The sequence below is a fragment of the Haliotis rufescens genome, unplaced genomic scaffold (assembly GCF_023055435.1).
Source record: "Haliotis rufescens isolate VD_foot unplaced genomic scaffold, xgHalRufe1.0.p SCAF_20, whole genome shotgun sequence".
Taxonomy (NCBI): domain Eukaryota; kingdom Metazoa; phylum Mollusca; class Gastropoda; order Lepetellida; family Haliotidae; genus Haliotis; species Haliotis rufescens.
In genome coordinates, this window is record NW_025963891.1 from 6,675,251 (window position 1) to 6,747,339 (window position 72,089).

The 72,089-nt window shown below is 41.7% G+C and overlaps 2 protein-coding genes across 3 annotated transcripts; one reads left to right on the forward strand and one right to left on the reverse strand.

Annotated features, from left to right (window-relative positions):
• Positions 1–3,521: 3,521 nt before the first annotated feature.
• Positions 3,522–19,578, reverse strand: LOC124150388 (zonadhesin-like). Its single transcript, XM_046522388.2, has 2 exons — positions 19,506–19,578; positions 3,522–4,651 (listed from the first exon to the last, which is right to left on the reverse strand). The coding sequence occupies exons 1-2, from the start codon at positions 19,576–19,578 to the stop codon at positions 3,522–3,524; spliced, it is 1,203 nt and encodes a 400-aa protein (XP_046378344.2).
• Positions 19,579–28,499: 8,921 nt separating this feature from the next.
• LOC124150445 (transmembrane protein 180-like) lies at positions 28,500–45,938 on the forward strand. Of its 2 annotated transcripts, none has more exons than XM_048400795.1 (5): positions 28,500–28,615; positions 32,723–33,612; positions 39,759–39,913; positions 43,732–43,815; positions 44,805–45,938. In XM_048400795.1, the coding sequence occupies exons 2-5, from the start codon at positions 32,734–32,736 to the stop codon at positions 45,085–45,087; spliced, it is 1,401 nt and encodes a 466-aa protein (XP_048256752.1). In that variant the 5' UTR covers positions 28,500–28,615; positions 32,723–32,733; the 3' UTR covers positions 45,088–45,938. The 2 variants fall into 2 exon arrangements, with proteins under 2 accessions (XP_048256752.1, XP_048256751.1); XM_048400794.1 differs by having other exon boundaries at positions 28,606–28,710.
• Positions 45,939–72,089: the final 26,151 nt, after the last annotated feature.

Sequence of the window (72,089 nt, forward strand, 5' to 3'; positions counted from 1 at the left end):
TCATCAGCCGCCATTCACTCCTTCATCGGCCTCCATTCACTCCATCATCGGCCACCATTCACTCCTTCATCGGTCACCATTCACTCCTTCATCGGCAACCATTCACTCCTTCATTGGCCACCATTCACTCCTTCATCGGCCGCCATTCACTCCTTCATCAGCCACCATTCACTCCTTCATCGGCCGCCATTCACTCCTTCATCGGCCACCATTCACTCCTTCGTCGGTCACAATACACTCCTACATCGACCACCATTCACTCCTTCGTCGGTCACAATACGCTCCTACATCGACCACCATTCACTCCTTCATCGGTCACAATACACTCCTACATCGACCACTATTCACTCATTCATCGGTCACAATACACTCCTACATCGACCACCATTCACTCCTTCATCGGTCACAATACACTCCTACATCGACCACCATGCACTCTTTCATCGGTCACAATACACTCCTACATCGACCACCATTCACTCCTTCGTCGGTCACAATACACTCCTACATCGACCACCATTCACTCTTTCATCGGTCACAATACACTCCTACATCGACCACCATTCACTCCTTCATCGACCGCCATTCACTCCTTTATCGGCCGCCATTCACTCCTTCATCGGCCGGTATTCACTCCTTCATCGGCCACCATTCACTCCTTCGTCGGTCACAATACACTCCTACATCGACCACCATTCACTCCTTCATCGGTCACAATACACTCCTACATCGACCACCATTCACTCCTTCATCGGTCACAATACACTCCTACATCGACCACCATTCACTCATTCATCGGTCACAATACACTCCTACATCGACCGCCATTCACTCCTTCATCGGCCACCATTCACTCCTTCATCGACCGCCATTCACTCCTTCATCGGCCGCCATTCACTCCTACATCGACCACCATTCACTCCTTCATCGACCGCCATTCACTCCTTCATCGACCACCATTCACTCCTTCATCGACCGCCATTCACTCCTTCATCGGCCGCCATTCACTCCTTCATCGGCCGGTATTCACTCCTTCATCGGCCACCATTCACTCCTTCATCGGCCGCAATTCACTCCTTCATCGGCCACCATTCACTCCTTCATCGGCCACCATTCACTCCTTCATCGGCCACCATTCACTCCTTCATCGGCCACCATTCACTCCTTCGTCGGTCACAATACACTCCTACATCGACCACCATTCACTCCTTCATCGGTCACAATACACTCCTACATCGACCACCATTCACTCCTTCATCGGTCACAATACAGTCCTACATCGACCACCATTCACTCCTTCATCGGTCACAATACACTCCTACATCGACCACCATTCACTCCTTCATCGGTCACAATACACTCCTACATCGACCACCATTCACTCCTTCGTCGGTCACAATACACTCTTACATCGACTACCATTCACTCCTTCATCGGTCACAATACACTCCTACATCGACCATCATTCACTCTTTCATCGGTCACAATACACTCCTACATCGACCACCATTCACTCCTTCATCGACCGCCATTCACTCCTTCATCGGCCGCCATTCACTCCTTCATCGGCCACCATTCATTCCTTCATCGGCCACCATTCACTCCTTCGTCGGTCACAATACACTCCTACATCGACCACCATTCACTCCTTCATCGGCCACCATTCACTCCTTCATCGGCCACCATTAACTCCTTCATCGGCCGCCATTCACTCCTTCATCAGCCACCATTCACTCCTTCGTCGGTCACAATACACTCCTACATCGACCACCATTCACTCCTTCATCGGTCACAATACACTCCTACATCGACCACCATTCACTCCTTCATCGGTCATAATACACTCCTACATTGACCACCATTCACTCCTACATCGGCCGCCATTCACTCCTTCATCGGCCGCCATTTACTCCTTCATCGGCCGGTATTCACTCCTTCATCGGCCACCATTCACTCCTTCATCGGCCGCCATTCACTCCTTCATCGGCCACCATTCACTCCTTCATCAGCCACCATTCACTCCTTCATCGGCCGCCATTCACTCCATCGGCCACCATTCACTCCTTCGTCGGTCACAGTACACTCCTACATCGACCACCATTCACTCCTTCATTGTAATATCACGTGAAATATCTTGTAGCAGGAACCTTGAGGCGGCCGGTCCTCGTGATGACCAACACTCAGGAGGCTAACCAGACCCAACAATCGAACGACGTCTGCTTTCATCAGTTTACACGTGGTTTCCCGGATGAATGAACGGATGTTTCAGTGGCAATGGGGCTGTTTCATACGCTCGCACTTTTAACAAGAGGTCTCTTTGTCTTACATTATTGAGACCTGTGAAGATCCGGGGTAGAATAGGTCTCCAGCAACCCATGCTTGCCGTAACGGGCGACTATGCTTGTCGCAAGAGGCTACTGACGGGATCGGGTGGTCAGGCTCGCTGACTTGGTTGATGTCATCGTCATGTTATCGTTTCCCAATTGCGTAGATCGATGCTCATGACATCAATCACTGGATTGTTTGGTCCAGATTGGATTATTTACAGACCGCCGTCATATAGCTGACATGATGCTGAGTGCGGCGTTAAACAACAACATTATTGAGAGGAGTCCAACAACTCGACTGTATCTGTCACATTATGGGACACTTCCTATCAATTGTGTCACCATATCAGGCCCAATATCACAGTACATATCAGCTGCATCTCCATGTTTGACTTTGTATGTATTACAGGATCCCCCGAGCGCTGGCAACACTTTTTAAAGCAAAACTCCTCAAAAAGAAAGTTTGGAATTGTACTTTTATGTGCTAGTTACTCACCCGTACACATATAATAAATACCCGGTATAAGTACGACTGGATCTTTCCCTCAGCCTATACCACATAACAGAGTTCAGTGTTAACTGGGTTAAGCGAAACGTTGTTTGAATATGGTATAGTAAACTACGTTTATAACGAACACGCTTATAACGAGCTGACGGATATAACGAACTGTTTTTCTGGTCCCGTCCATTTGCTGTATATATGTTGTAAGTATGCTTATAACGAACTACGGTTATAACGAACTAAATTTAGGGGTCCCTTTGAGTTCGTTATAACCGTAGTTCATTGTATATTATAAGTTGTCCACCGGTCAATCGGGAGACATGGCTGATGCATCCTCTCACCCTCCTACCCTCTCACCTGTCAGCAATGTGTTCCCCGACAGGTACCTCAACCCATGTCTCCCGCTTGACAAATCCCGAGCGCAGGTATGTCTATTGCATGTATGCTCAGGTCCGAATCGGTAAGAATACTATAGTTAGGCATTTACCCACTTCTCTCATTGTTCACATTCATCGAGGGGTGTTGTATCTTCCATACATTTACTTGTTCTTCAAGGACCATCGATTCCCTGAGTTCAGTTGGCGAACTTCATGAAATCATGAAATATGAGTTCAACATCTTCGTACTGATATCATAAGTACACCATGTACGCATCGACGTTACTTAGGAGGTAAAGTTCAGTTCGGTTCGGTTCAGTTCAATGAGGGCAGTCTCACGTATGTTGGTATTCCTTGTTTGACTAGGGGTATATACTGCACGCATGTTGGTATTCCTGGTTTGACTAGAGGGATATAGTGCACGCATGTTGGTTTTCCTGGTTTGACTAGAGGGGTGTTGTACACGCATGTTGGTATTCCTTGTTTGACAAGAGGTATATAGTACACGCATGTTGGTATTCCTGGTTTGACAAGAGGTATATAGTACACGCATGTTGGTATTCCTGGTTTGACAAGAGGGGTGTTGTACACGCATGTTGGTATTCCTGGTTTGACAAGTGGGACATAGTGCACGTATGTTGGTATTCCTGGTTTGACTATATGGTTATTGTACACGCATGTTGGTATTCCTGGTTTGACTAGAGGGGTGTTGTACACGCATGTTGGTATTCCTGGTTTGACAAGAGGGATATAGTGCACGCATGTTGGTATTCCTGGTTTGACTAGAGGGGTGTTGTACACGTATGTTGGTATTCCTGGTTTGACTAGAGGGGTGTTGTACACGTATGTTGGTATTCCTGGTTTGACTAGAGGGGTGTTGTACACGCATGTTGGTATTCCTGGTTTGACTAGAGGGGTGTTGTACACGCATGACGGTATTCCTGGTTTGACAAGAGGGATATAGTACACGCATGTTGGTATTCCTGGTTTGACAAGAGGGGTGTTGTACACGCATGTTGGTATTCCTGGTTTGACAAGTGGGATATAGTGCACGCATGTTGGTATTTCTGGTTTGACTATAGGGATATTGTACACGCATGTTGGTATTCCTGGTTTGACTAGAGGGGTGTTGTACACGTATGTTGGTCTTCCTGGTTTGACAAGAGGGATATAGTACACGCATGTTGGTATTCCTGGTTTGACAAGAGGGGTGTTGTACACGCATGTTGCTATTCCTTGTTTGAGTAGAGGGATATAGTGCACGCATGTTGGTATTCCTGGTTTGACTATAGGGGTATTGTACACGCATGTTGGTATTCCTGGTTTGACTAGAGGGGTGTTGTACACGTATGTTGGTCTTCCTGGTTTGACTAGAGGGGTGTTGTACACGCATGTTGGTATTCCTGGTTTGACTAGAGGGGTGTTGTACACGCATGTTGCTATTCCTTGTTTGAGTAGAGGGATATAGTGCACGCATGTTGGTATTCCTTGTTTGAGTAAAGGGATATATGGAACTGCCTTCCCCCAGACTCTGTGTATACGACCCGTGTGGGCAGCGGTTCCCACTACTTTACAGTCCTATCATCAGGAATGTTTATAAAGCCTTTCAACAGAAGGAAACAATCGGTTAGACCGTGTTGGCTGAGAGACATAAAACAATCCCAAACAGTGTTAGGTGCCTCCTGGAAGTACTACACCACGGTGTCTGGTGGAGGTAAAGCGGAAATGAGACGTTGATTGATGTGGTTCAAGAATCGGATGATGTGGCAAAGAGATAATAGATTTCTGTCTGTGTAACACTGGTGTCAAATGTTTCACTTTCATCTACTCCGGTTGTTTTACAGACTTAGATCGATTAGCTCGACATAAGAATTCTTATAGAACTGCCTCAACATCACATGTCTACAACAACACATCACTTTGCTGCAATTGGCTACACCAGAATACGTCACTGTACAGCAACTGACTAAATCGGTACACGCCACTGTACAGCAATTGGTTACCTCAGAAAACGCCACTATGCAGCAACTGGCTACATCAGAATACGCCACTCTGCAGCAATTGGATAAATCAGAATATCCTACTGTACAACAATTGGCTAAATCAGAATACGCCACTGTACAGCAATTTGCTACATCAGAATACGCCACTGTACAGCATTGGCTACATCAGAATACGCCACTGTACAACAATTGGCTAATTCAGAATACGCCACTGTACAGCAATTGGCTACATCAGAATACGCCACTGTACAGCATTGGCTGCATCAGAATACGCCACTGTACAACAATTGGCTAATTCAGAATACGCCACTGTACAGCAATTGGCGACATCAGAATACGCCACTGTACAGCAATTGGCTACATCAGAATACTCCATTGTACAGCAATTTGCTAAAGCAGAATACGCCACTGTACAGCAATTAGTTCCATCGGAATACCCCATTTTGCAGCAACTGCTTCATCAGAATACGCCACTGTACAGCAATTGGCCAAATCAGAATACTCCATTGTACAGCAATTTGCTAAAGCAGAATACGCCACTGTACAGCAATTAGTTCCATCGGAATACCCCATTTTGCAGCAAATGGCTACATCAGAATACGCCACTGAACAGCAATTGGCCAAATCAGAATACGCCACTGTACAGCAATTGGCTACATCAGAATACGCCACTGTACAACAATTGGCTACATCAGAATACACCACTGAGTAGCAATTGGTTTAATCAGAATACGCCACTGTACAGCAATTGGCTACATTAGAATATGCCACTGTACAGCAATTGGCTACATCAGAATACGCCAGTGTACAGCAATTGGCTACATCAAAATACGCCACTGTACATTTGTAGCAACTGGCTAAATCAGAATACGCCACTGTACAGCAATTGGTTACATCAGAATACGCCACTGTACAGCTATTGGCTAAATCAAAATACGCCACTGTACAGCTATTGGCTAAATCAGAATACGCCACTGTATAGCAATTGGTTAAATCAGAATGCGCCACTGTATAGCAATTGGTTACACTGGAATACGCCACTGTATAGCAATAAGTTACATCGGAATACGCTACTAGGCAGCAATTGGCTACATCAGAATACGCCACTGTACAACAATTGACTAAATCAGAATACGCCACTTTACAGCTGTTGGCTAAATCAGAATATGCCACTGTACAACAATTGGTTACATCAGAATACGCCAATGTATAGCAATTGGTTACATCGGAATACGCCACTTTACAGCTATTGGCTTCATCATAATACGCCACTGTACAGCAATTGGTTACATCAGAATACGCCACTGTACAACAATTGACTAAATCAGAATACGCCACTTTACAGCTATTGGCTCAATCAGAATATGCCACTGTACAACAATTGGTTACATTGGAATACGCCACTGTATAGCAATTGGTTACATCGGAATACGCCACTAGTCAGCAATTGGCTTCATCATAATACGCCACTGTACAGCAATTGGCTACATTAGAATACGCCACTGTACAACAATTGACTAAATCAGAATACGCCACTTTACAGCTATTGGCTAAATCAGAATATGCCACTGTACAGCAATTGGTTACATCAGAATACGCCACTGTATAGCAATTGGTTACATCAGAATACGCCACTATGCAGCAATTGGATAAATCAGAATACGCCACTGTGCAACAATTGGCTACATCAGAATACGCCACTGTGTAGCAATTGGCTTAATCAGAATATCCTACTGTACAGCAAATGGCGACATCAGAATACGCCACTGTGTAGCAATCGGCTACATCAGAATACGCCACTGTACAGCAATTGGCGACATCAGAATACGCCACTGTAGAACAATTGACTACATCAGAATACGCCACTTTACAGCTATTGGCTCAATCAGAATATGCCACTGTACAACAATTGGTTACATCGGAATACGCCACTGTATAGCAATTGGTTACATCGGAATACGCCACTAGGCAGCAACTGGCTTCATCATAATACGCCACTGTACAGCAATTGGCTACATTAGAATACGCCACTGTACAACAATTGACTAAATCAGAATACGCCACTTTACAGCTATTGGCTAAATCAGAATATGCCACTGTACAGCAATTGGTTACATCAGAATACGCCACTGTATAGCAATTGGCTACATCAGAATACGCCACTATGCAGCAATTGGATAAATCAGAATACGCCACTGTGCAACAATTGGCTTAATCAGAATATCCTACTGTACAGCAATTGGCGACATCAGAATACGCCACTGTGTAGCAATCGGCTACATCAGAATACGCCACTGTACAGCAAATGGCGACATCAGAATACGCCACTGTACAGCAATTGGCTACATCAGAATACTCCATTGTACAGCAATTTGCTAAAGCAGAATACGCCACTTTACAGCAATTGGTTCCATCGGAATACCCCATTTTGCAGCAACTGCTTCATCAGAATACGCCACTGTACATGTACAGCAAATGGCTACATCAGAATACGCCACTGTACAGCAATTGGCTACATCAGAATACGCCACTGTACAGCAATTGGCTACATCAGAATACGCCACTGTACAACAATTGGCTACATCAGAATACACCACTGTGTAGCAATTGGTTTAATTAGAATACGCCACTGTACAGCAACTGGCTAAATCAGAATACGCCACTGTACAGCAATTGGTTACATCAGAATACGCCACTGTACAGCTATTGGCTAAATCAGAATACGCCACTGTACAGCTATTGGCTAAATCAGAATACGCCACTGTACAGCAATTGGTTACATCAGAATGCGCCACTGTATAGCATTCGGCTACATCAGAATACGCCACTGTATAGCAATTGGTTACATCAGAATATGCCACTGTACAGCAATTGGTTACATCGGAATAAGCCACTGTATAGCAATTGGTTACACTGGAATACGCCACTGTATAGCAATAAGTTACATCGGAATACGCCACTAGGCAGCAATTGGCTACATCAGAATACGCCACTGTAGAACAATTGACTAAATCAGAATACGCCACTTTACAGCTATTGGCTAAATCAGAATATGCCACTGTACAACAATTGGTTACATCGGAATACGCCACTGTATAGCAATTGGTTACATCGGAATACGCCACTATGCAGCAATTGGCGACATCAGAATACGCCACTGTGTAGCAATCGGCTACATCAGAATACGCCACTGTACAGCAATTGGCGACATCAGAATACGCCACTGTGTAGCAATTGGCTACATCAGAATACGCCACTGTACAACAATTGGCTAAATCAGAATACGCCACTGTACAGCAATTGGTTACATCGGAATACGCCACTATGCAGCAACTGCTTCATCAGAATACGCCACTATGCAGCAATTGGCTTCATCAGAATACGCCACTGTACAGCAACTGGGTAAGTCAGAATGCGCCACTGTACAGCATTTGGTTTCATCAGAATACTCCACTGTACAGCATTTGGCTTCATCAGAATACGCCAATGAGAAGCATTTGTCTAAATAGTGCAGTACTTTGCTACCTGACTACAGCTTGGCTACAACAGCTATTTCGAACACTGCCTACACCTCTCGATCAGTAACAACATCGTAGTCTAAAGTACGTCGGTGTGCGCACAGGTGACGTATGAGCGAGTCTCCAACAAGTGACAGTTATTTATGGTTATCCGTGTAGTTTAAAATGTTTCACTGGTAATGATGGTGTTTTTGGATAGAGGACGACACCTGTCTTCATGTGCAATAATTAACACCTCATTTTCAGTTCCCCAGGTTCTCTGCTAACTCAACCTCCCTTGCAGCTCTGAGATGTTGATGTTTGGAAGGGGGAATCAGCCTCACATTTCATTAGATTTGTAATGGAAGTCGGAATGAAACTTTAGTGTCTGCGCTAGGATCTCACAAACCTGCTCGTTAAATGATCGTAACTCCACACTTCAAAGGGATTTCCCGGTGAAAGGCTGATGAGATCGCCATCAGCACAGGGTCAATCAGATTGCTTCGTTTGCAGAGAGGTTACATAAAGGCACATGTCCACGTGTAGTTAGGTCGGCTCGTGGTGTGGCTGGGCGGACGGTGTAGCATCATACCCCGGCGATGTGGTCAGCCTGTTGCTCGTCCTGCCAGTAAGTTGTAGCAGTATAACACGGGGTACATTATAAGTGGTGATTTAGTTGTACGTTCTTTCTTCATGTAATTATACTGTCATATTATACAAGGCCACTTCCCGACCCTGGGAATGTATGATGTGGCCATGTGCTTTCACATGTTTATTTGTTTGTAATTAAATTCTTTAAAACGGCTTTCAGAGAAATTCGAGTATCGACTTGTCACGCCGACCTATCAATAGTCTTATGAGCGACACGCGTGTAAAAAGGAAGGGTATTTAATTTCATCATCATGACCTGCACGTGCACAATATGCGTACATCCACTCTACCTGTAACAGACCAAATATGTTTGCCCACATTTTGTGCGCCCCCTACTTGTCTTAAAAGGGTGTTGTGAGTTGGTTCAACTTATCCTGGTGTACCAGTAGGACAACTTGTCTCTTACACTGCAGACCCTTGAGGATCCGGGTTAGAATAGGTTTTCAGCAACCCCTGCTTGTCGTAAGTGGCGACTAACGGCATCGGGTGGTCAGGCTCACTGGCTTGGTTGATGAATGGAATCATATCCCATTTGCGTGGATCGATGCTCATGATGTCAATGAATGGATTGTCTGGTCCAGACTCGATTATTTACAGACCGCCGTCAAATAACGTAAAGAATAGTGAGTGACGTTAAACAAAAAACAAACAATCTTACACTGCAGCCACTAAATACAACCTTTCTCTATACACTACCACTAAATACAACCTTTCTCTACACACTACCACTTAATACAACCTTTCTCTACACACTACCACTTAACACAACCTTTCTCTACACACTACCACTTAACACAACCTTTCTCTATGCACAACCACTTAATACAACCTTTCTCTATGCACAACCACTGAATACAAACTTTCTCTATACACTGCCACTAAATACAACCTTTCTCTATACACTACCACTTAATACACCCTTTATCTATGCACAACCACTTAATACAACCTTTCTCTATGCACAACCACTTAATACAACCTTTCTCTATACACTGCCACTAAATACAACCTTTCTCTATACACAACCACTTAATACAACCTTTCTCTACACACTACCACTTAATACAACCTTTCTCTATACACTACGACTTAATACAACCTTTCTCTATGCACAACCACTTAATACAACCTTTCTCTATACACTACCACTTAATACAACCTTTCTCTACACACTACCACTTAATACAACTTTTCTCTATACACTACCACTTAATACAACCTTTCCCTATGCACAACCACTTAATACAACCTTTCTCTATGCACAACCACTTAATACAACCTTTCTCTATACACTGCCACTAAATACAACCTTTCTCTACACACTACCACTTAATACAACCTTTCTCTAGACACTAGCACTTAATACAACCTTTCTCTATACACTACGACTCAACACAACCTTTCTCTATACACTACCACTTAATACAACCTTTCTCTATACACTTCCACTAAATACAACCTTTCTCTATACACTAACACCTAATAAGCCTTTCTCTATACACTACCACTTAATACAACCTTTCTGTATACACTACCACTTAATACAACCTTTCTCTATACACTACCACTTAATACAACCTTTCTCTATATACTACCACTAAATACAACCTTTCTCTATACACTAACACTTAATAAGCCTTTCTCTATACACTACCACTTAATAAGCCTTTCTCTATACACTACCACTAAATACAACCTTTCTCTATACACAACCACTTTATACAACCTTTCTCTATACACTACCACTTTATACAACCTTTCTCTATACACTAACACTTAATAAGCCTTACTCTATACACTACCACTCAATACAACCTGTCTCTATACACAACCACTCAATACAACCTTTCTCTATACACAACCACTTTATACAACCTTTCTCTATACACTAACAGTTAATAAGACTTTCTCTATACACTACCACTTAATACAACCTTTCTCTATACACTAACACTTAATAAGCCTTTCTCTATACACAACCACTTAATAAGCCTTTCTCTATACACTACCACTAAATACAACCTTTCTCTATACACTGCCACTAAATACAACCTTTCTCTATACAGTAACACTTAATAAGCCTTTCTCTATACACTACCACTAAATACAACCTTTCTCTATACACTTACACTTAATAAGCCTTTCTCTATACACTACCACTTAATACAACCTTTCTCTATACACAACCACTCAATACAACTTTTCTCTATACACTGTCACTAAATACAATCTTTCTCTATACACTAACACTTAATAAGACTTTCTCTATACACTACCACTTAATACAACCTTTCTCTATACACAACCACTCAATACAACCTTTCTCTATACACAACCACTTTATACAACCTTTCTCTATACACTAACACTTCATAAGCCTTACTCTATACACTACCACTCAATACAACCTTTCTCTATACACAACCACTCAATACAACCTTTCTCTATACACAACCACTTTATACAACCTTTCTCTATACACTAACAGTTAATAAGACTTTCTCTATACACTACCACTTAATACAACCTTTCTCTATACACAACCACTCAATACAACCTTTCTGTATACACTGCCACTAAATACAACCTTTCTCTATACACTAACACTTAATAAGCCTTTCTCTATACACTAACACTTAATACAACCTTTCTCTATACACTAACACTCAATACAACCTTTCTCAATACACAACCACTCAATACAACCTTTCTCTATACACTACCACTTTATACAACCTTTCTCTATACACTACAACTAAAATACAAAAGTAATGAATGAAGGTCTTCGAAACGTACTTTGATATGTTACGTCAAATTAATTATGTTATTTATATATTGTTTGAGAATATTGGGTCATATATTGAAAGCCGTATGTTTGAGAATGCCGGATAAGAAATGGCCCACAGCAACCAATGCTTGTAGTAAGAGGCGAGACTTGTTGGATCGGTGACTTGGTTCATTGTATGTAATCGTACCCAGAAGGCGGGAATCGTTGCTCATGATATCAATCACTAGATTGTTTCGTCCCCATCATATTGTTGCGGCGACGAACAACAAACAAACAAATACTGCTTTGTTGTCACGTGCCCCGGGTAATCGATTCCACGGCATTGAATTCAGGTACAAGATTTATATTACGACACACGCTTGAAAGATGTTTCCTTTTTGTGGGCCTCTCTATGATACTAGAGTCTCCGGTCTCGTCGCTGACGGGTGTGTACGAAAAACTGTATAAATTGCCTTGTCAGTGTTGCAATCCGGTAGCGGGGTATATATTGAATCAGCGTTTTCGGTAATTGGATAGAAAGGACTAGGCCTAAGGTGCTAGCAGGGGTAATGGAACTTTAACGTTATTATTTTTAAAGAAAACGATTCAAAGGTGAGATAATAAAATAGATTCTTGGGTTGTGAACACCCTTCCAGAAGATCTCAGATTGTAAAGATTTACGTTTCCCTCGAGTCTGCTGCAGTCGATACCTTTCATGCAGGGGTTTGTGGCTTGGGAACTCCGAGAGTTGAATGTCTGACCCTCACAGCCGAGAGTGTATAGGAAGAGGCCATGTAGAGAAGATACTATACTAGAAAATAATGGGGGAAAAATAAATAAATCAGGCTTTTGGTTCTCCAAAATATAGGATTCTTTGGGAATAAATCAAACTGCAGTTGTCTTCCCGGAAACACAGTAGCGCAACGCCAATGTAATGATTTGAACTCCAGGGGACATAACTCAGAAGGGTCCAGGGAAGGGCACACACTCGGTCGTGATGTAGATGTGGTATTGGTGGAAGCGGAACAACATTATCACATGCTGTCGTGAAATAGATGTTATATTGAAGGAAGTGGTGTTGAACAATATTTTATCTCTAACTTGATAAGACAATTGAGGGTGGAGCAGGGGCGGCGGTTGAGCATCACTTTGTGCAGTGTTTGTGATGAAGGGCCAATGCCATCAACGACGAGTAGACAGGAACGAGCACCAACCAGTTATCTATCGTGTAAGAACAAGGGAATCGGACTTTAACACTGCGGAATAGGGCTATTAAATCAAGTTTGATGTTCACTTTGTGATGAACTGTATACATGCTGCAGGCGGCTAGCTTCGCCTCGTGTCGGCCATGGGATCAGCGATGTCTCGATAAGCCCCTGTCTCGCCCATCGTCCTTCACACACCAAATCACTTCCGGATAATGAGACGTCGTTATAAATACGTTTACCACAAAGCAATTTACAACTGATGGCACTGTCTCATAGCAATGTACGATGGGGGACATTTCTTCAGTGCATTGTGGCAAATTGAATTGGGAATAATTTGCAGCAACTGTGCAGTCGAGTGCCTTAGTAGTTGTTTCGCAGTGTCGCTGATAGCGTCTACGCAGGATCTCGTCACTTGTTTGCTATGAATCCAACATGTCTACACATGATTCAAACACGTCCACGCATTATCCCGTCACGTCAATGCATAATTCCAACTTGTGTACACATTATTCCAACACGACTATGTACGTGCACGGTCCTATCACGCCTACGCATTATGCCAACTCATCTTCGCATGATTCCAAATCGTCTATTCATGATCCTAACACATCTATTCCTGATTCCAAGACGTCTACGCATGATTCCAACACGTCTGCGCATGATTCCAACATATCTACACATGATTCCTGCACGTCTATGCATGATTCCTACATGTCTACGCATCATTCCAACACGTCTACGCATGATTCCAACGCGTCTAGACATGATGCCTACACGTCTACGCATTATGCCTACACGCCTACGCATGATGCCTACAAGTCTACACATGATGCCTACACATGATACCAACATGTCTACACATGGTGCCTACACGTCTACACATGATGCCAACATGTCTACACATGATTCCTCCACGTCTATGCACGATTCGAACGTGCCAACACATGATGCCTACACGTCTACACGATGCCTACACGTCTACGCATGATTCCAACATGTCTACACGTGATGCCTACACGTCTACACATGATTCCTCCACGTCTACGCATGATTCCAACATGTCCACACATGATGCCTACACATGATGCAATGTCCTCTCACCACACGGTGCACATGTATACTGAACAAAAAAGTTCGGTGTCATGAAGATTTTGGAGAATTATTTGGTAGTGAGACAAAAAACACAATTTGATAAAATGTCCCCAAACATACTCACGTTTCCTAACTTGTTTTGTTCAGTATACAAGGAGTGCCCTTGACGAAGATACAGCGATACAGCGTAACCCTAGAGTAACATAACTCCTCTCTCGGATAGGAGGTATAATTAAGATAGATATCTGTGCGGTGTACATATTAGCAATCAGTACACCAAACTGCCGAGAGCGCGGCGTAGGATCTATAGATATACTTTCTTGTATTAAGATGACGAATGCAAGACCCGAGAGCTTTAGGAACGTTCAGGCTGTCAATTATATTTATGCTGATATGGATCCTGTAAGCATTTGTTTACAGCCGATTCCTCATCGTAGGATATCGATGCGTGAGGTTTCCATTCGTGTTATTCCGGAACAAGCCGAATAGCGACTCGTGACCCTGTCGTGGCCATTTTTGCGACCGGGTTCCGTCTAAGCGCAAGGCATGTATATTTCCCCATATATTATATGTAATTCACATGATATTCAAAGCATATCGGGACATGTTGTATTTTACAGTATGATTGAACATATTTAACTGTATCTTGGGTATATTTTAGATGCAAGATATATGTAAAATCAAAAATTATTCCTGAGGGATTCTTTGACAGAACAGGAGTCATACGCGCATTTTGATTGGTTTGTCGTATTTTCGCATATAACATTCATCGATAAGGGAGCGAGTCTTCTTGCAGGTTACGGAAAGGGGCGAGTGGTGACGAATTGCATGGTCCCTATGTTAATACTGTTTGTCTGTGAAAACGATCTCCATGTGAACATGATCAGTATGTGAACCCTGTATGTATGTGAACACGGTGTGAACAGCATAAATACTACCGGAGCCTCCGTCCGGGCATTCGAGCACATTTGTGTACAAGCAGTTATATATGCGACCTCAATTATCCAGTGCGTCATAAACATTCTGCGTTAAACCTCCTGTTCAACGAGGAACAAAAAGGATACATTGGGTGAAATAGTAAGACAAATCTGTGATCTACTGGACTACATCGATGTCTATCAGATCCCAGGTTTATTATTACTTGTAGATTTTGAAAAGGCATTTGATACAATTAATTTGGAATTTATAGACGAAACACTTAGCTTTGGAATTTCAATAAAAAGATAGATACAAACCTTTTGCAACGAAATTCAATCTTGTGTACTAGTTAATGGCTTTGGATCCTCATTTTTCAGAATATTTTGGGGTTGCAGACCAGGTGATACTTAGCCTCCTTAGTTGTCAATTACCTCGTACAATTACTGCTGGCTTCATGTACAGAACACACACGGAAAATACTATTTCAGCAAACCAATAATAGCGCCACTATTCACAGTTCCAGTGAAAGGAAAAACAAAGGTATTGCTGTCATCATTTTAGAAGTGAAGTTGATGTTTTCAGTAGTTGTATTATGTTTATAATGCGTGTATAATCGAGGGGCCACATATGGCGTCGACTCATGTATGAAGATGAAGCACGATCCGGTTTCTACAATTAATAAAGCATTTTTATTGCCTACACTTGTACAGAGCTACTTGGCACAAAAAGGTGAAAAAATGTATGCCACATATGTATATTTTGTCAAAGCGTTTGACTCTGTTAACAGAAACACGCTGGTCACTTTGTAAATCTCAAGGTATCGGTACCAAAGTTGGTTGATCATTATGATGCACATATCACAATGTGAAGGTTTGTGTTCGAAACAATAACACCTTGTCTGATTCCTTCTATTGTAATATTGGGGAAGACAAGGATGTATTCTAATTCCATTTCTGTTTTCGTTTTTCATAAATGAACTTTCGCTACAAATATATTAAAATTATAAAGGGGGCATCCAACTGTTTAACTTTTTTTTACTTATTTGTGCTGATGTAATAGTTCTGTTATCGAGCACAGTGCCTGGATTTCAAAAGTTAATAAATGAACTTAAATACTATTGTAATAAATAGAAATTGAATGTCAATATTAATAAGACAAAGTTCACAGTTTTCAAAGAAGGGAGGGAAATCATCAAATGGTTCTATAAAGGTGAAATACTTGAGGTTGAGAAGTTACAAATATTTAGGTGTACATATTACAAATCGCCTAACTTGTTCGCTGCATTGCAACAAAGCTGCACTGCAAGCAAAACGATTTTAATTGTCATTTTACCCGTTGGAAACATTAGTTTTGACACTATTTTAAGGATTTCGACACTGAAATTCTACTCTATTGTGCTGAAGTATGGGGTCTAGAAAACTATGACACAATAGAGAAGATACATCTCCATGCGTGTAAAAGATTGTAGTCGTAAATTCCAACACTCCAAATGTTACAGTTTATGAAGAATGTGGGAGATACGATATGTAGGTATTTAGTTACATAAAAGTAATAAAATATCAGATAAAATTGCTTAAAATGCCAAATACAAGAATCCCAAAGAAATGCCAAAACATGTTGATTCTTTACGATAGCGGAGGTAAACATAACTGGGCATCGGTTGTCAGAAAGAAACTCCAATCTTGGTATGATGACATTTGGATAGAACAACAGGTAACAGCGTCAGATCATTTCATATTTAATTTAAGACCAAGGCCAAAAAATATGTATTTTCAAAAGTGGTACTCTTCACCATGTTTACACAACAATTACTCGTGTTTTAAAGTATTCATTCTTACTAAAAATATCTTTTAGTCATAAATATTAAGACATTTTGAACAGCGCTATCCTGTTTCAGATGTAGTTCTCACGACCGTCTAATAGAAAAAGGTAGACATTTAGAGATATCAAAGAAAATCCGATTGTGTAAATACTGTATTTGTCATGAGATGAATACCATTTTTTGCTTCTTTAACCATTTATATGCAGATATCAGAAAAGAATAGATAAAGAAATATTTTTACTTGAATTCTCGAATAGACACATTTTATATCCTCATGTCATCTGAAAATCAAGGTCATACAATATCCTGGAGTGTATATATACCATACAATGTACAACAGATCCTCTGTATTATAGATGTGATATTATTTCCGATATATTTATTCCTATTGCATCCATTGCTACTGTATGCATGTATGTACTATGTGCCTATGGCCTTTCGAGTACTGTAAATGAAGATTGACTCACGTTTAGATTTAGTGGCCGCACATTATAAAATCCACTTTTGCGGCAAAATGTAAAACGGTTAGGGTAATTCAATCACACGATCAGGTAGATCATACTTGACTCTTGGGGACAAGTAAATCTTTCTGACCAGTCTGATCAGATTTCTTTTCAAATTGGCTGTCCGATACTAACTTAATTACGTGAATGTGAGATGAGTGCATAATCAAAGTTATCATTCGCTTGAAATTCACACATGGCAGAACAGATTCGAGAAACGCCACAACCACTTTATTGATCTCACCATATGTCACCACCCGTAGCACTGTATAATATGACACTGAATTACGCGAGGTCATCGAGACTTGTTATTCAATGGCGCTGACTTTTTATATGTGATTAGGTAGGTGTAGCTCTAGTTTATATGACAGTTCACGTTGACATTCATCCATTCAGATGCCAGGCTCGGAAAACTACGTCGAACATGAGTCATCCCATGTTAGCAACTGCCTCCGTGGCCTAGTGGATAGAGGCTCTGCCCAGAGAGCGGAAGGTCGGTGGCTCGATTTCCGCCCGCGTCATACTGAAAGACGTCAAAAGATGTTACTTATCGTTGCCTGGTCTGGTGCTAGGTATTTTGGGGATAAAACTGGGACTGATCGGCACGAAGTCAGTATACTGTGTGGCATGGTATGTCAGGGGTCTAATACTATAAAACCAGCATTATTGTGGAGTAGTACGTTGCAGGTCCAATAATCTTGAGTGTGTGGGGATGGTTTTACGCCGCTTTAAGCAATATTCCAGCAATATCACACCATAAATGAGCACAGGGTACCCAATGATCTTGAACGTGACGTAAAACTCCATTTCGCCTCATCTCACATCTTGGTTTCTTGGTTTCATCTAATAGTGTAACATTGATCCTCGCGAGCCTCATTGGCAGTACAATTACAATGACAGTAAAACATATAACAGCGGTTGTAATAATAGTCACCACACAACAACAGTGGTCATGCTCCCAAAGTAGACATATGCGGGATATCCAGAGTGAAAACAAGGATCTTCAAACTACCGTTGGTCTTGATAAAATGAGAGATATAATGTGAGATGAGGAGCCACATTCTTTCCCCCTTATATAGTCTAAATACCTCATGTAAGATTGTACACAGTCCTGGGATAGTCTAGCTATTCTAGAAGATTCCAAATTTCAATTGACTCCAAAAGCATCTAAATAAAGGAACTTCCACACCACTGCTTACCTCAGAGAGTTATACATTCCTGACAACTAACTATTGTCAAAGAACAATGCTATGAATTTCTACTGAATCTCAACAGAAACAATGTAATACAATTATAACATTTTGAACAACAGATCACACTGCCATATAATATTTATGAGTTATTCTGCACAGTTAATTTGATGACCTTGGTCGTAGGATGGCAGGATTTGAACATTAAAAACACAAAAATACCTTCTTGATCAATCTGGACGCATAAGTGCCCTTTCTCCCCATGTTCTCAGCTATCCGAAACATAAACCTGACACAAGAGAGTTGGCTGAAGTAGGAACCGGACGTCATGATATGGTAATTACCTTTTACATGTGTATAAAGTGAACTTGTTAAATGGTTTAGCTCACGAAGCGATGAAGACAGGTTACGATAAACAACAGGTTTTTACGGTTAAACGGATCATTTTTGTCTACGAATCATATTTGTGTTAATTTATTTAGAGAAGTTTCACTTTTATTGTTTTTCAATAAAACATATCCATGCTAATCAATCAGTTGCTATGTGACGTATGCTTCGTTATGTATTACCTGTAGTTATATCAAGCTAATTTGCGAAACAAAAACATGAGTTTTAAGTAAAGGAACATATTCTCGCCCATGGGCCTACCCGTGGGCCACTTTTCGCCCATAGGTAGGCCCATGGACCTCACTTCGCCCAAGGGCAGGCAGATAGGCGACATAGTGTAAATATTCTGGCGCAAAAGTTGATAAAGACAAAACAAGGATACTCTGGGTAGGAACAAAAACGCGCTCTAGAATAAAACTATGCCGAGAATGGAACCTGGATTGGAGGAAAGATCCGTCCGATCTACTTGGAATAAAATTCAGTTCTGATCCCGACGAAATGACTGGCTTGAATTATGAGAATGAGTTTTGAAAATGTGAAACACTCATATGTACTTAGTCATCAGTACACTTAACTCCCTTGGGGAAGAATACCGTGTTAAAATCACTAAATCTACCATAATGTAAGCATTTATTGTCAGCTCTACCCGATCCATCATATACTAAACTGTTTTGAAAAAGGTGTTTCTTATTCATTTGGGAAGAAAAACACGATATCGTAAAGAGAAGTCAAATTGTATGGGAAACATCAGATGGAGGTATAACTTGTCCAACGTGTTAGACTTAATACATATGCAATATGTACCAGTGGTACGTAGAGCATCAAAACTGCTGTCAAAGTGGTGTCCATTATTCATTTTAAAAATACCTCGTTATGGACCCTATAATCCATTCGAAATTACTCGTAAGATATTAAGATTACAAATAAATTCCAAGATAATAAATAAAAGCGACCCAATCCTTTCCATATTCAAAAGAAATCTCTGTCAAAAGCAGAGTCGGATGTATGATTCTGGCTATATCAGGAGCATGTGTTTATAAATCAATATCAATTCGTCATGATACTAGGCGTTCGCGAAAAGGTGAGCGTATCCTGCCCCGGTGGCAACCGTCACAAACACATGAAAAGTCAAGTCAATCGTTCACCTGAAAAACACGGGGACAAGTGAAAATAGGGAATTGCATCGGACATAATTTTTATCACTGATGCGTCAAATTTGGAAATGTCCTCCACATGTCTACCACAAAACGTTTTAAAAGCTTTACTGGGGCCTTGAATGGTGTAGTCATAATCATGCAGCTTCTGAGCCAGGGTCGAGTGCCCATGGGATGCCTACTTCTTACCGAAATGTCAACCCCCAAATTGTACATAGATGTTATCAATGAGGAAGTTCAGTATTTCACATATTGTTATCACAGTAAACATCGGATGACAATTTCTTTTATGTTTGATACATTTACCCGAACCCCTGAAGAAAGATATGTAACTTTAGCTATGGTCACCATGTTATGTAACAGCAGCAAATGGATCAAGGAATGAAGTTTTTCCTTAAGTTTGTCATGTGGGATAGTGGTGTACAAAGTTATACCATCAAGTGTTTGGACAGAATTGAACCTGCTAGAGTTATGTATACCAAAGCGATCTTCAATCAATCTTTTATTCACAAATACTGAAAGGCCTCAGGCATATAGTACAATTTGTATAGGCCTTACGGGGGTCATAAGGACCTTATTAAGGCCTGGTGGAAATGTCCACGTCGAGCGTATACATGATGAGGGTAGCCTATTACAAAATATATGGTACAACGAGAACATAAAAAATAGGAAATACCAGTTTGTGAATAAAGAATGGTTTGTAAAAGTGATACGTTTACTAAATGATCTTATTGAAAATAGCGGGACAATTCAGGTCATTCGAAACCTTTCAAACCGTGTTTCACACTTAAAACAGAACTGTCGAAGTCAACGATTACCAAAACTAGACATTATCCTATAATCTCCTGTCTCTTACCATGTCATATAATTTTATCATCTGAACAAATATTAAAGGTTCACAGTATCTCAATAAATACTCATATTGTAAGAGAAATAATCATTTTGACAAATAGGAATACTAACTTGGCCACGATATTGAGGGAAATGACTTGAAGAATATCAATTCTGTTCCGTTTAGTTGCACGAACATGACTAAACTGCACTGGTTCCAGTATCAGATTTTACATCATATGTTGCCAACAAACTGTCTTCTTACAATGGAGATACGTAGACGGTACAAGAAGTAGCTACTGTTTTAATGAAACAGAAGATGGTGTACATATATTCTGGGAATGCAACCAAGTGAGCTCAATCTGGCGAGACAGGGAAACTTGGATGTCACACAAAATGAAAAGCTCGGTAAGCAGACAGACAGACAGTTTATTCAGTAAGAAGGTCATAGGCCCATAATACAGACAATGGTTGATTGCATGAACTGCGCATGCCAAGGAAGTAGTCGATTTAAGTTTATCTTAGCCGTTGGACTTTATATAGCTATAAACATGTGTTATATATAACATCAAAGTTTTCTGATGAAATAATTTCAGTAAAAGATTTTGAAACTTGATACACTGTTTAAGATACATATTTCTTAGGGCTGAATAACGCTCCCATAAAAGTAAAACATGAAATTCATCTTCAATAAAAGATATAACCATTTTCTATACAATATTTACATAATCGTCCAGTGTATGGGACATTTGTGTATCTCCCCAAGTCAATTGCAAGTTTAAGCATATCAATAGAAAATGTTCTTTTTGGTTATCTATCGAAAAATAACTATCTTTCCTTTTCATTATTTTGTCAAAACGAATCATTTTTAACTAATAACTATCCGTCAACATTTCAAGTAACACAGGAGGGGCTCGCCGAATTGCATAAGTTGACAAGGCATACTTCCATCATTGATTGTAATTGAGATTGTTTCAATACGCTTTGGTCAAGCTGTCATGTTTTATTTCTTTGAATGTATTGTTATGCAAAACCGGGCAAATGCTATAGAAAAATACGAAATGACTTACGACAGTCGTAACGCTAAGACGATAGTAACTATCACACTTCATCAATGACTTACGAAAGTCGTAGCGCTAAGACGATAGTAACTATCACACTTTATCAATGACTTACGACAGTCGTAGCGCTAAGACGATAGTAACTATCACACTTTATCAATGACTTACGACAGTCGTAACTCTAAGACGATCGTAACTATCACACTTCATCAATGACTTACGAAAGTCGTAGCGCTAAGACGATCGTAACTATCACACTTCATCAATGACTTACGTCAGTCGTAACGCTAAGACGATCGTAACTATAACACTTCATCAATGACTTACGACAGAGATAGCGCTAAGACCATAGTAACTATCACACTTCATCAATGACTTACGACAGTCGTAGCGCTAAGACGATCGTAACTATCACATTTCATCAATGACTTACGACAGTCGTAGCGCTAGAGTGAGGTAGGGTAGTATTTTTGTTTTGTTTTTGTTTTTTTGTTGTTTAACGCCGCAGTATTCCAGCTATATGACGGCGGTCTGTAGATAATCGAGTCTGGACCAGACAATCCAGTGATTGACATCATGAACATCCATCCACGCAATTGGGATGGATGACATGCATCTACCAAGTCAGCGAGCCTGACCACCCGATCCCGTTAGTCGCCTCTTACGACAAGCATAGTCGCTTTTTACGGCAAGCATGGGTTGCTGAAGACCTTTTCTACCCCGGATCTTCGCGGGTCAGGTATGGTAGTAAATTGTGTCCAAAAATGAATAAATGGCATATCGATGGTAAACAGGCCAATGTTGTGTCGTATTATAATATTTAGGTATGATCTGTGGTAAAGCATGTGGGATACGTTTCCGGATACATGTATACAGGTGGCCTTCAAAATCTTTGACTGCAAAATTCAGCCAGTACTTTTATATGGCCCGGAAATTTGGGGTGGCACAATTAGAAAACCAACTGAAATTACTAACACACAATTCTGTAAATTCTCACTAAAAAGTGAATATAGAGCCTCAAACAACGCAGCCCTTGGAGAATGTGGTCGATACCCATTAGGTTAAGGAGATCACCACAGACTCAGTATACCAAGAAGTATAACATTATGTTGCAAACCTATGACAATGGCTATAAACTGGGTTTATGTATGGCTTTGGTTTTGAATGGGTGGCGCAAGAAGTTAGTGATGTTAAAGCTTTCATGTCTGTAGTTACTCGGAGATTGTCAGATACTAATGTACACGAATGAACATCCAGGATCAATAAAAGTGCTACTTTAGAAATAAACTGTAACATCAAGACCTCTCTCCAACCGGAATTATTTCTAAATTGCATAAACAATCTATCATCACGCAGTTTAGAAGAGGTTACTATGATCTCAAAATTTAAAAAAAATACACGTTCTAAAATTTAAAAAATCCAGTTGATGCCCTTTTTAACAGTGTAGTGAATGTCTTGAAGATGAATATCATAGCTTGTTTTTCTGTTCAAAACACGTGCATTAAAAGTTAAAATATATACCAAGCTATTATTATGTTTTTCCATATCAACAAAATATTGTTTATTTGTGTACCACAAACGACGAAAATACATTGTTGAATTTATCTCTGTACACAGCTTAAGTTTTCAAGCTTAGAACAAATGACGCTCATTGATGTTTTGTACCTGTTATACATACATTGTACACTAGGCTTCATGACATCTTATACGAAAAAAAAGTCTGTCTGTTTGATAAGACGATAGTAACTATCACACTTTTTCAAAGACTTACGATAGTCATGGCGGTAAGACGATAGTAACTGTCAGGCTTTCTCAATGACTTACGACAGTCGCAGCGCTAGAGTGGGAAACGCGAAGGTGAAAATGATAGACTTCCCCACTTGTGTGTTTGGACATAGGAAATATCAACCCCGTCTCGTTGTAATAGGCAAAGATCGATTATCCGAGACCCGGTTGATATTTCCAATATTGAACACACGAAGACGTGACGAATCCTCTTGCTTTGGTCCAAATGGCTAAAAATAACCGAGTTAAGTAGATAGATTACTAAACGAGTTCCCATTAGATCCTGCTTTTAGTATAACGAATGTATTTCGACAGATATCAAACGGGAGGCGTTATTCCGTGATGGAAGACGTCCCCGGCAACATGTGATCGTCGTAGGCGCCGACGTAATGGGTCGGGTGGCCCGGTAACCTGGTTGATGGCGTGTCATGTTCCTGGGGTTGAGTATATACAGACAGACAGACAGACAGTTTATTCAGTAAGAAGGTCATAGGCCCATAATACAGACAATGGTTGATTGCATGAACTACGCATGCCAAGGAAGAAGTCGATTTAAATGTCTCTTAGCCGTTGGACTTTATATAGATATAAACATGTGTTATATACAACATCAAAGTTTTCTGATGAAATAATTTCAGTAAAAGATGTTACAGTTTGAGACTTGATATGCTGTTTAAGATACATATTTCTTAGGGCTGAATAACGCTCACTTACAAGTAAAACATGAAATTCATCTTCAATAAAAGATATACCATTTTCTATACAATATTTACATAATCGTTCAGTGTATGAGTCATACATATTCTCAGATTTACTGGTATGGGGAGTGAGTGAGTGAGTGATTGAGTATTGTTTTACGCCGTTTTTAGCAATATTCCAGCAATATCACGGCGGGGTGTATGGGGAGTGTAAGATATTTTTCTACATTTAACAGGGATTTAAAATGTTTATAATAAAAGGTATCAGATATACTATTGATAGAAATACACCATGATTGTTGAAGGTTATCAAATAATCTTTGCTTAAAAAGATGAATAAATACCTTCACATTGCCAACATCTTGTGTTAACCATACATATCCAAAACCTAATTGAAACAAAATATTCTTAATGTGAGTAGCCCATGTGGTGCGACCAGAATGGTCCAGTGATTTGAGCATTAAATAACATTGGCGAGGCAGTCTGCGCTCGTCCAAACGCAGTAACCTGCACCAATACTTGATGGCCCTTGTGGTATGTATACACAAGTATACCGTACATATAATTATCTCCTCATCCGTTCATCGCTCATCTTCAGCTGTTCTCGTGTTCACTACGTGGGCTACGACCCGTGGAGATCCGGGACAGAATAGGTCTTCAGCAACCCATGCTTGCTGTAAAAGGCGACTGTGCTTGTCATAACAGGCAACTAACGGGGTCGGGTGGTCAGGCTCGCTGACTTGGTTGATGCATGTCTGATTAACGGGACGAGTATATATTTTCGAAAAAAATATGCACGAGTGGTGAATCATTTTATTTATCATTCCCAACTTAATGTTTTCCCCATTTAGAAAACAAACACACCGAAATTGTTTCAAACTTAATGTGAACATTGTGCGATACATTATTACTTGGCCATGTGAAACAAAGACATAATCCAATAACGTCTTTGGGGAAAATCCAGTCACCAAAAAATAAGTTCCTGGAACGAGATAACACTAAATATGATTGAACAATGCATTGTAACATATTTGAAACTGTATGGCAGTAATTTCAACAATAGCGTTTCATGTAGTATTTGCATATATATGTGGTGTAATTTCACAACTAAAGTTATTCGAACCATGCCGCTCTCTCAATTGTGGAACGTGTCGGGGCCGCTAGGTCACAACACTACACTTCAGTCGATGCCACGGTCACTCGCGATGGAAGTCAAGTGTTGTTTCAGGTGTAACAAGATTAATTGTTATATTTTCGACTCTTACATAACCAGGAGAGATGGTGTTGATGCCACTACAAAATCGATAATTTGATATTGCTGACTTTTGTCTCCTGGCAAATTTGAACATTACGCTCAGAGCGGCTTTATGCGACACGGGAGCTTCGGGAACAAAAGAAGCAGGGATGCTGCCGTGTTCAATGAGTTTGATGGAATGCTTCCTGAAATTATCTTGGATTATAAGAAACTATGTGACAGTATTTATTCCTAGAGTGGTTGTTCTTGTATTGGTTGTCTTCAAGTTATCTGTGTGTTTGTTTTGGTGTCATGGCCACGTTTGGACATGGTGTGTCCGCTCAGAGTGTTTTGTGAGTCGTTTTGATGCCAGGCTGTTTTATTCAGTTTGCACCTGAGTGGATGGCTGGACTTCGTTCTGATATACCATTGGTCACAAGATTTAACCCAGCCGAAAGTGTGTGCATCATTCGTCAACATATATATCTATCTACATGCTGTATCTGTGACAGTCCACTTCAACATCGACGCCTTTATCTGTGACCATCTGGTGACCTAGCTAGCGATTTGGCAACACACTGTGCCCCCCCCCCCCCCCCCCCCCCCTCCCCCCTCCGTTTACCTATTACCAATTGAAACGTCTCCAAAACAGACATGAATCCGTGTTGTTCCCTTACTTATATGAACCCACTTCCTATAACGTCGCATAGGTATTATGTCAGCCATATAGCGACGAGCAAACACCACTTCTAGAGGAAGGATTTTATTTCAAATTTGGTAAAAATACGGAAGAATGTCCTATAAATAGTTAATAGAATCGTCTAAATGTCCAACTACCAATTGCCTCCCTTAAATCACTTTTCTCATAGTTGAAGTGTCTATGGTTGTTTTCTTGAAGACATTTGACTCTCTCAGTGCAATGAACATATCTGATTTCAACTACATCATTTTCACAATGACAATCAGAAGTAACTGATGGCAGAAGTACATTGTAAAACCAAATATTTTAATCTGAAATGTGTTGCTGGAGTATTTTTTCATCATTACAATATACTGATTTTTATTAAATGTGAGCCTGAATTTGGATTTTACTTAATTTGATACACCATTCAGAGTGCATTGCGGATGTACCCAGTAACTACAACAAACCTCAATGTTTTCAAATAGTTATGTCATGTCTAAACTAAATTAAAACAAATATATTTAAAACATGTTGAAATAAACAAGATGGAATAGGTGATATTGACTATATGTCGAGTATCTATTGGATTTACCGTATTCGCCGTATAAAGCGGCCTCATTCAATACGTGTTGCTTATAAGGCATTTATCAACAGAATTATATACTGGATCACAACAGAAATGTCAACAATATGTTCGTATAATATTCGTATAATACATATTTTTTTCGAGGGTTGCAATGTGATAATGTGTTAGCGAAATCCTAAATAATGAACAACTTAAAAGACCCTCAATATACAGGCACGGGTGCTTGTCCGAGTGGGCGTGGCTTAGGCTGTGGGCGTGGCTTATATTAGGATGGAGGTGAGTGGATCGAAACGCATGTCAGAATTCATGTTACACCTGTCAGTGCAACACAAACACTCATGATATTTAAAAAAAATCATTTATATTTGAATAATTATTGACAAAACAAAATCGATTTTCTAAAATCACCATATAATTATTGGTGTACAAAATTAATATTAAATTATGTCATTAATTTATATTTTGATACACAAAAGTAATAGTGGCATAAAGCAATGTAGAGTTGGTTATATCAGTAACATCATGATCGATATGCAATCATCAACAACCTAATTTCGTGTCTAAAATTCAGTTGTGATATCAATGGATGCTTCCTATTTCTTTATAGGGGCGGTCGGGTAGCCTAGCTAGTGGTTAAAGCGTTCTCTCGTCACGCCGAAGACCTGGGTTCGATTCCCGACATGGGTACAATGTGTGAAGCCCATTTCTGGTGTCCCCCGCCGTGATATTGCTGGAATATTGCTAAGTAGCGGCGTAAAACCATACTCAGTCAGTCAGTCAGTCCTATTTCTTTATAGACAGGATTTTTCAACGAAATCTATGCATATAAATTTGCTAGACCTCGAAGGGTGGTTAGGACCATGAATATGCATGTGACTTTCGCTTAAAAAAAGTTCCGTGCTATATGTGATATATCGTGCAACTCCCTGCTTGACTGGGCTTCTGTTCGTTACTGGTAATAGATGTAAATTGTAGCTCACACACTCCCCCTAGGTATGTTCCACTCATACATAGTAACTCATTGATGCGCAGCTTTGCCCATAAACTGATTCCCTGGCTGTCACTGTGCCGTTCCCACACAACCGTGTTAAAGTTGGGTGTGTTGGTATTTTTCCGCCGCAACAGACAACGGGGTCCTCTGGTCCCCATACTTGCCTTGCACGTGTGATACTTTCTGGGCAAAACATAATCGGCTCAATCGGAACCTCCGACTCACGGAGACGACCGATCACTTCCGACTGTTTGTCGGCATGTCACGTTCCAATACGTGAACATGTAAATATTATTCGCCAGGCTTCCTTCCTACCGTCTTGTTCAGTCGGGCTGATCACAAACTACAGGTAGGTCAGGGCGTCAGGCTGACACACATAATATGAGTGTCATTTATCGTAAAGGACCGCAACAGAAGAAGCAGCCCATATCACAAATATGTACGGTAGGAAAGTTTGAATTGTCCTGTTTTCAATCACCATGTGTTTCCAGGCCTTGGGTCAGCACCGCGCTATATCCCAGCGACAGGGGCTATAGACACTGCATCACTGTTAATCTTTTCCGGGCTACAAGATCGAGCGCCAATCTGGGGCGTGTCACTGTAGCTCTAGATTTGTTTGTTTAAATACTGCTGACATACAGCTGGAACGTTGCTGAGTGTTGCATTAATCAACTGACAACACTGTTGCTTTTGGCAATTAGATAAAGCTGATAGATCAAAGTTAGAATGTGTGAGTTAGGAAATTTATATTTTTCCTTCAATCATGCATGTCCCTTGGATAAATAATAATGAACGACAGATGCATTTCCTATTTAACACATAGTCTTCCAACCAGCTGTTACAATGATTTTACAATCAGTTTCCATTTGTTACAAATTCAGGAACAGAGTAACTGTACAAAGTAGACACAATTTATGGATAACAACTTCTTTGATACTGTAAAGGCGACGTTTCGGTACAGATCCTTATACCGTTGTCTTGCTTGTTTGTCAAGGATCTATACCTTAACCTCGCCTTTACAGTTTTAAAGAAGTTGTTATCCATAAACTGTGTCTACTAGGGCTGGGACGGGCAACTCGGGTACCTGGGTCGAGTGGGTACTGAGTAGGACCCGGGTACCCACAGGACTACCCGGACCCGTGGTTAGTCACGTGATACATTGTCTAATGACTGAAATTATCTGGAACTCTATGGTTACACTACAAGTCATTAATGTTCGCTTTTCTTTCTGACTATGCACCCATTCCTTCTGACTTTTCATATGGTTGAATAAACATATAACTTAAGTCAACTTCAGTGTATGCATGACCAGATTGTTTAATACATGTATCTAAATACGTTTTGCCAGGGCTATGCTAAAAAATATCCCAATCGGACATTTTGAGACATCTCCTGAGACCAAGAGTGGGTATCCGGGTAGGGTCGGGTAGGGTAGGGTAGGGTAGGGTAAGAGGGGGGCAGGTACCCGGGTAGTAAATTTGGACTCGTCACAGCTCTAGTGTCTACTTTGTCATCCGTCATCTTCTAAGTTATGCCTATCAAACAATTCAGAGTAAGTATGTACATGCTGTAACAGGTTAGGGCAGATAGTACTTTTATAGCAGCCTACATTTAGGTAGGGAGTCTCATGATGTACACGTATCAGTGTGGAACAGGAGTAGTACTGCGTGCGGGGCCGTGAATATTTCACTGATGACCCCCTGTGTCAGAATGGAGGTTTTGCAGTTCACAGAAAGAGCAGATTAATGATTTATGAGAGCAAATTGACCATTTGTGTCACTCCTACCACATGTGTTTGGATGTGTGTTGTATGAGAGAGGATGTATATTTTATTAGAGGGGATGTGTATTAGAGCTGGGACCAGTCCAAATTTACTACCTTGGTACCAACCCCCCTATTACCCGACCCTACCCAGGTACCTGCTGTAGGTCTCAAGAGGTGGGTACAAAATGTCTGATTCGGAATAGTTTGACCGTAGCCCTGGACAGAATGTATTTATATATATACACGTATAAAAGGGTCTGGTCATGCAAGCACTGAAGTTGACTAAAGTTTTATCTTTATTCAAAAGTAAAATTCAGAAGGAATGGGGGCATAGTCAGAAAGAAATGCAAACATTAGTGACTTGTAGTGTAACCATAGAGTTCCAGATAATTTTTGTCATTAAACATTATATCACATGACTAACCACTCATCTGTGTAGTCCTGTGGGTACCCGGGTCATTCTCAGTACCCACCCGACCCGAGTACCCGAATTACCCGTCCCAGCCCTAATGTGTGTGGTATAGAGAGGATGTGTGTTGTATGAGACAGGATGTATATTGTATATGAAACAGGATGTGTGTTGTATGAGACAGGATGTATATTGTATATGAAACAGGATGTGTGTTGTATGAGACAGGATGTATATTGTATATGAAACAGGATGTGTGTTGTATGAGACAGGATGTATATTGTATATGAAACAGGATATGTGTGGTATGAGAGATACCATATCAAGGATAACACATAAGTAAATGGACATTCGTTACAAATAATGTACAACACAGGAAAGCTGGCGAGTGCCATTATTTGTAATGAATGTCCAGTTGCGAGTGCATTTAATATTCGACTTAAAATACAGAGTCATAGTAACATTTTAATCAGTTTTCAAATACAGCCTGAAAATAAATTGATTAAAAAATATATGAAAATAAATGCAACACAAATAAGCTGTACGAAACATTTGGTGAATTCGTATGACCCGAGAATCTGTAACAAATTTGTGCTTCAGTATTCATTAATTTTTATCCCCCCTGCATATAATGCGGGGGGATATAGCGATCAGCCAGTCTGTCTGTCCGTCTGTCCGTCCGTCCGTAATCATTTCCTTTTCCGGGGCAGAACTCGAAAATAATTCAGTGTATTTCATCGAAACTTGGCATATCTATCAGTCACATACTGAAGTTGTGCCTTTTGCTATTTAGGAATTTTAGAAATTTTTATTTTTTACGTTTCCATGGTAACAAGTTGGACTTAGGTTCTATAAGAGTGGTGTTCGTTTCCGGAGCATAACTCAAAAACCGTTAAATACTTTCTTACAAAACTTTGCATGTCTACCAGGGACATACTGAACTGGTGCCTTTTGCTATTTAGGAAAATGTTTTATATTTATTTTTTACGTTTCCATGGCAACCAGTTGGACTTAGGTTCTATAGGGGTGGTGTTCGTTTCTGGAGCGTAAGTCAAAAACTGTTAAATACTTTCTTACAAAACTTTGCATGTCTGCCAGGCACATACTGAACTGGTGCCTTTTGCTATTTAGGAATTTTTATTTTTTTATTTTTTACGTTTCAATGGCAACAAGTTGGATTTAAGTTTTCATATAGGGTGGGTTCACTTATGGAGTATAACAAATAAACTGTTAAATATTTCCTTGCCAAACATTGCATGTCCATATATAAAGTACATACTAAACAGGTGCCATTTGATATTAAGGAGTTTTAGAAATGTTTATTTTAGAATTTCCATTGCAGCTATTTTGACATGGGCTAAGAGAAATGTTGGGTCAGTTACCTGTTTTGGGACCATAACGTGTTAAAATGGGTGGGGGATATAGATGTCTTCGTTGACTATACGCTTGTTTCTTGTAATTTGTCATTTGTGTGCATAAAAAAACCCCACAGAAACACATGTTTTACTTTCCATTTCATATGGATGCGACCATGGTGGATCTTTTGTTGGTAAACAATGTATGCTTCTTAAAGAACTTTCAACTCTTGACTCATTACATACAGAATTGCACATTTACTTGTGGTTACTTTACAGACAGCTGCCGGGGGGGATATGTCATCTTTCTGATGACTCTAGTTGTAGTTTAACACCGCACTCGGCAATGTTCCAGCTATATGACGGCGGTCTGTAAATATTTGAGTCTGGACCAGACAAACGTTGAATGATATCATGAGCATCAATCCTCGCAATTGGGATACGATGACATGCATCAACTTAGTCAGCGAACCTGCCCACCTGATCCCCTTAGTCGCCTCTTACCACAGGCATAGTCGCATGGGTTGCTGAAGACCTATTTTACCCCGGATCTTCAAGGGTCTTGAATATATGTGCTGCATTTGAACTAGCCATTATGTTCATACATTATGTGCATTTTATGAGATTTGATCATTGTACCTGGTACATTCATAATGCATGTGCTTAGAATTAACACAAGAGCTTAACATTTGCTTTCGAGTATGTCATAGCTGTATCGTAAGCCCCTGATATGTGACCTATTTCAGGAATATGTATCAACTGCTTGCTTAAACAACTGAGGGTAAACAGAACCAACTAAAAGTTTTGGGGAATTATTTTTGTAAAAATATATTCTGTTTGAACCAAACATCCCACAAATAACCCCCACCCCGGCCAGAGTATAATATGTCCAGCCAATGGTAATCACTGTCTCCTGTTTGTGTTCCAGCTAGTGGCAGCATGTCAACGACCAGTCTACGGAATCGGATGTTGGCATACTGTGCAGCATCATTTGGTTTCACGTTGCTGTCTTCCACCTTCTCCTTCTATTATGTGAAGGTGTTTCTCAACCTCTACCACATAGACGAGAAGTGGTTTCACCTCGCACAGATCCTCTACCTGGTGTGGAATGCTGTGAATGACCCACTGTTTGCATATTGTCAGGACACCAGTGCATCTTGGCTGCCCAACACACGCCGAGAACTGATCCTCTATACTGGGCCTCTGTTTGGCCTGGCGTATCTGACGGCATGGTTCCCCTGGGGGTACTCCAGCTGGTTGACTGGCCTCCACCTCATCGTGGCCTTGTGTCTCTACGACACCATGTTTACATTCATAGGACTGGCGCTGTGCTGTCTGTACACGGAGATCGCCATAACGGAAAGTGAACGTATTCGGCTGACGCAGATGTCACAAGTAGCAGGGTTCGTTGGTTCCTTCTCAGTGACACTTTGTGAGTTTTCTTCAAACAGTTTAAAGGATTTCTCCAAGTTCCAGACGACAACAGTCTTCCTGGCTTTTTTGAGCGCCATATTTATGGTGTATGCAGGGAAGCATGCACACACTCACTACGATGTGAAGAAGATGACTGCGATGGATGAAGAGGAGGATGATGATTGTAAGGAGTCTGCGGATAAGACTTCCTACTGGAGGCTCACTTGGCAGATCCTCACAGACAGGAACTTCCTCTCCTTCGTTATCACAAACTTTTTCCAAGAATTCCATCGAACTTTCATTATTAGCTTTACTGTGATAATATGCGACCAGCTCATCAGTGAGGACGATGTTCATCCATATGTCAGGAGTATCTTTTATGGCAGCATCACGGCAATACACTCAGTAAGTGGGATAGTGTAGCACTGGAAAACATCACCAATACACTCAGTAAGTAGGATAGTATAGCATTGGAAAACGTCACCAATACACTTAGTAAGTGGGATAGTGTAGCACTGGAAAACATCACCAATACACTCAGTAAGTAGGATAGTATAGCATTGGAAAACGTCACCAATACACTTAGTTAGTAGGATAGTATAACATTGAAAAACATCACCAATAAACTTAGTGAGTCTGCTAGTATTGCACTGGAAAACATCACCAATAAACTTAGTAAGTAGGCTAGTATAGCACTGGAAAACATCACCAATACACTTAGTGAGTCGGCTAGTATAGCATTGAAAAACTTCACAAATACACTTAGTGAGTCGGCTAGTAGAGCATTGGAAAACATCACCAATACACTTTGTGAGTCGGCTAGTACAGCACTGGAAAACATCACCAGTACACCAAGTAATTAGGCTAGTATAGCATTGGAAAACATCACCAATACACTCACTAAGTAGGCTAGTATAGCATTGAAAAACATCACCAATACACTCAGTAAGTAGGCTAGTATAGCACTGGAAAACATCACCAATACACTTTGTGAGTCGGCTAGTACAGCACTGGAAAACATCACCAATACACCAAGTAAGTAGGATAGTGTAGCACTGGAAAACATCACCAATACACTTAGTGAGTAGGCTAGTATAGCATTGGAAAACATCACCAATACACTTTGTGAGTCGGCTAGTACAGCATTGGAAAACATCACCAATAAACTTAGTAAGTAGGCTCATGTAGCATTGAAAAACATCACCAATACACTTAGTGAGTCTGCTAGTATTGCACTGGAAAACATCACCAATAAACTTAGTAAGTAGGCTAGTATAGCATTGGAAAACATCACCAATACACTCAGTCAGTAGGCTAGTATAGCATTGGAAAACATCACCAATACACTCAGTCAGTAGGCTAGTATAGCACTGGAAAACATCACCAATACACTCAGTAAGTAGGCTAGTATAGCATTGGAAAACATCACCAATACACTTAGTGAGTAGGCTAGTATAGCATTGGAAAACATCACCAATACACTCAGTCAGTAGGCTAGTATAGCATTGGAAAACATCACCAATACACTCAGTAAGTAGGCTCATATAGCATTGAAAAACATCACCAATACACTCAGTAAGTAGGCTCATATAGCATTGAAAAACATCACCAATACACTTAGTGAGTAGGATAGTATAGCATTGAAAAACATCACCAATACACTCAGTAAGTAGGCTCATATAGCATTGAAAAACATCACCAATACACTTAGTGAGTAGGCTAGTATAGCATTGAAAAACATCACCAATACACTCAGTAAGTAGGATAGTGTAGCACTGGAAAACATCACCAATACACTTAGTAGGTAGGCTAGTATAGCATTGGAAAACATCACCAATACACTTTGTGAGTCGGCTAGTACAGCACTGGAAAACATCACCAATAAACTTAGTAAGTAGGCTCATGTAGCATTGAAAAACATCACCAATACACTCAGTAAGTAGGCTCATATAGCATTGAAAAACATCACCAATACACTTAGTGAGTAGGCTAGTATAGCATTGGAAAACATCACCAATACACTCAGTAAGTAGGCTCATATAGCATTGAAAAACATCACCAATACACTTAGTGAGTAGGCTAGTATAGCATTGGAAAACATCACCAATACACTCAGTCAGTAGGCTAGTATAGCATTGAAAAACATCACCAATACACTCAGTAAGTAGGCTAGTATAGCATTGGAAAACATCACCAATACACTCAGTCAGTAGGCTAGTATAGCATTGGAAAACATCACCAATACACTCAGTCAGTAGGCTAGTATAGCATTGGAAAACATCACCAATACACTTAGTGAGTAGGCTAGTATAGCATTGGAAAACATCACCAATACACTCAGTCAGTAGGCTAGTATAGCATTGGAAAACATCACCAATACACTTAGTGAGTCAGCTAGTATAGCACTGGAAAACATCACCAATACACTCAGTAAGTAGGCTAGTATAGCATTGTAAAACATCACCAATAGACTCAGTCAGTAGGCTAGTATAGCATTGGAAAACATCACCAATACACTCAGTAAGTAGGCTCATATAGCATTGAAAAACATCACCAATACACTTAGTGAGTAGGCTAGTATAGCATTGGAAAACATCACCAATACACTCAGTCAGTAGGCTAGTATAGCATTGGAAAACATCACCAATACACTCAGTAAGTAGGCTCATATAGCATTGAAAAACATCACCAATACACTTAGTGAGTAGGCTAGTATAGCATTGGAAAACATCACCAATACACTCAGTCAGTAGGCTAGTATAGCATTGAAAAACATCACCAATACACTCAGTAAGTAGGCTAGTATAGCATTGGAAAACATCACCAATACACTCAGTCAGTAGGCTAGTATAGCATTGGAAAACATCACCAATACACTCAGTCAGTAGGCTAGTATAGCATTGGAAAACATCACCAATACACTTAGTGAGTAGGCTAGTATAGCATTGGAAAACATCACCAATACACTCAGTCAGTAGGCTAGTATAGCATTGGAAAACATCACCAATACACTTAGTGAGTCAGCTAGTATAGCACTGGAAAACATCACCAATACACTCAGTAAGTAGGCTAGTATAGCATTGTAAAACATCACCAATACACTTAGTAAGTAGGATAGTGTAGCACTGGAAAACATCACCAATACACTTTGTGAGTCGGCTAGTACAGCACTGGAAAACATCACCAATACACCAAGTAATTAGGCTAGTATAGCATTGGAAAACATCACCAATACACTCACTAAGTAGGCTAGTATAGCATTGGAAAACATCACTTATACACTCAGTAAGTAGGCTAGTATAGCATTGGAAAACATGTTGAAAACTACCAGTATATGTACACTGTACGTTGTGGGCACTGACAGTTTTACTCAGCCTGACTCAATCCTGTCCTAATTTACTGATACCTGGGTCTGTCCACCTGTGAAGATCCGGGGTAGAATAGGTCTTCAGCAACCTATGCTTGTCGTAAAAGGCGACTATGCTTGTTGTGAGAGGCGATGAGCTGCGTTTGGTGGTAGGGCTTGCTGACTTGGTTGATGCATGTCATCGTATCCCAATTGTATAGATCAATGCTCAAATCAATCACTGGATTGTCTGGTCCAGACTTGATTATTTACAGACCTCCGTAACATAACTGGATTTTTGCTGAGTGTGGCACAACAAACAAACAAAACCTGGGTCTGTCTGGTACTCACAAATAGTTTATTGTGGTCCTAGGCATGACACAGTCCCACCCTGTCTGAATCCCTGAGAGCTTCACCCTGTCTGAATCCCTGAGAGCTTCACCCTGTCTGAATCCCTGAGAGCTTCACCCTGTCTGAATCCCTGAGAGCTTCACCCTGTCTGAATCCCTGAAAGCTTCACCCTGTCTGAATCCCTGAGAGCTTCACCCTGTCTGAATCCCTGAGAGCTTCACCCTGTCTGAATCCGTGAGAGCTTCACCCTGTCTGAAACCCTAAGAGACCTGCCCTGTCTGAAACCTTGAGAGTTCCGCCCTGTCTGAATCCCTGAGAGCTTCACCCTGTCTGAAACCCAGAGTGTCCCACCGTCTGAAACCCTGAGAGTTGCTGTCTGGAACCCTGGGAGACCCGCCCTGTCTAAAACAGAGTGTCCCATCCTGTCTAAAACAGAGTGTCCCATCCTGTCTGAAACCCTGAGTGTCCCATCCTGTCCGAAACCCTGAGAGTCCCGCCCTGTCCGAAACCCTGAGAGTCACACCCTGTCTTAATCCCTGAGAGCTCCCCCCTGTCTGAAACCCTGAGAGTCCTGCCCTGTATGAAACCATGAGTGTCCTGCCCTGTCTGAAACCCTGAGAATCCCACCCTGTTTGAAACCCTGAGAATCCCACCCCGTCTGAAACCCTGAGAGTCCCGCCCTGTCTGAAACCCTGAGAGTCGCTGTCTGAAGCCCCGATAGTCCCAGCCTGTTTGAAACCCCAAGAATCCTGCCCAGTTTGAAACCCTGGGAGTCCTACCCAGTCTGAAACCCTGAGCTGATTATATTTGGAAACAAATTGTCTTGACTCACTGAAGAATGGACTGACTGAACTTTGAGTGTATTGATTCCATTGCTCGTCAGTCTCGACATGATGGAGTTATCAGGTAAATCTACCATGCATTCTGCACATGCTACTGTGGAGGTAATTGCAACCAGCATCCCATGGGACCTCCAGCGAGAATTGTCATCCCTGATCTCTACACAATCTAAATGCGTAAGAACCAGGAATCCAACTTAAATTGTTTTCAGTTTGTGAGGTAGGAATTGGTGATAAGAATGGACACTGAATGAGAACCACATGACAGATGTAGATTGTCTGACAAAAAAGTGACATGTAATATGCAACATGTTCAGTGCTGTATGGCAGATGTCAGGGATGCACCGGTATGTGACGCACAATATTGTACTATATGCCCCATGGCCATGGACGCAAATAATTTCTATTGCTGGTCCTGGTGATTTAAACATCAAAGTTACATATAAATGACAATTCTATACTGGTAAGAAATTTATTTTCTCCAATCTGACATTGAAATCCCCATGAATACTAAGCTCGAGGCTTCTGAGCATGCAATGATATGACATCCATGACCCCATGTTCTTGCCTTGGACCCTCCCAAATTATAACTGAGCTTCCCTGAGATTTGAAAGTATATGAACTCGGGTAAATCTACCAGATGTGGGTGGCTGGCATATACTGCAGTTCATTCTGGTCGGTAGGACACATTTATTAGTGACGTGGTGAAAATACAATACTAAATCCATACATCATACTTGTGTCGTACAAGGTGGACTTTGGTGTTATTTGTTTTGACTGGAATCGTGACATCTGTTGCACAGGAACTACTTTTTTCATTCACAAAGATCATAAGACATCATTCACTATTACAAAACGATTTTCTAATCCGAGACAGAACAGAAGGAATCTCATGAAAACAAAGATGTTTACAAGCAATTTATTATACCAAACATGATAGTCACATGCGTCAAAATGGCTTTTCATTCAATACTAGTTATACATAGATCTACTATAGGCATTATAATATGCAGCTATGTCCATTGCCATGTACGACTACAATAGTTCGGTGTCCCTATGAGTGTGAAGCACCCTGCCACTTTCAATTTGATTGGACGTGAAAAGGTAACTGTGGTGAAATCAAGTCAGGGTGAGACTACTTGGGCTGATGTCTGGACTTATGTTGGATGCTTTGATTTTGCCATCAGCGTCCCCTTCCAGGCATACGTTCTGGCACTGTTTCCGAAGGTGACTGTTTATGAACAAATGTACACAACTGCACAATCAGATCACAAATGTGAACAGTTCTGCTACAGATCATTTTAAAAATCTGTGGAAGTGTGCCTGACTTCTCATTTTGTGGCCTCAAACATCCGAAATTTGAACAATAACCTGCCCTACTGATCTCTAGTGAAAACCACTGTGTGTAGATCGCGGTTGTCTTTTCTTACATTGATGCTGACCTTGCCCTTGAAGCTGTCACTGATAAGCAACTAGACTCCATTTAATTTTCACTTCTTCAGAATAGGGTCGTACAGTAAATTAATGTCTTTGGCGAGCACTCTTAAATGTTACGGGCAGGATATAAATTCAGCTCATAGATCACGGCCGTACAAGTGACGGAATGTTGGTAAGAGATTCAAAGCACGGTGCTGTTTGTCTTTTAAGTTTTCTTGTAGTTGTCCTGTGTATAACAACAATGGCCTTGAAGTACCATAAAATTATGAAATTCTCAAATAAAATCTTGAGTATTGCTGCTGTCATGTTAGCACACACATCAGCAGGAACATGTTGTTAACACATATGCATAGAAATGCCCATGTTTGGGCGCATATTTAAACTTAAATACATATTTAACATTGGTAATGAATAAAATACCACACTCATTCTCATAAGGTACCATTATTATGGATCTCATGGACTTCCTAGGGTATCTGACCTCGCTTTGGCTCAATCAGATACCATAGAGTTTCATGAAAAATGACATCTATCAGGAATGAGTGCTGTATTCTCTATATGTATTCCACTGTTTTCAGTTACTCGTCATAATCGGTGCCCCACTGGTGGACAGGCTGGGCTACTTCAGTGTCATCCGTGGAAACTTTGTGTGGAAAATAGTATCTGGACTGACCATGGCGTTCATAGGTCAAGCTCATCCCTGGCTGCTGATCCTGTTCCTTCTTGCTGACAGGTCAGTCTTCTCCTTGCTCTTCATCTCTCTCTTCATCTTACTCTGCACTAGTCCTGTAGTCCTTGCCAAATTGTACAATAGTTCAAGTATCATAAGGATTAAAAGAAGTTTGTTTGTTTAAGGGTTTTGCTATATGTTAACATTATAAGGACTGGGCTAAAGATGTTAGTTTCTACTGCTGTCTGCATCTCTCTCTTCCTCTTGTTCCACCTCCTGAAACTGATGATCATAGGTTCAAATCTTGGTTTACCCTGATTATGTTCCGAAGTTGTAAGCATCCCACCTGTGGTCCGGGGTTTTACCAACCTGGTAAACGTCTAAGACCTTCGGCACTTCCTGCTTTCCTCGTACATCAAGCTGACTTGCTGGGAAATGTGAAATACTGTTGACGCATAGACAAGGATTGACAAGACAGTGAGGAATAGAGCTCCAGGTGGTAGTATTCACTGGCAAGCCCTTTATCATTAATGAACACAAATCTTGGGAACATGTTTTGGCAAGTTTCTGTTCATTCCCATTGATAATGTATATGTTGTCTAGTGTGACAAGAATTGAGTTTCATGGAGTATCGTATTGTCAATATCAGTTTATCAATATATCAATATATGTATGTATATATCAAAGTCTTGTTACATGGTGATTTCCAAATTGAGCCACAAAAGTTAACCGAGAAATCGGTTCATACTAAACTAGAATGTGAAATCAGTAAATGACCATCAGTGTACAATCAATAAGTTGTATTGAAACACAGAGTTTTATTTTCACAATCAAAGGGGCAATACAATGGGTCAAATAATTGACCGCAGCCATAAGTGTCAAGCCCAGTTGACTCACGAATGTCCAGAATATTGTCACTGGCTTGAAACAGGCTTGTCTCCAGTCATGAATCGGTTTGTTGAGATATGTATCCAACTCACTGGGCAAATAGATGAGATGTAAATTAGGCAGAAAAAGGCCTTGAATAGCCCTTTTGTCACTCTTTTATCAGTACAACCAGCTTTCTAGAAACTGCCCCATCCTGAAACCTCTTGAACAATCAAGCCTGCCATGTTTGTAAAAAAACAGGGACAGATAACTCTAAATGCCACTAGCAGCCCTAACCCTTTTACGAGGACTGCAGTGACTGCTGCCACCGACAACCACCACATCCATACCCACAACAGCCTCCACAGCACTTACAGATAGCAGTGTCATACAGCCCTAGTGCTTGTGAATAATGAAATCAGTATGTAATCACTGCAAGCTGGGGGGCAGTCGGGTAGCCTAGTGGTTAAAGCGTTCGCTCGTCACGCCGAAGACCCGGGTTCGAATCCCGACATGGGTACAATGTGTGAAGCCCATTTCTGGTGTTCCCTGCCGTGATATTGCTGGAATATTGCTAAACCAAACTCTCACACTCACTCACTCACTGCAAGCTGGACATTAAACATATGCTCTTTCAGGTGGACATCAAATAGTGTGAAACCAATATAATCTACAACAGCACTATCAGTGATTGATACAAAGGATGCACGCCCTGGGGACCTTGCCATGCACCTTATGTCAAGAAGAATAGATTTAGAGAGACCCTGGACTAAAATACTACAGCCCTAACCTCCACACATCCAATGTCCCCATAAACGTCACTGTACATGCTATCAGCGCATGTTTTAGATTTCCTAACTGATTGTATACTCCTCAGGGAGCTGAGAGTTTATTTTGTGTGCACAGATCCAGGCACTAGTAATAATCTTGAACATGACGTTAAAACACGCTTTCCTCAGTAGATCACATGTACAGTGTATTACCGTATTCGACGTAATAAGCGCCCAGGGCTCTCTCAAAGTTAGGAATAGGGGGCTCTTATTAGAATATTATTTTGGTGGAAAAAACAGAGTTGAAAGATAAATTTTGTGGTTTATGCTGACGGCCTGAACTGTTTATATACGACAGATATATTTTTCCAGAATTTAATTGCCCATAATTAAGGGTGAGTATAACACACGAGTGCGTATTATACACGAAAAAATAAGTCTTGTGTACTTTGATCAATCGGAAGGGGTGCTAATTGGGATTGTTCACTTGCCAATATATTAGCAAATATCGCCGTGGGCGATTATTAGAGTGGGCCGCTTACTACGTCGAATACGGTATCTCAGAATTACAAGTTATTTCTATTCATTATAAACTAAGCAATACAGAGGCTGATAGTGTATCACATCTGTTACATTACTGATAGAGTTTCTGTTACCTGCTCTAGTGTGTGGCCCACACTGAGTCTTGCATGGTGAGAAGCCTAGTGTGATGTTATTGATTGTTGTTCACTCATTGACATGTGTCTTGTCTGGCTGACTGCACATCGCTGCAGCTCGGTGCAATCTGTGTGGTAAAAAAAGAGGAATATGATAACATCATGAAACAGCTCCAGTTGCCAACTGAACGAGGTGGCGGAATAATGAGCCGTGTTTTCAGATTTGTATTTATTGCACAGTGAGCACAACGTATGTACATCACAATAGATAGTAGGGTTTTCTATTAACCGTCTGGAGTAATGTTTTCTAAAGTGCCCAGAAAAATTGTGTTTTGCTTAATGGTGTGTGGCATTGGTATGTCTAATCTTGTAAATTATTCAGGACAAGTTCCAAAAGGTGAAAGTATTCGAGATAACGTGCTTGCTAATAGTGTTGGGATGGTAATGTTTCAAAGCAGGGACATTAGAACAAGTCTGCTTCAGGCATGGGCAGGGTTCCTTAATGTTTTGGGCATTCTCAGGGCTGGTAGAATTTGTCATGTCTTGGTGTTGATGTGGTGTGTTAGGATGGCTGTTTCAGGGTTAACAAACATGTGGAGATGTAAGTTAATCCTAACATATAGGCTTTTCAACTGAAGAAACCCCAGAAAAAATTAATAATAGTCCATTCACCCTTAATAAGAAAATAGCATCTGATTGACTTGTTGTCATGTAGTAAAATCCCATACAAGTCAAAAGGTGTGTGTGGGAAGAAGGGCATATTCTGAAATAGGCCACTTAATATTTCCATAAACATGTACTTAAAGAAGAGCATAAACAGAAAGGCACAATTCTGAGGCCCATGTATCCCAAGTCTCTTGTAAGAGCCAACTGATGAGGATTGGATTGTAAGTCCGGTGACATAATCTGCTTCTCACAACATTGTGATCCTTTCCATATTTTCCACATGAGTCTGCTGAGGGTACAAAGCTAAAGGTTTGTGTACACCTCCTCACCCCAGGTTTGAATAGGCCCCCACACAACCAATTCTGGTGTAAGAGGCGACTGAATGGACCTTGTCTTAAAGAGTTGGTTGATAACATGTCATCTTATCCCCGGTTTGAATAGGCCCCCACACAACCAATTCTGGTGTAAGAGGCGACTGAATGGACCTTGTCTTAAAGAGTTGGTTGATAACGTGTCATCTTATCCCCGGTTTGAATAGGCCCACACACAACCAATTCTGGTGTAAAAGGCGACTGAATGGACCTTGTCTTAAAGAGTTGGTTGATAACATGACATCTTATCCCCGGTTTGAATAGGCCCACACACAACCAATTCTGGTGTAAGAGGCGACTGATTCGACCTTGTCTTATAGAATTGGTTGATGATGTATCATCTTACCCCAACGCCATGGATCCTTGTTCACATTATCGATCACTAAATTGTCTGGTCCAGCTATTTACGGGTTGCCATCATATAGCTGAAATATTGCTGAATGTGACGTCAAACAACAAACAAACAAACCTTTTCTCTTATGTTCATCCTGTAAATCCTGTACGCCCTGCTATTATCACATTTATCTCACAATATGCTGTATTTTTTGCAGTGCATACACCAACCTGGCCTGCTCATTCTTCAACCTGCCTCTCTCGTACATTGCCGACTCTAACATGGAGCGCTACAACAGGAAGTAAGTTGTGGGCATGACAGGAAGTAGGCATCTTAATTCATGTACTGTACACATTTGTCTGTGAGCATGACAGGAAGTGGATGACTGTTTAAGTGTTGTTCACATTTGTCTGTGGGCATGACAGGCGCTGGATGAATGTGTTTATGTGCTGTACACATTTGTCTGTGGGCATGACAGGAAGTGGATGACTGTGTTTATGTACTGTACACATTTGCCTGTGGGCATGACAGGAAGTGGATGACTGTTCATGTGCTGTTCACATTTATGTGACAGGACAGCACTGAGCAAGGTTTGATTTTACAGTCGTTTTTGTCTCTGATGTATTAGGTTATGGAATGCTGCTGGTAAACTAGTTATTGTTAGGTTGGAAACCTTTTGGAGATGAATTAAAAGGCTAATTTCTGGTACCCCTGATATTGCTGTAAAAAGCAATATTAAAATGAATTCAAGTCAAAGTGATGCTATAATCCCAGTAGATCATCTAGGTAGACCATACATGTAGACAATTCATGTAGACCATGTAGACAATCCAATTAGACTATCCATGTAGACCATGTTGACAATCCATTTAGACCCTCCATGTAGACCCTCCATGTAGACCCTCCATGAAGACCCTTCTTGTAGACCATCCATTTAGACTATCCATGTAGACCATGTAGACAATCGATGTAGATGTTCCATTTAGACCATCGATGAAGACCCTCCATGTAGACCATCCATTTTGACAATCCCAGTAGACAATCCATGTAGACGGTCCCTTTGGACCATCCATGTAGACCATGTAGACAATCGATGTAGATGTTCCATTTAGACCATCCATGTAGACCATACATGTAGACCATCCATGTAGACAATCCATGTAGACCATCCATGTAGACCCTCCGTGTAGACCATGCATGCTCTGATCGTGTCATGAGCTATTGAAGGATAATTTATTATTCCGGAAAGTTTGATGTTTGATGTATGCATTGTTTGCCATTATGTTTCAGACATCCGATGTCCTCCATGATCTTCGGGACAAATGCCCTGGTGGTAAAACCAGCCCAGTCTCTGTGTCCCATGTTCATTGTGATGGTGCTCAACATGTACGGGTACCAGCTCTTAAAGAAAGGGCACCTGACCTCTGTGGACTCCTCCCAGCTGAAAGAGGTCATGTTCCATCTGGCCTGCTTCCTGCCTGTCGTCATGGGATGCTTACAGTTGCTGTCCTGGTCCTTCTTCATGATCCGTCTGCGTAAAGCACCCAGCCACACCCTGGATGTCACCTTGTAAACATGAGGGGAGATGGGCCACTTCACAGTCATTCTTCCAAAACTAGTAACACCATACACCCAGCCATGCTCAGGGTATCACCTTATAAACACGAGGGGTGATGTGCCACTTCACAGTCTTTCTTCCCCATCCAGATAACCACATACCCAGCCACGCTCAGGGTATCGCCTTGTAAACATGAGAGGGTGATGTGCCACTTCACGGTCATTCTTCCCCATCCTGATAACCACACATCCAGCCATGCTCAGGGACTAGCCTTGTAAATATGTGAGGGTGATGAACCACTTCACTGTCCATCACCCACTATCAACACCAAGAAGTTGAAAGCTATCAGAACCACTCAGGAATATATTGCCACATTTGGGACAGCAAAGACAGTTGCTGGTTGACAGACTCAGATTTGACCTGATACAAAACCGGGATAACTGAGCTAGAGAAGGGATGGACCAAGTGTATTGAACTGCAAGGCGGATATGTTGTAAAGTTATGTCATACTTCCATCCAAGATGCGTCATAGAGTCACATTCTAGATGTCATGTTTTAAGCGTCATAGAGTCATATTCTAGATGTCATGTCTTAAGCGTCATAGAGTCACATTCTAGATGTCATTTCTTAAGCGTCATAGAGTCACATTCTAGATGTCATGTCTTAAGCGTCATAGAGTCACATTCTAGATGTCATGTCTTAAGCATCATAGTGTCACATTCTAGATGTCATGTCTTAAGCATCATAGTGTCACATTCTAGATGTCATGTCTTAAGCGTCATTGTGTCACGTCCTCGATGTCATGTCTTAAGCGTCAAAGTGTCACGTTCTAGATGTCCTGGACATCATAGTGTCACCTCCTAGATGTCCTGGGCATCATGGTGTCACCTCCTAGATATAATGTCCTGGGCATCATGGTGTCACGTTCCAGATGTCATGTCCTGGGCATCATGGTGTCACGTCCTAGATGTCCTGGGCATCATGGTGTCACGTCCCAGATGTCATGTCCTGGGCATCATGGTGTCACGTCCCAGATGTCATGTCCTGGGCATCATGGTGTCACGTCCCAGATGTCATGTCCTGGGCATCATGGTGTCACATCCCAGATGTCATGTCCTGGGCATCATGGTGTCACGTCCTAGATGTCCTGGGCATCATGGTGTCACGTCCCAGATGTCATGTCCTGGGCATCATGGTGTCACCTCCTAGATAGCATGTCCTGGGCATCATAGTGTCACGTCCCAGATGTCATGTCCTGGGCATCATGGTGTCACCTCCTAGATAGCATGTCCTGGGCATCATGGTGTCACGTTCCAGATGTCATGTCCTGGGCATCATGGTGTCACGTCCTAGATGTCCTGGGCATCATGGTGTCACGTCCCAGATGTCATGTCCTGGGCATCATGGTGTCACCTCCTAGATGTCATGTCCTGGGCATCATGGTGTCACGTCCCAGATGTCATGTCCTGGGCATCATGGTGTCACATCCCAGATGTCATGTCCTGGGCATCATGGTGTCACGTCCTAGATGTCCTGGGCATCATGGTGTCACGTCCCAGATGTCATGTCCTGGGCATCATGGTGTCATGTCCTAGATGTCCTGGGCATCATGGTGTCACATCCTAGATGTCCTGGGCATCATGGTGTCACATCCCAGATGTCACGTCCTGGGCATCATGGTGTCATGGCCCAGATGTCATGTCCTGGGCATCCTTGTGTCACGTCCTAGATGTCCTGGGCATCATGGTGTCACGTCCTAGATATCATGTCCTGGGCATCATGGTGTCACGTCCCAGATGTCATGTCCTGGGCATCATGATGTCACGTCCCAGATGTCATGTCCTGGGCATCATGGTGTCACGTCCTAAATGTCCTGGGCATCATGGTGTCACGTCCTAGATGTCCTGGGCATCATGGTGTCATGTCCCAGATGTCATGTCCTGGGCATCATGTTGTCACGTCTCAGATGTCATGTCCTGGGCATCATGGTGTCACGTCCCAGATGTCCTTGGGATCATGGTGTCACGTCCTAGATGTCCTGGGCATCATGGTGTCACATCCCAGATGTCATGTCCTGGGCATCATGATGTCACGTCCCAGATGTCATGTCCTGGGCATCATGGTGTCACGTCCTAAATGTCCTGGGCATCATGGTGTCACATCCTCGATGTCCTGGGCATCATGGTGTCATGTCCCAGATGTCATGTCCTGGGCATCATGGTGTCACGTCCCAGATGTCATGTCCTGGGCATCATGGTGTCACATCCCAGATGTCATGTCCTGGACATCATGGTGTCACGTCCTAGGTATCATGTCCATGGTATCATAGACTGAGGGCTGCATCCATGATGGTGGGACCATGTGGAGCTCATGTAATGTATGTTGATACATCATCTGTCAACACAGCAGGCTGTGATTGTCCTCGCTGTTCTGTAGCATGCTGTTTGTGTTTGTCTTGATAATTTGGTTGTAAACCACTACTGATTCACTCAAGTGTTGGTGCCAGTGTACATTATTAGAGTTGACTGGTGCAGTGTCATTGTATATTTTTAAACAAGTTATCATAAACATTGCATATATATGTAGTGCCTTTACATTGTTTGGGGGTATTTGTTGCAATTTGTTGTTATCTATTACAAGTATTTTTTAAGTATATTTTTAGCTCACATGACCAGGTAGCTCATCACTGTTAACATTCTTGATGTGTTCTGAAGCAGCATTAACATTCTCTACACCCGTTCTGAAGCAGCGTTAAAGGGGCACTGATCTAAAGCAATTATTGATTGATTAATCACTGTTATCTTGCACAGTGGATATGTCAAAAGTGAGTGTTTACATGTCTAGGTTTACTAAAACAAAGGGAATACACTCATATCATGGCGTGAAGTGCTGATGTAAAAACAACATACTTTGTTCAAAGGGTTAACTGATAATACATGGATTGATTGCTCATTGTTATCTATCACTCAATGGATTTTTTTAGGAACTGTGGACGTTATGAAAATAGTTGTCACGTGGGCTTTCTCAGCCGACCCTTGAGACTTGACAAGTATGTGAAACACCTGAAACAATCTAAGTGATCAGTTGAGAAACTAACACAGGTTATAATATCCCAAAACGATATATATCTTGATTGTTACAGAGACACGTGACATCGAATAAGTTTCTTTGTACAGCTGCAGACGAGTGGGATATTGTTCCTTTCTGTAGATATTCACGGATACATTCCTCGAACAAGGAAGCTGCCTAAAATTATACACATAAATTGGGTAGGTTGTAATTAATGTATTTGCATTTTGTTTTCCTTCATTTGCTGTAGCATTGAACCGATTCGTTCTTGTTCCTCTACGTCTTGGTTGGGAAATTCTTCAATGCGCGATAGACGTTTTCACAAGTATTTTCCTTTGTAAGCGTGTATATATTACCGTCAATTTGTAAAATGTGTAAATATTTCAGTCATTTTGACTGAAAAATCTGTCCACATTGACTAAAATTGATTAAGACGATCAAAAGGGCCTAAAAACATCACAACAGATTATTATGAAGGATTAGAAGCAAAACAACATAGAAATGTACTTTTCAGCGTAACATTTCAGTCTCTTGGTGATGACATTAAACATCAAACATGTTTGGAATTCGTTATCATGATAATACAGATGGAAAAATGTTTTTCAGTCACTTTGTAAAATAACTGGATATTTAGGCGTTTAATAAATTTGAAAATGTTACAGATTTTGACAGTAAAAAAATATACACACTATAAAAAAAGCAATGCTCAGGTGAAATATTTACTTTGTGTCAAAATAGTGTAAACGAAAATTGCAAAATTACCAAGCTAGTGACTTATCAAAACTTCGTCACCTTTACTGATGCTACCCACAAAGATACCTACATTTCCTTATTATCTCGAAAACTGTATTTCATTTGATTGATCAATGTGACGATACGCCATTATTACTTCCCATAAAAGTGACTAATGCGCTTACGAATGGCGCAGCAGAGGTCGAGAACTAGTCTAGATTTCTGCTATACATCCGGGTACTCACTGGGAAAAAACAATAACAAAGGCAACAACCAGTCCGGGGAAATGCATTAGATCAGTGCCCCTTTAACATTCTCGACACCTGTTCTGAAGCAGCGTTAACATTCTCGTCACCTGTTCTGAAGCAGCGTTAACATTCTCGACACCTGTTCTGAAGCAGCCCTAACATTCTCGACACCTGTTCTGAAGCAGCGTTAACATTCTCGACACCTGTTCTAAAGCAGCCCTAACATTCTCGACACCTGTGCTGAAGCAGCCCTAACATTCTCGACACCTGTGCTGAAGGAGCAAGGCTGTGTATGAAATTGAAACATTCCATCAGTGATCCCAGCTATGGTGTCTATTGAACATGCTCACAGAATACTCAGCAGATTGTAATCATTAACACTGTCATTTTTGCCCATTAGTCCATCATTTCTGAATGTGTCATGATGAAGTGTGTCGTATGTGGAATAACATATGTTCCATTTGTTGCCTGTTTTAATTTGATCCCCATGTGCCTTGTTCTACTTTATGATGATTATGAAGCTTGCACTTTAAGAATTTGATGCAATGATGCCTCTTAAGACTGCTTACTGAAGTCTAATTGAGTCTGTGACTGTCAGCTGAATTTAAAATATCATTTGTGGCCATTGCTCAGTCATTTCTGCATGTACCATTTTGAAAATTTCACAATTAGTATAAATGTGGCATGTGCATCAACACATGCTATTCATTGCTGTGCATTGTGATATTTGACACAACTTATACCTTTGACCATCAGGTTTGTTGTTTGTTTGTTTTTTGTTCAATGCTGTACACAGCAATATGGCAGCTATATGACGGCAGTCTGAAATCGAGTCTGGACCAGACAATCCAGTGATTGATACAATGAGCATCGATCTACACAATTGGGATGCGATGACATGCATCATCCAAGTCAGTGAGCCTGACCACCCGATCCTGTTAGTCGCCTCTTATGACAAGCATAGTCGCCGTTTATGGCCTATTCTGCCCAGGATCATCACAGGTAAGACCTTCATCTACTTGTGAGAACTGCCAGCCAGGATAGGTCTGCAGTACCTCCTGACCATCTTGTGAGAACTGCCAGCCAGGATAGGTCTGCAGTACCTCCTGACCATCTTGTGAGAACTGCCAGTCAGGATAGGTCTGCAGTACCTCCTGACCATCTCCTTGTGAGAACTGCCAGCCAGGATAGGTCTGCAGTACCTCATGATCATCTTGTGAGAACTGCCAGTCAGGATAGATCTGCTGTACCTCGTGATCATCTCCTTGTGAGAACTGCCAGCCAGGATAGGTCTGCAGTACCTCATGATCATCTTGTGAGAACTGCCAGTCAGGATAGGTCTGCTGTACCTCCTGACCATCTCCTTGTGAGAACTGCCAGTCAGAATAGGTCTGCAGTACCTCATGATCATCTTGTGAGAACTGCCAGTCAGGATAGATCTGCAGTACCTCATGATCATCTCCTTGTGAGAACTGCCAGCCAGGATAGGTCTGCTGTACCTCGTGATCATCTTGTGAGAACTGCCAGTCAGGATAGGTCTGCAGTACCTCCTGACCATCTTGTGAGAACTGCCAGTCAGGATAGGTCTGCAGTACCTCCTGACCATCTCCTTGTGAGAACTGCCAGCCAGGATAGGTCTGCAGTACCTCATGATCATCTTGTGAGAACTGCCAGTCAGGATAGGTCTGCTGTACCTCGTGATCATCTCCTTGTGAGAACTGCCAGTCAGAATAGGTCTGCTGTATCTCCTGACCATCTCCTTGTGAGAACTGCCAGTCAGAATAGGTCTGCAGTACCTCATGATCATCTTGTGAGAACTGCCAGCCAGGATAGGTCTGCTGTACCTCCTGACCATCTCCTTGTGAGAACTGCCAGTCAGGATAGGTCTGCAGTACCTCCTGATCATCTTGTGAGAACTGCCAGTCAGGATAGGTCTGCTGTACCTCCTGACCATCTCCTTGTGAGAACTGCCAGTCAGAATAGGTCTGCAGTACCTCATGATCATCTTGTGAGAACTGCCAGTCAGGATAGGTCTGCAGTACCTCATGGTCATCTTGTGAGAACTGCCAGTCAGGATAGATCTGCAGTACCTCATGGTCATCTTGTGAGAACTGCCAGTCAGGATAGGTCTGCAGTACCTCATGGTCATCTTGTGAGAACTGCCAGTCAGGATAGGTCTGCAGTACCTCATGGTCATCTTGTGAGAACTGCCAGTCAGGATAGATCTGCAGTACCTCGTGATCATCTCCTTGTGAGAACTGCCTACCAGGATAGGTCTGCAGTATCTCATGATCATCTCCTTGTGAGAACTGCCAGTCAGGATAGGTCTGCAGTCCCCCTTGCTCCTGTTGGCAGAGCAGAGTTGGCCCCCAGTACACCTGATTGTGCATCATCATTCTGGAATAGCATAAGATTTTGGTTCATGCTATGAATCACCTACTTGTCTTTCCAAAATTGGGTTATTTAACAGTTAGTGTGATATCACTGGAATACTGCTGATGTCAGCATTAAATAGAAATCCCATCCTTGTCTTGGGATATAGTTACCATACACAAGGATGGAATGTATCCGTGTGGGAGTGTGTAATATTGTAAATACACCCAGGGATGGAATGTATCGATGTGGGAGTGTGTGATATAGTTAATATATCCAGGGATGGAATGTATCGGTGTGGGACTGTGTGATATAGTTAATATATCAAGGGATGGAATGTATCGATGTGGGAGTGTGTGATATAGTTAATATATCCAGGAATGGAATGTATCGGTGTGGGACTGTGTGATATTGTTAATATATCCAGGGATGGAATGTATCGATGTGGGAGTGTGTGATATAGTTAATACACCCAGGGATGGAATGTATCGATGTGGGAGTGTGTGATATAGTTAATATATCCAGGGATGGAATGTATCGATGTGGGAGTGTGTGATATAGTTAATACACCCAGGGATGGAATGTATCGATGTGGGAGTGTGTGATATTGTTAATATATCCAGGGATGGAATGTATCGATGTGGGAGTGTGTGATATAGTTAATACACCCAGGGATGGAATGTATCGATGTGGGAGTGTGTGATATTGTTAATAGATCCAGGGATGGAATGTATCGATGTGAGAGTGTGTGATATAGTTAATAGATCCTGGGATGGAATGTATCGATGTGGGAGTGTGTGATATAGTTAATATATCCAGGGATGGAATGTATCTGTGTGGGAGTGTGTGATATAGTTAATATATCCAGGGATGGAATGTATCGATGTGGGAGTGTGTGATATAGTTAATACACCCAGGGATGGAATGTATCGATGTGGGAGTGTGTGATATTGTTAATATATCCAGGGATGGAATGTATCGATGTGGGAGTGTGTGATATTGTTAATATATCCAGGGATGGAATGTATCGATGTGGGAGTGTGTGATATAGTTAATACACCCAGGGATGGAATGTATCGATGTGGGAGTGTGTGATATTGTTAATATATCCAGGGATGGAATGTATCGATGTGGGAGTGTGTGATATAGTTAATATATCCAGGGATGGAATGTATCGATGTGGGAGTGTGTGATATAGTTAATACACCCAGGGATGGAATGTATCGATGTGGGAGTGTGTGATATAGTTAATATATCCAGGGATGGAATGTATCGATGTGGGAGTGTGTGATATAGTTAATATATCCAGGGATGGAATGTATCGATGTGGGAGTGTGTGATATAGTTAATACACCCAGGGATGGAATGTATCGATGTGGGAGTGTGTGATATTGTTAATATATCCAGGGATGGAATGTATCGATGTGGGAGTGTGTGATATAGTTAATATATCCAGGGATGGAATGTATCGATGTGGGAGTGTGTGATATAGTTAATACACCCAGGGATGGAATGTATCGATGTGGGAGTGTGTGATATTGTTAATATATCCAGGGATGGAATGTATCGATGTGGGAGTGTGTGATATAGTTAATATATCCAGGGATGGAATGTATCGGTATGGGAGTGTGTGATATTGTTAATATATCCAGGGATGGAATGTATCGATGTGGGAGTGTGTGATATAGTTAATACACCCAGGGATGGAATGTATCGGTATGGGAGTGTGTGATATTGTTAATATATCCAGGGATGGAATGTATCGATGTGGGAGTGTGTGATATAGTTAATATATCCAGGGATGGAATGTATCGATGTGGGAGTGTGTGATATAGTTAATATATCCAGGGATGGAATGTATCGATGTGGGAGTGTGTGATATAGTTAATATATCCAGGGATGGAATGTATCGATGTGGGAGTGTGTGATATAGTTAATACACCCAGGGATGGAATGTATCGATGTGGGAGTGTGTGATATTGTTAATATATCCAGGGATGGAATGTATCTGTGTGGGAGTGTGTGATATAGTTAATATATCCAGGGATGGAATGTATCTGTGTGGGAGTGTGTGATATTGTTAATATATCCAGGGATGGAATGTATCGATGTGGGAGTGTGTGATATTGTTAATATATCCAGGGATGGAATGTATCGGTATGGGAGTGTGTGATATTGTTAATATATCCAGGGATGGAATGTATCGATGTGGGAGTGTGTGATATAGTTAATATATCCAGGGATGGAATGTATCGATGTGGGAGTGTGTGATATAGTTAATACACCCAGGGATGGAATGTATCGATGTGGGAGTGTGTGATATTGTTAATATATCCAGGGATGGAATGTATCGATGTGGGAGTGTGTGATATAGTTAATATATCCAGGGATGGAATGTATCGATGTGGGAGTGTGTGATATAGTTAATACACCCAGGGATGGAATGTATCGATGTGGGAGTGTGTGATATTGTTAATATATCCAGGGATGGAATGTATCGATGTGGGAGTGTGTGATATAGTTAATATATCCAGGGATGGAATGTATCGGTATGGGAGTGTGTGATATTGTTAATATATCCAGGGATGGAATGTATCGATGTGGGAGTGTGTGATATAGTTAATACACCCAGGGATGGAATGTATCGGTATGGGAGTGTGTGATATTGTTAATATATCCAGGGATGGAATGTATCGATGTGGGAGTGTGTGATATAGTTAATATATCCAGGGATGGAATGTATCGATGTGGGAGTGTGTGATATAGTTAATATATCCAGGGATGGAATGTATCGATGTGGGAGTGTGTGATATAGTTAATATATCCAGGGATGGAATGTATCGATGTGGGAGTGTGTGATATAGTTAATACACCCAGGGATGGAATGTATCGATGTGGGAGTGTGTGATATTGTTAATATATCCAGGGATGGAATGTATCTGTGTGGGAGTGTGTGATATAGTTAATATATCCAGGGATGGAATGTATCTGTGTGGGAGTGTGTGATATTGTTAATATATCCAGGGATGGAATGTATCGATGTGGGAGTGTGTGATATTGTTAATATATCCAGGGATGGAATGTATCGGTATGGGAGTGTGTGATATTGTTAATATATCCAGGGATGGAATGTATCGATGTGGGAGTGTGTGATATAGTTAATATATCCAGGGATGGAATGTATCGATGTGGGAGTGTGTGATATAGTTAATACACCCAGGGATGGAATGTATCGATGTGGGAGTGTGTGATATTGTTAATATATCCAGGGATGGAATGTATCGATGTGGGAGTGTGTGATATAGTTAATATATCCAGGAATGGAATGTATCGATGTGGGAGTGTGTGATATTGTTAATATATCCAGGGATGGAATGTATCGATGTGGGAGTGTGTGATATAGTTAATATATCCAGGAATGGAATGTATCGATGTGGGAGTGTGTGATATAGTTAATATATCCAGGGATGGAATGTATCGATGTGGGAGTGTGTGATATAGTTAATATATCCAGGAATGGAATGTATCGATGTGGGACTGTGTGATATAGTTAATACACCCAGGGATGGAATGTATCGATGTGGGAGTGTGTGATATAGTTAATATATCCAGGAATGGAATGTATCGATGTGGGAGTGTGTGATATAGTTAATATATCCAGGAATGGAATGTATCGATGTGGGAGTGTGTGATATAGTTAATATATCCAGGGATGGATTGTATCGATGTGGGAGTGTGTGATATAGTTAATACACCCAGGGATGGAATGTATCGATGTGGGAGTGTGTGATATTGTTAATATATCCTGGGATGGAATGTATCGGTGTGGGAGTGTGTGATATAGTTAATATATCCAGGAATGGAATGTATCGATGTGGGAGTGTGTGATATTGTTAATATATCCAGGGATGGAATGTATCGATGTGGGAGTGTGTGATATAGTTAATACACCCAGGGATGGAATGTATCGATGTGGGAGTGTGTGATATTGTTAATAGATCCAGGGATGGAATGTATCGATGTGAGAGTGTGTGATATAGTTAATAGATCCTGGGATGGAATGTATCTGTGTGGGAGTGTGGGATATAGTTAATAGATCCTGGGATGGAATGTATCGGTGTGGGAGTGTGTGATATTGTTAATATATCAAGGGATGGAATGTATCGATGTGGGAGTGTGTGATATAGTTAATATATCCAGGAATGGAATGTATCGGTGTGGGAGTGTGTGATATAGTTAATATATCCAGGGATGGAATGTATCGATGTGGGAGTGTGTGATATAGTTAATATATCCAGGGATGGAATGTATCGGTGTGGGAGTGTGTGATATAGTTAATAGATCCTGGGATGGAATGTATCAATGTGGGAGTGTGTGATATAGTTAATAGATCCAGGGATGGAATGTATCGATGTGGGAGTGTGTGATTTAGTTAATATATCCAGGGATGGAATGTATTGGTGTGGGAGTGTGTGATATAGTTAATATATCCTGGGATGGAATGTATCGGTGTGGGACTGTGTGATATTGTTAATATATCCAGGGATGGAATGTATCGATGTGGGAGTGTGTGATATAATAGTTAATATATCCAGGGATGGAATGTATCAGTGTGGGAGTGTGTGAAATAGTTAATAGATCCTGGGATGGAATGTATCAATGTGGGAGTGTGTGATATAGTTAATAGATCCAGGGATGGAATGTATCGATGTGGGAGTGTGTGATTTAGTTAATATATCCAGGGATGGAATGTATCGATGTGGGAGTGTGTGATATAGTTAATATATCCTGGGATGGAATGTATCGGTGTGGGACTGTGTGATATTGTTAATATATCCAGGGATGGAATGTATCGGTGTGGGAGTGTGTGATATTGTTAATATATCAAGGGATGGAATGTATCGATGTGGGAGTGTGTGATATAGTTAATATATCCAGGAATGGAATGTATCGGTGTGGGAGTGTGTGATATAGTTAATATATCCAGGGATGGAATGTATCGATGTGGGAGTGTGTGATATAGTTAATATATCCAGGGATGGAATGTATCGGTGTGGGAATGTGTGATATAGTTAATAGATCCTGGGATGGAATGTATCAATGTGGGAGTGTGTGATATAGTTAATAGATCCAGGGATGGAATGTATCGATGTGGGAGTGTGTGATTTAGTTAATATATCCAGGGATGGAATGTATTGGTGTGGGAGTGTGTGATATAGTTAATATATCCTGGGATGGAATGTATCGGTGTGGGACTGTGTGATATTGTTAATATATCCAGGGATGGAATGTATCGATGTTGGAGTGTGTGATATAATAGTTAATATATCCAGGGATGGAATGTATCGATGTGGGAGTGTGTGAAATAGTTAATAGATCCTGGGATGGAATGTATCAATGTGGGAGTGTGTGATATAGTTAATAGATCCAGGGATGGAATGTATCGATGTGGGAGTGTGTGATTTAGTTAATATATCCAGGGATGGAATGTATCGATGTGGGAGTGTGTGATATAGTTAATATATCCTGGGATGGAATGTATCGGTGTGGGACTGTGTGATATTGTTAATATATCCAGGGATGGAATGTATCGATGTGGGAGTGTGTGATATAGTCAATAGATCCTGGGATGGAATGTATCGATGTGGGAGTGTGTGATATAGTTAATAGATCCAGGGATGGAATGTATCGATGTGGGAGTGTGTGATATAGTTAATATATCCTGGGATGGAATGTATCGGTGTGGGACTGTGTGATATTGTTAATATATCCAGGGATGGAATGTATCGGTGTGGGAGTGTGTGATATTGTTAATATATCAAGGGATGGAATGTATCGATGTGGGAGTGTGTGATATAGTTAATATATCCAGGATTGGAATGTATCGGTGTGGGAGTGTGTGATATAGTTAATATATCCAGGGATGGAATGTATCGATGTGGGAGTGTGTGATATAGTTAATATATCCAGGGATGGAATGTATCGGTGTGGGAGTGTGTGATATAGTTAATAGATCCTGGGATGGAATGTATCAATGTGGGAGTGTGTGATATAGTTAATAGATCCAGGGATGGAATGTATCGATGTGGGAGTGTGTGATTTAGTTAATATATCCAGGGATGGAATGTATTGGTGTGGGAGTGTGTGATATAGTTAATATATCCTGGGATGGAATGTATCGGTGTGGGACTGTGTGATATTGTTAATATATCCAGGGATGGAATGTATCGATGTGGGAGTGTGTGATATAATAGTTAATATATCCAGGGATGGAATGTATCAGTGTGGGAGTGTGTGAAATAGTTAATAGATCCTGGGATGGAATGTATCAATGTGGGAGTGTGTGATATAGTTAATAGATCCAGGGATGGAATGTATCGATGTGGGAGTGTGTGATTTAGTTAATATATCCAGGGATGGAATGTATCGATGTGGGAGTGTGTGATATAGTTAATATATCCTGGGATGGAATGTATCGATGTGGGACTGTGTGATATTGTTAATATATCCAGGGATGGAATGTATCGATGTGGGAGTGTGTGATATAGTCAATAGATCCTGGGATGGAATGTATCGATGTGGGAGTGTGTGATATAGTTAATAGATCCAGGGATGGAATGTATCGATGTGGGAGTGTGTGATATAGTTAATATATCCAGGGATGGAATGTATCGGTGTGGGAGTGTGTGATATAGTTAATATATCCTGGGATGGAATGTATTGGTGTGGGAGTGTGTGATATAGTTAATATATCCAGGGATAGAATGAATCGATGTGGGAGTGTGTGATATAGTTAATATATCCAGGGATAGAATGTATTGGTGTGGGAGTGTGTGATATAGTTAATATATCCAGGGATAGAATGTATCGATGTGGGAGTGTGTGATATAGTTAATAGATCCAGGGATGGAATGTATCGGTGTGGGAGTGTGTGATATAGTTAATATATCCAGGGATAGAATGTATTGGTGTGGGAGTGTGTAATATAGTTAATATATCCAGGGATAGAATGTATCGGTGTGGGAGTGTGTGATATAGTTAATATATCCAGGGATGGAATGTATCGATGTGGGAGTGTGTGATATAGTTAATATATCAAGGGATAGAATGTATCGGTGTGGGAGTGTGTGATATTGTTAATATATCCAGGGATGAAATGTATCGGTGTGGGAGTGTGTGATATAGTTAATATATCCAGGGATAGAATGTATTGGTGTGGGAGTGTGTGATATAGTTAATATATCCAGGGATAGAATGTATCGGTGTGGGAGTGTGTGATATAGTTAATAAATCCAGGGATGGAATGTATCGGTGTGGGAGCGTGTGATATAGTTAATAGATCCAGGCATGGAATGTATCAGTGTGGGAGCGTATGATATAGTTTATACTAAACCGAGGGATAGAATGTATCGATGTGGGAGTGTTTGATATAGTTAATATATCCAGAGATGGAATGTATCGGTATGGGAGTGTGTGATATAGTTAATATATCCAGAGATGGAATGTATCGGTATGGGAGTGTGTGATATTGTTAATATATCCAGGGATGGAATGTATCGGTGTGGGAGTGTGTGATATAGTTAATATATCCAGAGATGGAATGTATCGGTATGGGAGTGTGTGATATTGTTGATATATCCAGGGATGGAATGTATCGGTGTGGGAGTGTGTGATATTGTTAATATATCCAGGGATGGAATGTATCAGTGTGGGAGTGTGTGATATAGTTTATACTAAACCGAGGGATGGAATGGATCCATATGGGACCAGTCGTTGTGAATGTTGGCATAAGCTTGTCGGGGGTAGTCATTTATTTATCGAACACGTCACTGTGATACAAAATATTGCCTTATATATCTATATTTGACACATTTTGTACTTGTATATGAAGTAAAGGATATTGTCATCACTTTTCATAAAACGAATGTTTTATTTCTTAATGATATTTTCATAGTATATATGGTTGTACACATGTTGGGTGAAACAATTAGAACCTTGAAGATGACAGGCATCATTACTTTTAAGACTAATGTTTTGTTTGTTTGTCTTCCTGATTTCTCTTATTTGATTTCCTCAAATAAAAGAATTATTAATGATAATATGCATTTTTCTTAGCTTCTTGGTGAAGGCTTGCATGTTTAAAGATGTAGCTGTAGACAAACACTATGGATATACTAATGTACACAAACACTATGGATATACTGATGTACACAAACACTATGGATATATTGATGTACACAAACACTATGGATATATTGATGTACACAAACACTATGGATATATTGATGTACACAAACACTATGGATATATCGATGTACACAAACACTGGATATATCGATGTACACAAGCACTATGGACATACTAATGTACACAAACACTATGGATATATTGATATACACAAACACTATAGATGTATTGATGTACACAAACACTATGGATATATTGATGTACACAAACACTACGGATATATTGATGTACACCAACACTATGGATATACTGATGTACACAAACACTATGGATATAGTGATGTACACAAACACTGGATATACTGATGTACACAAACACTATGGATATATTGATGTACACAAACACTATAGATATACTGATGTACCCAAACACTATAGATATACTGATGTACACAAACACTGGATATACTGATGTACACAAACACTGTGGATATACTGATGTACACAAACACAATGGATATACTGATGTACACAAACACTATAGATATACTGATGTACACAAACACTATAGATATACTGATGTACACAAACACTATAGATATACTGATGTACACAAACACTATAGATATACTGATGTACACAAACACTGGATATACTGATGTACACAAACACTATGGATATACTGATGTACACAAACACTATGGATATATTGATGTACACAAACACAATGGATATACTGATGTCCACAAACACTATGGATATACTGATGTACATAAACACTATGGATATATTGATGTACACAAACACAATTGATATACTGATGTACACAAACACTATGGATATATTGATGTACACAAACACAATGGATATACTGATGTACACAAACACTATGGATATATTGATGTACACAAACACTATGGATATAGTGATGAACACAAACACTACTGACTAAAGTCAGACATGGTATCCTCGGGGTCCGTGTTAGAACCGTTACTCTTGCAGGCCCATCTGTCTTGGAGGTATTAAGAATAAACCGAGTAGATAATCAGTTTTGCAAATATACAAGTCTTTGAAGTTTGTCCGATTGAGGCTATTGTGATTAAGCATTGTGATCTCTCTGATTACCTTCGGGTGATTCTACGTCACAAATGCACCCTCGCCCTTGCATACATACAGATACATCATTGCCTTGGTGCAGTGAGAACTCCTATTGTCATACGGTTTGAAGCCACATGTGGCCCTACCGTCTTTGGCGCCGCAATTGGGTGTTAGACCCTGGGGGCGTGACCGGGTCGTTTGATCATGGCTTCACATTCCAGCACAGTTGTAATCGGTGTTCAACGCGCCTCACACCTTCCCTGTGCCTTCAGCAACCCATGCTTGCCGTAAAAGGCGACTATGCGTGCTTGTCGAAAGAGGCGACTAACGGGATCGGGTGGGTGGTCGGGTCGGCTCGGTGACTTGGTTGATGCATGTCATCGTATTCCAATTGCGTGGATCGATGCGCACGATGTCAATCACTGGATTGTCCGATCCAGACTCGATTATTTACAGACCACTATCATATAGCTGGGATATTGCTGAGTGCGGCGTTAAACAACAAACAAACAGACAAAACTTTCCCTGTTGACAGTAACAAGTGTAAAGGTATGATCAAATACAGTACTCGCCAAACATTTTAAGACTGGTACTTCATTAGGGGTATACGTTACACATACGTTAGGGGTATAATTCATATAATAATATATATAAGTATAGGGTGAGTAGTGACAACCAACAGGGGAGATACCATTTTTATTTCACATTAGCGTTTATAAGCAAGAGGTAAGAGGCGACTAACGGGATCTGGTGGTCAGGCTCGGTGACTTGGTTGATGCATGTCATCGTATCCCAATTGCGTGGATCGATGCTAATGATGTCAATCACTGGATTGTCGGGTCTAGACTCGATTATTTACAGACCGCCGTCATATAGCTGGAATATTGCTGAGTCCGGCGTTAAACAAAAAAAACCACACAAACATAAACAAGAGACAGAGAGAAGGGGGGAGAAATAAGATGCACATTGTAGTCATAAAGGAGGAAATGATCGAGTCATTTGCAACAAAATTTAGGTTTGATGGAGTGAATCAACATTCAACATAACTGATTCGCCATTATGCTTACCGTGGGGTTTACAGCAACATGATGGGCGGGGTGGTCCTGGGGCGGTCACTATAAGCATTACACTTGGTTCTCATGCGAGGAATCAAATTGGACGAATACATGAACTAATATTGCTCTATGTTATTTCATCCAGAGAAATTCCCACATTTATGTGATTTTATGATTCAGCGTTTTCTTTGATCAGACCCCAGAATGAGAATAAAGCCAACATTGACTTGATGGGATCATTAAGGGAAAAATGTTTATCCGAGCAAAACAACCTAATACAAGAAAAAGCTGTTACTTCAAGAGCAGCGTAGTGTAAGGAATGCCTTGATGGGTGCCGGAGACAAAGCGCTGTGTCTACTACAGAAGGAACTAATAACACAATGATGGGGCCAGCGCATAGGCTGAGGTAATTCATTTTTTGTCGATTGTCATAAAGCGGTAGTTGCGGAGCGACTGGGAGTGCGGTTGTAGGTGATGTAACGCTGGGTTCGCTGGATGATGTGCTCGGAAGATACAAATCAGGCCGGGATTGGGCCCCCGGGAATACAATACTCATTATTGTACGTCTAAATTGAGGCTACAAAAGCTGAAGTGATTCTGTGGTCGAGGAACACTCAGAACTCACTGTTTTCTGGTGACTGCGGAAGATTGAATTCAAACTTGATTCATTGTATACACTGATGTAGTACACAGACAGAGCAGGGTGTTGTACTTTGTCGGGGCACATAGCAACGTGTTGTACTTCAGCGGGGCACATGGGAACATGTACTTCAGCGGGGCACATAGCAACGTGTTGTACTTCAGCGGGGCACATGGGAACATGTTGTACTTCAGCGGGACACAAAGAAACGTGTTGTACTTCAGCGGGGCACATGGGAACGCGGTGTACTTTAGCGGGGCACATAGCAACGTGTTGTACTTCAGCGAGACACATAGCAACTTGTACGTCAGCGGGGCACATGGGAACGTGTTGTACTTCAGCGGGGCATATGGGAACATGTTGTACTTTAGCGGGACACAAAGCAACGTGTTGTACTTCAGCGGGACACAAAGCAACGTGTTGTACTTCAGCGGGGCACATGGGAACGTGGTGTACTTCAGCGGGACACATAGCAACGTGTTGTACTTCAGCGGGACACATAGCAACGTGTTGTATTGCGGCGGGGCACATAGTTGCATGGGTTACCGCCTAAATGCCCTCTGTACCAGATATAGTCGTTACTTGATATAACATCATAACCCGGAGAACAAGCAAGAATTATTGGAGTAGAAACACTGTGAAAGAATCAAGAAGTTTAAAGGTACTGAATCCGGTAAGTTATTGTGGTGAGGTGAGGTGAACTTGGGTTTAACGTCGCGTCCAAGATTATTGCACTAATACAGAGTTGTGGGGTACAGAGTTGAGGGTCACAGAGTTGTGGGGTACAGAGTTGAGGGGTACAGACAGGTGAAAAAGTTGAGGGGTACAGAGTTGTGGGGTACAGAGTTGTGGGTACAGAGTCGTAGGTACAGAGTAGTGGGTGCAGAGTCTTGGATACAGAGTCGTGGTAACAGAGTCGTGGGTACAAAGTCGTGGATACAGACTTGTGGGGTAAAGAGTTGTGGGTACAGAGTTGTGGGTACAGAGCTGTTTGGCTGAGTTGGTACAGAGTTGTGGGTACAGAGAGGTGTAAAATTTGAGGGGTACAGAGTTGTGGGGCACAGAGTTGTGGGTACAGAGTTGTGGGTACAGAGTTGTTTGGCTGAGTTGGTACAGAGTTGTGGGTACAGAGAGGTGTAAAATTTGAGGGGTACAGAGTTGTGGGGCACATAGTTGTGGGTACAGAGTTGTGGGAACAGAGTCGTGGGTACAAAGTCGTGGATACAGACTTGTGGGGTAAAGAGTTGTGGGTACAGAGCTGTGGCGTCCAGAGTTTAGGGGTACAGAGTTGTAGGTACAGAGTTGTGGGTAAAGTTGTGGGTACAGACTTGTGGGTACAGAGTTGTAGGTACAGAGTTGTGGGCTCAGGAGTTGTGGGTACAGACTCGTGGGTACAGACTCGTGGGTACAGAGTTGTGGGCTCAGGAGTTGTGGGTACAGACTCGTGGGTACAGAGTTGTAGGAACTGAGTTGTGGGTACAGAGTTGTCGTCTACAGAGGGGGGTAAAAAGCGTGGGGTACAGAGAGGTGTAAAAGTTGTGGGGTGCAGGGTTTTGGGGGTACCGAAGACGGGCTTCACACGTTATGTCCGTGTATAGAATGGAACCAGGATCGTCGGTTTGACGAGCGAACGCTTTAACCACAAGGCTATCTTACCGTCCTCATCATGTATAAGGTCTTATGTCGAGAGATACGAGCAACCTTGCTGCGCCTGGAGCCTTGACTGATGACGGACACCGTGTGGGTGTGCCGCCCTTCAGCTGCACAAGACAATCTCCTCCTTTGCTCGGCTAAGCCGACACTGTCAAGAAGGATAATACCTTGACCAGGCCTAACAATTACAAATAGTCCTTTGATCGTAATTAATAATGTTCACTCTGACAAATGTATCGAGAGTTGATTAACTATCCAACATCAGCCCATACGCTAGATTCGGAATACCAATATGAAGATCTGAAGTAAGGCACCAGCTGATGTGTCATGTGTGCCATGTTTTCCTTGTGTTATGTGTTCCTTGTGTCATGTGTGCCTTGTGTTATGTGTGCCATGTTTTCCTTGTGTTGTGTGTTCCTTGTGTCATGTGTGCCTTGTGTTATGTGTGCCATGTTTTCCTTGTGTTGTGTGTTCCTTGTGTCATGTGTGCCTTGTGTTATGTGTGCCATGTTTTCCTTGTGTTGTGTGTTCCTTGTGTCATGTGTGCCTTGTGTCATGTTTTTCTTGTGTGCTGTATGTCATGTTAGCCGTGTGTCATGTGTTCCTTGTGTCATATGTGCCTTGTGTCATGTTTTCCTCGTGTGCCGTGTGTCATGTGTGCCTTGTGTGCCTTGTGTCATATGTGCCTTTTGTGTCATGTGTGCCTTGTATCATGTGTTCCTCGTGGTATGTGTGCAGTATGTCATGTGTGCCTTGTGCCATGGTTGCTTTGTGTCATGTGTGCCTTGTGCCGTGTGTCCAATTGTGTCATATGTGCCTTGTATCATATGTGCCTTGTGTGTCATGTGTGCCTTGTGTGCCTTGTGTCATATGTGCCTTGTGTGCCATGTATGTCATGTGTGACTTGTGTCATGTTTTCCTTGTGCTATGTGTGCCTTGTGTAAATGTCATGTGTGCTTTGTGTGCCATGTGTGTCATATGTGCCTTGTGTTATGTGTGTCTTGTGTGCAAGAGGCAAGAGAGTTAACTGACATTTACAGTCCAGTTCCACCCTTGCCGAACAATGCTTGAATTTCTAGGCTCGATCGTAGCGCCACCAGTGGCTCTTACGAGTTATGTCCCTTCTTAACCTCTCCTTTGGACCAATCAGATTCCACCTCTCGTATCACTTTTACTTCAAACAAAATGGCGGCGCCCAGGACGATCTGATCAGTAATCAAGATCTATATTGTGATCAAACGGGTCTTACATCGCAAAATGCATCAAATCACGTGAGCACCTTGATTAAAAACATGAAAAGATTTGGAAAATATCTGTTGACATCCATTTGGCGATCCACGTGCTTTGCAAATCCTGCAATCGACCGAAATCTGCACGACAGTTTACGAACAGGATTTCGATTTCGGTGCGCGATTTTGATTGGACTTTGCATAGACTCGTTAGTCCAGCCAAAATATAACTCCATAATACCAGCCTAGTTCCGCAAGGGTGGAAACTGCCTCGGGAAGATGCTTGTGTCATGTGTGTTATGTTTTCCTTTTGCCATGTGTGGCATGTGTGCCTTGTGTCATGTGTGTTATGTGTGCCTTGTGTCTTGTGTGTCTTGTGTGCCTTGTGTCGTGTGTCGTGTGTCTGGTGCCTTGTGTCATGTTTTCTTGTGTCACGTGTGCCTTTTGCGCCTTGTGTCATGTGTGTCATTTATGCATTGTGTCATGTGTACCTTGTGCCTTTTTGCCGTGTGTCATGTGTGCTTTGTGTCATATGTGCCTTGTGTCATGTGTGCCGCGTGCCGTGTGTCATATGTGCCTTGTGCCATGTGTGTCTTGTGTGCCTTGTGTCATGTGTCTCATCTTTGCCTTGTGTACCTTGTGTCATGTGTGTCTTCTGTGCCTTGTGTCATGTGTGTTATGTGTGCCTTGTGTCGTGTGTCATGTGTGTCATGTGGCCTTCTGTCATGTGTGTCATGTGTGTCTTGTGTGCCTTGTGTCATGTATGTCTTGTGTGCCTTGTGTCATGTGTGCCTTGTGTGCCTTCTGTCGTGTGTGTCTTGTGTGCCTTGTGTCATGTGTGCCTTGTTTGCCTTGCGTCGTGTGCCATGTGTGTCTTGTGCCTTGAATCATGTTTTCTTGTGTCTTGTGTGCCTTGTTTGCCTTGTGTTATATGTTTATGTCATGTGTTCCTTGTGTCATGTGTTCCTTGTTTCATGTTTTTCTTGTGTCATGTGTGCCTTATGCCATGTGTTCCTTGTGTCATGTGTTCCTTGTTTCATGTGTTCCTTGTTTCATGTTCTCCTTGTGTCAGGTGTGCCTTATGCCATGTGTTCCTTGTGCCATGTGTGCCTTGTGCTGTGTGTACCTTGTGTCATGTGTGCCTTATGCCACGTGTTCCTTGTGTCATGTGTGCCTTGTGCTGTGTGTACCTTGTGTCATGTGTGCCTTATGCTGTGTGTGCCTTGTGTCATGTGTGCCTTATGCCATGTGTGCCTTGTGTCATGTGTGCCTTGTGCTGTGTGTACCTTGGGTCGTGTGTACCTTGTGTGCCTTGTGATGTGTGTACCTTGTGTCATGTGTGCCTTATGCCACGTGTTCCTTGTGTCATGTGTGCCTTGTGCTGTGTGTACCTTGTGTCATGTGTGCCTTATGCTGTGTGTACCTTGTGTCATGTGTGCCTTATGCCATGTGTGCCTTGTGTCATGTGTGCCTTGTGCTGTGTGTACCTTGTGTCATGTGTGTCTTATGTCACGTGTTCCTTGTGTCATGTGTGCCTTGTGCTGTGTGTACCTTGTGTCATGTGTGCCTTATGCCATGTGTTCCGTGTGTCATGTGTGCCTTGTGCTGTGTGTACCTTGTGTCGTGTGTACCTTGTGTGCCTTGTGTCATATGTACCTTGTGCCATGTGTACCTTGTGTCAGGTGTGGCTTGTGTCATGTTTGCCTTGTGTCATGTGTAGCTTGTGTCGTGTGCCCTGTGTGCCTGACAAAGACATAATAATATTGAGTTTGAACTATAAATCGCAAGAAACATCTGCTAGATTACTGGTAATGCCATTGTCATTTTTACAATAAGGGTCTGTAGAACGACGGTACGTAGGTTGGCTCTGTCCAACTCAACTGAAGGTGAAGCGCAGTGGACACTGACAGTGTTTGAAGCGGCCCATCAATCCCCAGCAGCGACCACTGCACTGTCTCTGTGAATGGTTGCAGCTATATCTATACACGTTGAAGTCAGCGTAAAAATAGTTTATTCAGTAGTGAACTTGATTGTGTGAACATCATTACAGCGCAGTAAGCCATCCCAACAATGTGGACACAGAAGATAATGCCCCGATTAGAGAGAGGAAAATGGAGGAAATCGAAAATGTCAACAACTTTCTGCCCTTGCTGTATTTTATTGGTCTGCTTTTAATAAGAGGAATTGTGTAAATTAGTAAGAACAGTATTGTCCCACTCATTCAAATAATGTTCAGTTTATGAACACTTGCTAACTTACTAAATTCTCTTCTATCAGTTCATGTCACACTTACATAGTTAGTGTTAAGCGATATACGAACGTTGTTCAAGCTAGACCTCAGCAAGACTTCATTTTCTGCACTGCCGAGTGTTCCTAGAAGTATATATCCCCACCCCAAGTGCTTCCTGGAAGTATATACCCCCACCCCAGTGCTTCCTAGACGTTTATATCTCAACCTCCAGCGCTTCCTGGAAGTATATATCCCCACCCTCAAGTGCTTCCCAGAAGTCTACATCCCCAATCCCGGTGCTTTCTAGAAGTCTATATCCCCACCCCCAAGTGCTTTCTAGAAGTCAGTATCCCCACCCCTAGTACTTCCTGGAAATATATACCTCCACCCTAGTACTTCCTTGAAGTCTATATCTCCACCTCCAAGGCTTCCTGGAAGTCTAAAACTCCACTCCCAGTGCTTCCTTGAAATCTATATCTCCACCCTAGTACTTCCTTGAAGTCTATATCTCCACCCCCAGTACTTCCTGGAAGTCTATACCCCCCTCCCCCAGTACATAGAAGTCTATATCCCCCTCCCCGAGTACCTAGAAGTCTATATCCCCCTCCACCAGTACCTAGAAGTCTATATCCCCCTCCCCCAGTACCGAGAAGTCTATATCCCCCTCCCCCAGTACCTAGAAGTCTATATCCCCCTCCACCAGTACCTAGAAGTCTATATCCCCCTCCCCCAGTACCGAGAAGTCTATCCCCCTCCACCAGTACCTAGAAGTCTCTCACAGTGGGCCTCTCCTCCAGCATCTGATGCAGCTCTGAAATTGACATTTTACTGTTACATGTTGATATTTGTCAAGAGAGAATCAGCCTCACGACTCATTAGTTTTGTAATGGAAGTCGGAATGAAACTTAACAGTGGCTGCGCTGGGATTTCACAAACCTGTTCGTTAAATGATCGAAACGAGCAAGTCGATATGGAGAAATTAACCACCACACTTCAAAGGACATGCGCAGTGAGCGGCTGATCAAAGCGCCATCAGCTCCCATCAAGTCAAATACCAATTGTTTAAAGAAAGTTGACAAAGCAAACTATTAGTGCATTTTAAAAGCTAGGTCAGTGTAACATTTCATTAATGCATTTTTTCAAGGCATGGAATATGTGCCTCTTATTTGCGTTCAAGCGTATGATGCATCCAGTCACAGAATGACTGGTTTAAATACAAAGTGTCGAGAAACGGAATATTATGTCAACAAAAGCCTCAGATAGATTGGGCAGAAATATGAGTGCGTTAAACTGACACAAACATAGCGCGAGGCATTCAACTCATGACAAGTTTTCAGCAACTGCGGAATTGTGTTAACTGATAAAGACAGGGCTTAACAGTGGATGATGCTGAACGGCAACCCTGTCATGTTGAAAATATAATGTGTTCTTTCGCGCTGTCGTATTCGTCTCTTGAATAATGGATATCAGGTCCAGAGATCAAGCATTGACGACATCAAGATGACTTTGGATCATCTGGCGTCCATTGTTGATGATACAAGTAGTGACGAAGGGGAAAAACGGAAGATGACTTATTGACCTTAAGTTAGCAACGCTTATTAATATCATTTTGTTTGTTTGTCGTTAACGCCGCACTCAGCAATATTCCAGCTATATGACGGCTTATTGATATCAACATTGTATTCACTGATATAAATAGTACACTGTGTTGATACAGTGCACGTGTTATTGTTGAATTGGGTTCCAGGAAAGGTGCTAGGACACCTTGCACCAGTGTTTGTAAGTTGGTATTCTCAAGTTAATTAAGATGAGGTCAACAGTAACAGAGGCACGGGGAATGGTGGCTTCCTTCTGTATTAGCTGACTACGAGGCACGGGGAATGGTGGCTTCCTTCTGTATTAGCTGACTACGAGGCACGGGGAATGGTGGCTTCCTTCTGTATTTACTAACCACGAGGCACGGGGAATGGTGGCTTCCTTCTGTATTACCTTACTACGAGGCACGGGGAATGGTGGCTTCCTTCTGTATTACCTAACTACGAGGCACGGGGAATGGTGGCTTCCTTCTGTATTTACTAACCACGAGGCACGGGGAATGGTGGCTTCCTTGTGTATTACATAACTACGAGGCACGGGGAATGTTGGCTTCCTTCTGTATTAGCTGACATACGAGGCACGGGGAATGGTGGCTTCCGTCTGTATTAGCTGACTTCGAGGCACGGGGAATGGTGGCTTCCTTCTGTATTAGCTAACTACGAGGCACGGGGAATGGTGGCTTCCTTCTGTATTACCTAACTACGAGGCACGAGGAATGGTGGCTTCCTTCTGTATTACCTAACTACGAGGCACGGGGAATGGTGGCTTCCTTCTGTATTAGCTGACTACGAGGAACGGGGAATGGTGGCTTCCTTCTGTATTACCTAACTACGCGGCGATGTCAGCCTCCTTCTGTATTAGGTGACTACGAGGCACGGGGTGAGGGGAGTCTCACCTGCAGTACATTTAATGCGAGACCGAAACGCTATTTCACAACTGAATTTTTCGAATACATTGCTTCGTCGGTGATAATTGCTTTCTTCTCTTGGGGAAACATACTGATTGATAGAAATGGTTTTCAGACGACACAAAGCGAGACTAGTCCCTTTGTGTCGGTCTAGACACTGCACCTGCATGATGCGAAGACCCTGTTTAATGTGTGTTATCATTCCCATCTTGACTGATCGTAAATACGACTAATACAGTATCGTTTTGTAGACCTGCATCAAACTGCAAGGCCTGCCAACACAGCAAAGTCTAGGACTCACCGCCCGTAATATATATCCGAGACACATGCGAACACTTACATGTCATCTAATTTGTTAAAACCAATTGGTATCCTAGCCAAAGAGTGAATGGGTATGGTATTACGCCGCTTTTAGCAATATTCCAGCAATTGACGGAAAGGGTTCCCAAAACATCGAGCCAGTCATTATTAATATAAAGCAGAAAAAAGATGGATATTCGAGATGCGCTGCCAATAAACGTTTTCCTATTTCCTAGTCGGAGGATTATATTTAATAGCGCGGACGTTGTTGCCTTCACATTCTGTGTGACAACATGTTCTTATAGTCACCCATATTTGCCACAGAAAAAGTAAATGCCCCAAGCAAAATGTAAAACGTAGGTCATCGATTGCCTGTGAACCAGCTGGACGGACGACGAAGGTGCTAGTAATAAGACCTTATCGGGCATTGCATTGCTTGGCTCACAGAATTCTTAAGTTAATTCTGCGGGCCCACTATTCTCATTTGTAACATAATTCAATCACTTTGTATGTACTCACTATAGGTATAATTAACAACATTTCATGTCACAGAGACATTACAAAGGAATAGTGTAAACCTAGAGCAGTGGGTAGATGTAATGTCAGACATGATACACATAGTGACGTGGGGTAGATGTAATATCAGACATGATACATCTATGGTCACGGGGTAGATGTAATGTCAGACATGATACACCTAGGGCCGTGGGGTAGATGTAATGTCAGACATGATACACCCAGGGCCGTGGGGTAGATGTAATGTCAGACATGATACACCCAGGGCCGTGGGGTAGATGTAATGTCAGACATGATACACATAGTGACGTGGGGTAGATGTAATATCAGACATGATACATCTATGGTCACGGGGTAGATGTAATGTCAGACATGATACACCTAGGGCCGTGGGGAAGATGTAATGTCAGACATGATACACCTAGGGCCGTGGGGTAGATGTAATGTCAGACACAATAAACCTAGGGCCGTGGGGTAGATGTAATGTCAGACATGATACACCTAGGGCCATTGGTAGATGTAACGTCAGACATGATACACCTAGGGCCGTGGGGTGATGTAATGTCAGACATGATACACCTAGGGCCGTGGGGTGATGTAATGTCAGACATGATACACCTAGGGCCATTGGTAGATGTAACGTCAGACATGATACACCTAGGGCCGTGGGGTGATGTAATGTCAGACATGATACACCTAGGGCCATTGGTAGATGTAACGTCAGACATGATACACCCAGGGCCGTGGGGTGATGTAATGTCAGACATGATACACCTAGGGCCATTGGTAGATGTAACGTCAGACATGATACACCTAGGGCCGTGGGGTGATGTAATGTCAGACATGATACACCTAGGGCCGTGGGGTGATGTAATGTCAGACATGATACACCTAGGGCCATTGGTAGATGTAACGTCAGACATGATACACCTAGGCCTGAAGGGAGATATAACGTCAGACACGATAGACCTAGGGCCGAGGGGTAGATGTAATGTCAGACATGATACACCCAGGGCCGAGGGGTAGATGTTATGTCAGACACGATAAACCTAGGGCCGAGGGGTAGATGTAATGTCAGACATGATACACCTAGGGCAATAGGGGTAGATGTAATGTCAGACGTGATACACCCAGGGCCGAGGGGTAGATGTAATGTTAGACATGATACACCTAGGGCAATGGGGA

Coding starts and splice junctions, on each gene's coding strand:
- LOC124150388 (XM_046522388.2), bottom strand. CDS start 19,578: ATGTCGCCTATCTGCCTGCCCTTGGGCGAAGTGAGGTCCATGGGCCTA. Junction 4,652..19,505: donor GGGCGAAAAGTGGCCCACGG/GTAGGCCCATGG, acceptor TACTCAAACAAG/GAATAGCAACATGCGTGTAC.
- LOC124150445 (XM_048400794.1), top strand. Junction 39,914..43,731: donor CTGTTCCTTCTTGCTGACAG/GTCAGTCTTCTC, acceptor TATTTTTTGCAG/TGCATACACCAACCTGGCCT. Junction 43,816..44,804: donor ATGGAGCGCTACAACAGGAA/GTAAGTTGTGGG, acceptor ATTATGTTTCAG/ACATCCGATGTCCTCCATGA.